The sequence below is a fragment of the Cynocephalus volans genome, chromosome 4 (assembly GCF_027409185.1).
Source record: "Cynocephalus volans isolate mCynVol1 chromosome 4, mCynVol1.pri, whole genome shotgun sequence".
NCBI lineage: Eukaryota > Metazoa > Chordata > Mammalia > Dermoptera > Cynocephalidae > Cynocephalus > Cynocephalus volans.
In genome coordinates, this window is record NC_084463.1 from 104,302,228 (window position 1) to 104,374,316 (window position 72,089).

A 72,089-nucleotide genomic window follows, 5' to 3' on the forward strand; every position below is an offset into this window, starting at 1 on the left:
ATTTTTTGGACCAAGTGATAATCATTCTCTCTCAATTAATATCCCATCTCTCCTCTAAACAGCTTCTCTTTTTTCCATCTTTTTCATCCAATAAAACTTTTAGACTGCAATGTTCTAGAGGTTACAGTAGGCTCTTCAAAATTCAACAATATGTGGCTAAGTTCTGCCATGCTCAGAAGTCTCACCATTAACTGAGGATAGTTTACAGACCAGATATACAAAAACAATGCTGGCACATTGTATCTTTATATATATGTATATATTCATATATACATGTATATATATGTATGTGTATGTGTATGTATATGTGTGTTTGTGTGTGTGTGTGTGTGTATATATAAACAAGAAAAGACAGCTGTAGATTAAATAGAGAGCCTACAAAAATAAGAAGTACAGATCCTATTACTAACTATTCTAGTATGACCAAAGAGATGATTGACCAGAAAAGTCCACCTTTATCAGGAAATGTATAACAGATGAATAACCTCTCAGAGCTGTGCTCTTCAATGCCAAGTTCAGGTGGAGGTAAAAGAGTTTAAGAGAGTCATAAAACCTAAAGGATGACATGGGAGAAGAAATAAACGTATCATTTAATTTTGAAGTTGGCAACTATTGAGCATGGGTAGAATTTTCTTATTTAAAAATGAATGTCTTCTTTTTCAAGATGGCGGCGGCTGCGGCGGCTGGCGCGGAGTAGCTGAGGTGGAAAAGGTGGCCACTGGGCCTCAGGCAGCCGGGAAACTTGTGGACCTTCCTCTGGCCATCTCTTAAGGGAGGACTGCTGCTGCTGGCCGGTCGTGGGGGCTCAACGCCACTTTGCCCCCGGCAGGAGAGGCTGCCTCATTTACAGGCAACAGCTTTGAAGTGTGGAGCAGGAAAAGAACTGATTCTTAGCTGCAAAAGCGAGTCTTGAAACAGGGAACACGGCGCCAGGGCTGCTGTGGATGCAGCCGGGATCCCGGAGGCTGGGGCCGCACTGAAGGCGGCCAGCTGCCCTATTCAGGATTCGAGGTTTCAGGCCGGCATTAAAGAAGATTCCTGGGAGCGCCCGAGCGGCGCCGCGACTGAACAGCCCGAGGCGGCAGCGCCGAGAACACGGAAGGCAACAAACCAGAGACAGAGCGAGCGCCCGACCTGGCACAGCACTGTGAGTGATCCCTGGCACAGCTCTGTTCGGGGGGTGGATGCCCACGCGGCTCCCACCTGCACCACCAGGCCACTCATTGCCCTGGTGCTGCCTCCATTTTCCCAGGTGCGGGCAGCTCCGCCCTGCTCGGCCATCACTGAGCCCATTTGCTTGGCCTGGCGCCGGGCTTTCCGGACCCTGCGGGCTGGCCTCCTCTCCCACTCCCTCCGCGGTTCTCTGGCGGGGCTGGGGGTGTGGGGCGTCCCGACCAGTGTTGGGAAGACTAGGAAGTACGGGCAGGCTGACTGTCACTCCACCACACCCTGGACTCCGCCCCGGTAAACTTCCTGTTACTGGGAGGCAGATACCATCTCTGCGACCACCAGTTTGGAAAAAAGCCTAACGAATTTCTGGTTGGGAATAGTGTGGTAGGAGAGTTCCCAGGTCCGCTTGAACCTGCCGGAGACCAGGCTGCAGGCGGGCACTAGACTCGGTTTATACCGGGGGGATACAAAGGTGAACAAGACCCGAAAAAGATCTACACAGTGCTACAAAGGCACCCAGAGAGACCGGTCGTCTGTGCCTAGCAGAAACCTGGTAGACTTCCTGGGCGAGGCAGTGCTGAGCAGGGTCTTGAAGGCCCAGCTGATAGACGAGGGGAGCAGAAGACACGCCCCAGCCCAGCACAGTGTGCACAGAGGGGGGAGACTTGCGGCCAGGGAGGCGGAGACTCGACAGAAACCACACACCCGGTGGGGTCGCCACTGCACGATCTAACAGCCTGGGCCAGAGCACACGGAACAGGGAGAAGTCCTGTACAGAAAGTGAAAGCTCAACAGAGATCACACACCCTGTGGTATGTGATCCACCAGCCCAGCAGAGTCCAAGCTGACCAGAAAGGTGGATCCCCGGAGAAGCCCAAGACCCGAGGCAACCACACACACAAGACACTAGAGGCCAACTGAGCAGTCACGGCGGGAGCCATACCAAATTGGCAACCACAGCAACATCCTAGTTAGTCATTAGTCTCAAACCGGTGGACTGTGAAACCCCCTGCCACAATGAATAAACACCAAAAAAAAAGACACCAGAAATACAAAAAATCAAGAAAGTACACCACCAAAAGTTAATAAATCTCATACTCTAGATCCTACAGAACAAGAAGCCCTTGAAATAACTGACAAGGAATTTCGAGTGATAATTCTAAGGAAACTGAATGAGATACAAGAAAACTCAGCTAGACATCATGATGAAATGAGGAAAAGTATACAGGATCTGAAAGAGGAAATATACAAGGAAATCAATGTCCTGAAAAAAAATGTAGCAGAACTTGCTGAACTGAAGAAGTTATTCAGCGAAATAAAAAACACAACGGAGAGTTTAACCAGCAGGCTTGTCGAAGTTGAAGAGAGAACCTCTGAACTTGAAGATGGGCTGTTTGAAATAACACAAGCAGACAAAAAGAAAGAAAAAAGAATCAAGGACATGGAAAAAAATCTGAGAGAGATATCAGACAACCTCAAGCGCTCAAATATCCGAGTCATGGGTATTCCAGAAGGGGAGGAAAATGGAGATTCCATTGAAAACATATTCAACAAAATAGTGGCAGAAAACTTCCCAGGTATAGGAAAAATCACAGATCTTCAGATCCAGGAAGCTCAATGATCTCCAAACGTATTCAACCCAAAAAGGCCTTCTCCAAGACATGTCATAGTCAAATTGGCAAAACTCAGAGACAAAGAGAGAATCTTAAAAGCTGCAAGAGAGAAGCGTCAAATCACCTATAAGGGAGCCCCAATCAGGTTAACATCAGACTTTTCATCACAAACCCTAAAAGCTAGAAAGGAATGGGATGATATTTTCAAAATACTAAAAGACAAAGATTGCCAGCCAAGAATACTCTACCCTGCAAGGCTATCCTTCCGAAATGAGGGGCAAATAGTATATTTCTCAGACAAACAAAAACTGCGGGAGTTCACTACCACAAGACCACCCTTACAAGAAATCCTCAAGGGAGTACTGGGTTTGGTTCCTGAAAAATAACTACCACTGCCATAAAAACCTAAGAAAAATCTAAACCCGCTAGTACAATAAAAATGGCATTCATGAAGAGAAAACAAGCTAACAAAAACACTATCTACAACCTAAGGAACCAACAAACAAAGAAACCAAACAGTAAATCAGAAAGCAAGGAACAAAAGACACCTAAGACAACCAAACAACCAATAAAATGCTAGGAATAAATCAACACCTTTCAATAACAACTCTTAATGTTAAAGGCTTAAATTCCCCAATTAAAAGACACAGACTGGCTGACTGGATCAAAAAGCAGGACCCAACTATATGCTGCCTACAAGAGACCCACCTCACCCATAAAGATTCACACAGACTAAGAGTGAAAGGATGGAAAAAGATTTACCATGCAAACAGAAAAGAAAAACGAGCTGGAGTGGCTATTCTTATATCTGACAAAATAGACTTTAAACTAAAAACCATAAAAAGAGACAATGAGGGACACTACTTAATGATAAAAGGACTGATCCATCAAGAAGACATAACAATCATAAATATGTACGCACCCAATGTTGGAGCAGCCAGATTTATAAAACAAACTCTATTAGACCTAAAGAAGGAAATAGACACTAATACCATAATAGCAGGGGACCTGAACACTCCACTGTCAATATTAGACAGATCATCTAGGCAAAGAATCAGTAGAGAAACACAAGATCTAAACAAGACTCTAGACCAATTGGAATTGGCAGATATCTACAGAACATTACACCCAACAACCTCAGAATATTCATTCTTCTCATCAGCACATGGATCATTCTCCAGGATAGATCACATATTAGGTCACAAATCAAGTCTCAATAAATTCAAAAAAATTGGAATTATCCCATGTATCTTCTCAGACCACAATGGATTAAAACTAGAAATTAATAACAAACAAAACTCTGGTAACTATACAAACACATGGAAATTAAACAGCATTCTACTTAATGACATATGGGTCCAAGAAGAAATCAAGCAGGAAATCAAAAAGTTTATTGAAACTAATGAAAACAATGATACATCATACCAAAACCTGTGGGATACAGCAAAAGCAGTATTGAGGGGAAAATTTATTGCATTAAATGCTCACTTCTGAAGAATGGAAAGCTGGCAAGTGAACAACCTAACACTTCACCTTAAAGAACTAGAAAAACAAGAACAATCCAAACCTAAAGTTAGCAGACGGAAAGAAATCATTAAGATCAGAGCAGAACTGAATGAAATTGAAAACCAAAAAACAATTCAAAAGATCAACAAATCAAAAAGTTGGTTTTTTGAAAAGATAAATAAAATTGACAAACCATTAGCATGGCTAACAAAAAAAAGAAGAGAGAAGACTCAAATAACAAAAATTAGAAATGAAAAAGGCGATATTACAACTGATTCATCTGAAATACAAGGAATCATTCGAGACTACTATAAACAACTATACGCCAACAAATTTGAAAATCTGGAGGAAATGGATAAATTTCTGGACACACACAAGCTCCCAAAACTGAACCGTGAAGACGTAGAAAATTTGAACAGACCAATAACAATAAAGGAGATTGAAGCTGTTATCAGAAGGCTCCCAACAAAGAAAAGCCCAGGACCAGATGGATTCACAGCAGAATTTTACCAAACATTCAAAGAGGAAATGACACCGATTCTTTACAAACTATTCCAAAAGATCGAAACGGATGCAAATCTCCCAAACTCATTCTATGAAGCAAACATCATCCTGATACCAAAACCAGGTAAAGATATAACCAAAAAAGAAAACTACAGGCCGATATCCTTGATGAATATAGATGCAAAAATCCTCACTAAAATACTAGCAAACAGAATACAGCAACACATACGAAAAATTATTCATCACGATCAAGTGGGATTCATCCCAGGGATGCAAGGTTGGTTCAACATACGCAAATCAATAAATGTGATACACCATATTAATAAACTCAAACACAAGGACCATATGATCATCTCTATAGATGCTGAAAAAGCATTTGATAAAGTTCAGCACTCATTCATGACAAAGACCCTCTATAAGTTAGGTATAGAGGGAAAGTATCTCAACATAATTAAAGCCATATATGACAAACCCACTGCCAATATCATCCTGAATGGGGAAAAGCTGAAAGCTTTTCCTTTAAGAACAGGCACTAGACAAGGATGCCCACTCTCACCACTCCTATTCAACATAGTGTTGGAAGTACTAGCCAGAGCAATCAGAGAAGAGAAGGAAATAAAGGGCATCCAGATTGGAAAAGATGAAGTCAAACTGTCCCTGTTTGCAGATGACATGATCCTATATATCGAACAGCCTAAAACCTCTACAAAAAAACTGTTGGAATTGATAAATGATTTCAGCACAGTAGCAGGATACAAAATCAACACACAAAAATCAGTAGCATTTCTTTTCTCCAATAGTGAACATGCAGAAGGAGAAATCAAGAAAGCCTGCCCATTTACAATAGCCACCAAAAAAATAAAATACTTAGGAATTGAGTTAACCAAGGAGGTGAAAAATCTCTATAATGAGAACTACAAACCACTGCTGAGAGAAATTAGAGAGGATACAAGAAGATGGAAAGATATTCCATGCTCTTGGATTGGAAGAATCAACATAGTGAAAATGTCCATACTACCCAAAGTGATATACAAATTCAATGCAATCCCCATCAAAATTCCAAAGACATTTTTCTCAGAAATGGAAAAAACTATTCAGACATTTATATGGAACAATAAAAGACCACGAATAGCCAAAGCAATGCTCAGCAAAAAAAATAAAGCTGGAGGCATAACACTACCTGACTTTAAGCTATACTACAAAGCTATAATAACCAAAACAGTATGGTACTGGCATAAAAACAGACACACTGACCAATGGAATAGAATAGAGAATCCAGAAATCAACCCACACACTTACTGCCATCTGATCTTTGACAAAGGCACCAAGCCTATTCACTGGGGAAGGGACTGCCTCTTCAGCAAGTGGTGCTGGGATAACTGGATATCGATATGCAGGAGAATGAAACTAGATCCATACCTCTCACCGTATACTAAAATCAACTCAAAATGGATTAAGGATTTAAATATACACCCTGAGACAATAAAACTTCTTAAAGAAAACATAGGGGAAACACTTCAGGAAATAGGACTGGGCACAGACTTCATGAATACGACCCCAAAAGCACGGGCAACCAAAGGAAAAATAAACAAATGGGATTATATCAAACTAAAAAGCTTCTGCACAGCAAAAGAAACAATTAAAAGAGTTAAAAGACAACCAACAGAGTGGGAGAAAATATTTGCAAAATATACATCTGACTAAGGATTAATATCCAGAATATATAAGGAACTCAAACAACTTTACAAGAAGAAAACAAGCAACCCAATTAAAAAATGGGCAAAAGAGCTAAGTAGGCATTTCTCTAAGGAAGATATCCAAATGGCCAACAGACATATGAAAAAATGCTCAACATCACTCAGCATCCGGGAAATGCAAATCAAAACCACATTGAGATACCATCTAACCCCAGTTAGGATGGCTAAAATCCAAAAGACTATGAACGATAAATGCTGGCGAGGCTGCGGAGAAAAAGGAACTCTCATACATTGTTGGTGGGACTGCAAAATGGTGCAGCCTCTATGGAAAATGGTATGGAGGTTCCTTAAACAATTGCAAATAGATCTACCATACGACCCAGCCATCCCACTGTTGGGAATATACCCAGAGGAATGGAAATCATCAAGTCGAAGGTATACCTGTTCCCCAATGTTCATCGCAGCACTCTTTACAATAGCCAAGAGTTGGAACCAGCCCAAATGCCCATCATCAGATGAGTGGATACGGAAAATGTGGTACATCTACACAATGGAATACTACTCAGCTATAAAAACGAATGAAATACTGCCATTTGCAACAACATGGATGGACCTTGAGAGAATTATATTAAGTGAAACAAGTCAGGCACAGAAAGAGAAATACCACATGTTCTCACTTATTGGTGGGAGCTAAAAATTAATATATAAATTCACACACACACATACACACACACACACACACACACACACACACACACACACACAAACGGGGGGGGGAAGAAGATATAACAACCACAATTATTTGAAGTTGATACAACAAACAAACGGAAAGGACATTGTTGGGGGGGGGAGGGAGAAGGGAGGGAGGTTTTGGTGATGGGGAGCATTAATCAGCTACAATGTATATCGACAAAATAAAATTAAAAAAATAAATAAATAAAAAAAAATAAAGCAGAAAAAAAAATAAAAAATAAAAAAAAAAATAAAAATGAATGTCTTAAGGCAGAAGTTTACATTACTGATTTGAGATTTTTCTTATTTTTAATATAGGTGTTACAAGTACAAATTTTCCTTTTAAGCACTGCGTAAGTCATGCATCCTATAAATTTTGATATGCTGTGCTTTGATTATTATCTCAAAGTACTCTGTAATGTCCCTGTGATTTTTTTAAAACCATTGTTTAATTAGGAGAGAGCTGTTTAATTTCCACTTATTTGTGAATTTTCTAACTTTCCTTCTCTTATTGTAGTCAGAGAACATATTTTCTGTGACCTTAGTCTTTTTAAATGTGTTAAGACTTGTTTTGTGGAAAAAAAAAATCTACAAAAAACCCAAACAACAAAAGAAATAAAAAAACCCCTACATTTTATATTCTGTTATGTTGAATATGCCAACTATCCTGATTTGATCATCACATATTGTGTACAAATACTGATAGTCAACACTGTACCCCACAAATATATATAATCAATTATGTTTCAATAAAAAATAAAAAATGAATAAAAGATAAAAATAGGTAATCTAAAATTATTCATATTAAAATTGGAATTTGGTCTAACATATATAGTTCAAAATTGATTTTGAATAATGGCTTTACTTCAGCAAATAAAATAGAAATGAAGAAAGTAGATAATTAGTATGTAAAGTGTAAGTAAAGCACACCTATGATTTTGCTATTAAATTTGCTCTTTAGAACAGGTCTTAAAATGACAGATTAAATTAAGTTCAAAGGAACAAACCTTTTTAAATTATGAAATGGGAGAATATATGGTATTTGCATGGAATAACTCTTAATTCCAATCCTAAACTTTGTAATAAATATATAGGCTACATTGTTCTTATTAAGTGAATATTAAAGATAAAAATTAATTTTTAATTAAGAAGTTTAAAGAACATCAACAATAATCCCTAGAAAAATAGAAGAAAAAAATTACTGACAACAAGGGAAAAAAAAGTGGAATCTAACATAAGCAAAATAAATAAATAAATAAATAACAGCTTGAGTTTCAAAGAGGACTAAGGCTGACAGAATTCTACCAAGATTAAGGAAAATTGTAAAGATAAATTAATCTAATTTAGAAGTCAAAACAACAATGTATTTACTTGTGGAATTCTGCATATATTTTACATTAGGAAATTACTTAACCTATATAGTAGTCCCCTAAGCTTGATATCAAGAGGACATTCTTCTGTATAGATATTCTCTTTCCACATTAATCAACTCTTGGACTCACTCTTTTTTGGTCTTCATATTCTTTTGGAGACTTGGTGATTATGGTGTGAATTAGAAATTCAGACAGCATTAAAGTCTGTTACAGTAGGCTTTTAAGAAAGAAGGAGTTAGATATGCTGGATTCTATCTGGGAAACAGCTGTTTTGTCCATTTCTCCAGAAGCCACATAAACACAATCCTCATTTGGAATTTCTTTCTTTTTTTCCCGTTGCTGGTACTGAAATGGATTATTACCTTGATAGAATTAAGGTCTTCTGCTTGTCACTTCAGCAACAATGATACATACACGAGATAACATGGGAAGGTTGCATTTCTGGGCACGCTGAATTGGAAACAAGACAACCAACACAGTCAATTCCCTTTTCCTCCCAGGTGCTTATTTTTATATCATGACTTACAATTTTTCACATTCAGTTTCTTGATGAATATATTAAATCATCTGGAATACCCTTAAGACTTTTGGGCATACCAAATGCTCATGTGTGTACTTTGCTCTAGCCTCTGACCAAAAAGGGGTCAAAGGGATAGTATCTTTTTTTCTTATTTTTCAATTTGGTCTATTACTATTGTGCTTCTTGTTTTCACAGGCATTAGAAAACCTCAACTGGATAATATGCCTTTCCTAGAGGCAGAATTGGATGGGAAAACTGTAAAGCTACTAGGGAAAAGGAAAACCCTAAACAGAAGGAAGAGCTGGTAGTTCAAGAAACATGACAGTGGATTCAGACCCTGAATTAGTAGAAATAAGAGAAAAGATGTAATACAAAAAGATTATGCTGCATCTTGTAAAACTGCATAAAAAGGTTTCTTTATAGAAGAAACAAGTCATGATCTCATTAGTTTCTCACACCCCACTACCCTAGAACACTCATTTTCATCCTTCAATGCCATTCTATTGTTTGATTTTTATGTTTCTGATGAAATTCCCAGCTCCTCCTGCTCTGTTTTTTGGTGGTTAAGGGAGATATTGAAATGGTTGTGTCATATTTGACCCTACCTGTCATGTATCACCAGAAGCTCCGGCTCTGTGTTTATTATAACTTACTGATTTTTCAGCTAACATCGACTATATAAATAGTTCTAGAACTATAGTCTCCCAGAAGTCAAGAAAGTGACCCAGGTGTGGATGGACTCCCTGTGGAGCGCAACATATGCCAGAGTAGAGACTATTGAGCAGAAGATAGTACCAAGTCTTCAATTATCCTTCCACTGTTCTTTAATTAAAGATCCAAGAAGAGAAGAAAACAGATATTTTCTTCAGTGGAATCTGTCTCACTGTAAAACTCTTTTCACTGGGGACATATTGATCGGTCAAAACTATTTAGTTTACAAATATGCTTTTGAAACTAAATTCTTTCAAATTTATTATCACATTAGCTTTACAAAATAATGTTTGGCTTGGTTGAGTGTACACAAGATCTATTTTCCTTTGAGAAAATGTAATGCAGTAAATATCTTTCTCTTAATGCTATAGTTTTTATAGTAATAATTCCAAAGTTTACAATATATATCATTAATTTTATATTCCATATGTAATTCACTTAAACATTCTTCAGTTCCTGGGTACACTCATATGTGTTATTTTCCTTGTTCCATTTATAAGGAAAAATTTAAAGATCAATTCTTTATGTAAATGTGATAAGTACATAATAGAAATAAAGGGAGGGGGGACACCTGAACATCTACTGCTCTAGCATTACCCTGCAAAAAATTTTATAATCTTTTACTCCATGACCATGTACATGGTAACTTTTTTACATTTCTGCATTTATTTATTTAATCAACATGAATATTGACTATGTTCTCTGTGCTAAGTAATAGGCAATATTCCAGGAATTGGGGATATAATAAATCAAACAGATGAAGTCTGTGATGCTAGAAATTTTTGTTGTAGTGGGAGAACTCAATAATAAATAAAACATATTTCAGGCAATAAAGTTTTGTGATGGAAACTAAGAAGTTTTTGTGACGGAGACCGACCAGAAGTAGGAAGAGCTTAGAAAAGGTGGTCAGGGAAGACCTCTGTATGAAGATGCTATTTGAGTTGAGAATGGAATGATAGGAATAAACCCGCCATTCAAAGAACTAAGGAAGAATATTGCAATAAAAAGATACCACAAACATGAGGTACAAAAGCCCTGTTGTCCTTGCTAAGTACTGAGGAAGAGAAAAAGGGTTGGGATAGTTGGAGCATGGTAAGGGTCATTCAGGACCTTATAGACCACTGAAAAAAGCTAAAACTCATTCAAAGTGTAATAGGAAGCCATTCTTTTTTGGCGAATTGTAACCTGATTTCCTCTGTAGAGAACTGAGGGTGAATGCCAAAATGGAAAAGACAGCAGATTCTAAGGCTATTTTGAAAAACCAGGTTAAGATTATGTCAGGTTTTCTAAGGTAGCTAAAATGTAAATAAAGAAAAATGAACGTATTATGTATATATTTTGGAGTTAAATTTGATTAAATGATGGTGAAGAACCTAAAAGGAGTCAAAGATGAATAGAATACTGGATTTGGGGTGAGAGTAAATGGGTAGTTGACTACTGGAATATGCCAGAGGAAAAATAATAGTACTTCAGATTCAGATCATGGTTGTCTGGATAAAACAAATTATGAGATTTAAGACTTATTAAGGGTAGGATAAACAGAACTTTCTGTTATACTAGTATAGAGGATGAAGAAAAAAGGGAACAATAAAGATAGTTTGTTTTATATGCTTTCTTACATGTTTTTTCCAATTTTTCATCTCTTCAGAAGCTCTTTTTCCTGTTTTATCTTTATCTTCTGCATATTTATAGAGTTTCCCTCAATGGCCATATGTATTCTTATAGCTACCCATAGAATCTATATGCTGATAATTTCCAAGTTCATATAACCTATATGCTGAAATAAATATTGTAACCCATCCAAAAACTTGACAACTTCCTCTGAGTATCTAATATGAAATTCAAAATTAATACTTCTATAACAGAATTCTTGAAGTCCAGTCTTCATAATCTTGTTCTTCCTATAGACTTTTCCTTCTCAATAAACTTCATGAAATTATGGCTAATTCCATAAAATTAGATTATAGAATTCAGACCTCTTTGAAGGTAATCTAGGAAAGATTTTTGATAGATAAGCCATAACATAATATTTATTGAAAAATAATTAAGTTGTGTGTATAAAAAAAATTTCTAAGTGTTGTAGTTCAAGGAAGATTTTTTTTTCTTCCAAATTTTATTTTATTTTGTCAATATACAATTTAGTTGATTATTGTGGCCAATTACCAAAACCTCCTTCCCTCCCCCCTCTTCCCTCTCAAGGAAGATTTTTAAAAATGGCTATTTTAATGCCAATGTTGTGCTCACAATGTAAACCTATCAGCATGTATTTTATGGTGATGGGGACCAGCCACGCAGGTCCAGTGCTCAGATTTCCCTTCTAAAGAACACCTACTGCACCGGAACAGTGAACCACCAGTCTGTCTCTGACTGCCTTTTACATGATCAACAACAGCCAAGGCAACTTGCTTCCTGGAACATTGTGTAATGTCAAATATATTAATTACCCAGATAGGAGCATCACATATTGGACACAGGTATTGATATTTAGCACTGTATCCCATAGATATGTACAATCAATTATGTTTTAATAAATAATAAATAGGGAATTGTGATATGATGACTTCTGATTTTGGGTGAGGAATACTCTTTCTCTTCCTTCATGCAGTTAAGATTTATATGTGACAAAGACATAATTTTTTAAAATTCTAAAGATGTGGTTGAAACTGTTTACAAATAGTTAAAATAATTTTACTTCCCTAATCTCAAATTGTTTTACAAGTCACCTCACAGGGGGTAAGCTGAGCATTCGCAGATAACCTCAAGCGCCACAGAAACCTTAAAATTCTCCACCAAAGGACTGTATTTATGCTCAACCAATCAGTCCTTCCCTGCATATTGCCTGACTCAGGCCCAACCACTCGGCTCTTGAATCATCAGCCAATCATTCCTTACCGGAGTCATATGGCTGGACTCAGGACCAGCCAGTTACCGTTTGCCTAGTCCTATGGTCTGAAAGGCAAGCAGACAATCCGCAGTCCCTGATCCTTACCGATCCTTTAAAAACCAGTCCAGTTCTCGGTTTAGGGAGACAAGTTTGAGAGCACTGCCACTTGTCAATTGCCAGTTGACCTGGCAATAAAGTCTTATCTCCTCCCCAAAATTGGTGTCACAGTGTTGACTTCTGTGCATATCAGGCACCAAGCCCTGGCTCCATAACAAGGTCTTGTTTTCCACAACAGGAGCCAAAGTTCCTGGGCAAATCATAGGTGATTCCTATACACTCTGCTCTATGTGCAATGCCACTCAAAGAATTTATTACATTTTTGTTTTTAAGAGAGGCCTCTTTTCTCCTTCCACTTTCATCTGACTTTCTCTCTGTTTTCTCCTTACCTTCTGTCTAGTTCCAACTTTTTCTCATTGCTGTATGCAGAAAAACTAAGTATGCAAAGATCTATCTGAAAGTTTCTGTCTTATGGCTGGGCAACTGGTTTTTGGGAGGTGCTCCTCCCCACTTTGTAAAATAAGAAAGGCATGATTAACCAAATAAAGTGACATTAGGCTTTTTGTAAGAAAACAATGAAGAAAATGAAATGCACAGATTAAAAATTCAGCAAGCGATAAACCTGTAGATAGTGACAGCGATAAAGATACAGAGAGAGATAGAAAGTGACAGAGATATAAACATGTTTACGAGGTAGACATTTCCCCTTTGTGTTAATTGAGGTTCTGTCAGGAAACAGAAACCATGCTTAAACTGGATAATTTGAAGAGTCTGATAAGGGGTCATTGTAAATATGTGGGTATGACTTAGGAAAACTGTCCTCACTTATTAAAGCTCTCACCTGCAGTGGATTACCTAGATCCATTTACAAAGATACATGGCATGCTAGAACATAAAGTAGTGTTAGAAAATACAAAGTTGCGTTTTCCTAAGTTCGTTTATTGTGAAGTAAGAAAACTTCTCTAAGTGTGTCTTGTATAAATACGGCCCCAGAGCAGATATGGCTTATCATATCCAATTTAGAGAAGAGGAAATTAAGTCTCAGAGGATTATCATTGTTTAAACACAGAGCTAGGATTACTATGGTGGTTTGTTCATTTCAAAGTTTATTCTCTTTACACATAAACATACTGGAATATGTTGACACTAACAACTAAACTTCATTATACTGGATTGGTTTAAGTCAGGGCCCAAATCAGGGGCAATTGACCTATTTCTACATGTCTACTGACAAATAAAATTCTTCACAAAATAGTTATTAAAATATGTGAAAATCCAAAGTTCAATTAGTGCGTAATGAAAGTAAAATTGACTTATGAAGATATATGGCTTTCAGTCAAATATATATATAATATCCCCTGTCAGAATCATGGCCTTAAGCACCTTAAATGTTTTTAAAAGAGGAAATAAAAATACAATAACCAAATTTTCAAGATGTTACTTGTTATAAAAGGAGAAAACAAAAGCAGACAAAAGTAAATGAGAGAAAATAAATAAAATAATTGTTAGAAAATAGTGATTTAGAAATTTTATTATGTAGAAATGATAAATCTAAAAGCATGCTTTTTGAGATCATTAGTACATTAGGCTTATCTACATATGGATAACAAGCAACCATTTTTGGAATTCCTAAAATGTAACTTCGTAAGTTCAGAAATTCTGGCTGCTCTGTTTGCTTCTGTCTCTTCAGTGTTTAAAATAGTACATGACACAGAGCATAACAAAATAAAAAAATGAATATATTGGATTTATCAAAATTAAGAAATTTATGCATCAAACAACACTATTAAGAGAGTAAAAGAGTACATACACAAGGGGTAAAATACCTGCAAAGCATATATCTCATAAGGGATTAATATCCAGAATTTACAAACAATGCTTCCAATTCAACAGCAATCAACAGAAACAATCTGGCAATTAAGAAATAGTGGAATGACTTGAATGGACATTTTTTCATAGATGATATACAAGTGGCCAAAAAGCACATGAAAAGATGCTCAACAACACTGGTTATTACAGAAATGCAAATTAAAATCACAATGAGATACCACTTCACATCTGTTAGATAACTATAAAAAACCAAAAAAAAAAAGATAAAGAAAAAGAAATTGGTTATCATGAAAAGGCCCCCCCCAACAAAGGTGGATTTTTAGATACTTAAGTTTAACTTTGCAGTTGGAATATGCTTAATTGTAAGGCAGACCTGAGAGTGTGTTAAGGGTTAATAGGTAATTTTATCTCTGGCTTCTGTAACTTTGTCATTAGTGACTTTGTCAGCTTTGCCTGTGTGTGTGAGAAGTAGTCAGCTTGGTTTGCAGAAAGCCCCTTAACCACATTTCCTGCCATTATAACCAATTGGATGAAGCCCCCTCACCCATATTATGAAGCTCCTCACCTGTTTAAAGAAGTGCCCCAGCTTTGGTGACTCTGCCCGGATACAGACAGAGCCAAAAGAAAAGCTTGCATTCTTGCTCAAGGAAGGTATATAACCCCAGCTCTCCCTGTACTCGGGGCCCAGGAATTCAGAGCGGGAGTTCACTTGGGACCACTAGCATAATAAATCATTCTGACTACTCCATCTCTCTGAGTGTCTGAGCTTCCTTGACCACTTTTTCTGTAACAATCATATGGAGAAATTAGAACCCTTGTTCATTTCATGATGGGAATATAAAAATAGTGCAGTTGCTGTGGAAAAAGTACTGCAGTTCTTCAATAATTGAAAAGTAGAATTACCAGGTGATCCAGCAATTCCACTTCTGATTTTTTCTTTCTCTTCTCCAGCTCCATTTTATTCTGACCCAGTGCTTATTAGAGTATGTGAACAGTACCATCTTTGGATTTTGTTGATCCACTGTGAACCAAAGCTGAGAAAGCCTTCATTACCTTGTATGATATTGTCTCATTAACATATGGGGAACACGATGATGCTTTGGATTTCTGAGTACTGTGTCAATTCAAAAAATGTGTCCAACTGTCTTTGTAATGTCTGCTTATTCCTGTTTCCTCAATATACAGATACCTGTATCTCTGAATATGGTTCCTTTGTAGAAAGACTGGGAAATTTATTTCTAAATATATCTGAAATGCCACTTCAATATTCTTTCTCTAAGGGACATGGTCTCTACTTTAGTCAGAGGATTTTAAATATTGAAACTGTCTCAAGTTGGAAACTGAGAAAAGTATTGTGACATCCCTATTGAGGTAGCTGCCCTTATCCTTCTGATGACCTATACATGATTTTATTTCAATATATAGATTAAGAAATATCTTTGTTGGTTGACATTTAACTGGACCCTAAGAATTTTATATTTTATTAACTATCTCAGTGTCTCTCTGCACATTGAGCCTGTTGGCCACTAGTTCGACCTTAACATTCACCATAAAAAAATCTTACCCCCTTGTTTCAGATGATTAAATGATGCCACCTTATCCCTATTATCTTTGTACCTTGTACTGTTCTATATAAGTTTTATACAGTTATATCTCAGCTATAACAGTACCCTCTCCATGTAACCTTGGCTACAGAGGCCAGCCACAACTGGACTTCTCAGTGAATCTGACACCTCTCTCATCAATATACTCCCTCTAGCTTCACCTAATAAAATGTCCTATAGTAGTTTACTTGTTGCTTGTTGCCATTTTATAGCCTGTCCCTTTATCTTGTCCATGTCTCTCAGAATTATAATACTTTTCTGTGTTGTGACTGATGACATTTCTAGCATTTTCATTTAATTCATTGTGGATCATCGTTTTTCCAGAATTACAGGAGCAAACTAGAAATATATTGGCACCATCTCACAATGTTCTCACAAGGAGGTGAAATCTTATGTCATGAAGGATTCTTTCCATATTAATAAATTTTCCACATTCACTCTTAATTTATTCCCTTTATTGTAGTCATTTGATTTTGTTTTGTATTTTAACCTTTTAAAAAAAATTCAGATGTATCTACCCAGATGTCTTCATTCTAATTCTGAATATCCTACTTTTTCCCAAACATGACTGTGAACTTCACATAGAAGACTTACTAGTTTTGAGAATTTTACCTTCTGGAGCCTCACTACTCTTAAGCTTTCTCTATTCTCTAAGTATGGTAGATGAAAGTTGGTTAAATTCTTCCAAGAGGCACTCTGAGTCTCCAGCTTTACCTTAAACTAGTCTATAATGGTCTCATTTCATTTTCTTCCTCCAGTGGATAATTGGCCCTAAGAATGGTCATACAATTCTAAGGTCCTAATAATCAAGATAAATGATTTTGATTTGTGTAGACTTCTCTAAATGCACCACTCTCTTTATTGTCCATTTTATTCCCGACATACTGGTATACTCTTTGTTCTTAAACAACCTGAGCTTTTCTTTACCTCCAAGCCTAAATTTTTACTTCCTCTTTTCTTTGCATGTACTTTTCTTCTCCAAGTTTTTCAAAATATGTTGCCAGTATCTTTCAATTCTCTGCTCAGAGATAATATGATCAATCTATCTAAGTAGCCCCCATCTCTTGTTCTTTCAGAGCACCTCGTCTATTCTTATATCACATTTTCAGGATGTTAAATTATTTGCTCAATATATATGTTAATTTATAATATGCAGCTTCCAGATGCTTCCTCCTCACTAAATACACATTATATGAAGCATGGGGCCTATATGCTTCCTATCAACCTTGTTACTGCATCCTCTACACTGATTGTCATAACTGGGTCATAGTAGAATTTTAGTGTGCATTCACTGAATGAATCTTCTTCAGTTAAGGTGCTATCTGCAATGTTGTGTGATTGGTAGCCTAAGCCCTGACAACTCCAAAATATGTGCTCTCACTGATTTAGAAATAATTGAAGATATTTCTTCAATATTAACTAAAATTCATGCACAGAAAAATTACCAACTGAGATTTAGACCATGAGCCAAAGTCATCACTTTTCTCATAAGTAAACCTGTGTGGATTCAATATAAACAACAGTAAAGATAATTCTGAGAACCCATCAGACCACTTTTTCTGACTGGATTCCTTTCCTCTTTCTTGAATCTTTCTCTTTTCTATGTTCACTGGTAAATCTTCATTATTTGTCATCAGAATTAATGAATATAGATTCCATATGATCAATTTATTTCTAGTTTCCCATACTGGATTCCAATTTAGACACTGCTACTGAATAATTTTTTTCTTAATTGCAGTCTTTATCTTCTCAAGATCATGAAAAACTAATCTCAATGGAACCAAATCACATGTAGAAAAATTTTTAATAAGTTTAAAAATTATTGTCTGAAAATCACAAAGAAATGATGAGTTTTGTAATGATAAATTTGATAATTACCCTGACTTGATCATCACGCATTGTATACCCGTATTGAAAAGTAACTCTTTAGTCCATAAATATGTATAATCAATATGTTGCAATTAAAAAATAATAATTTGTAAAGAAAAAGCTGAATAAATTATAATTTTTTTTTAAATATCTGCTATCAATATTGCTATTTCATCACTCAGAAAGCTGAGGCACAGAGAGGTGCCTAGATAAAGACCTATACAACTAGTAAGTAGTTGTTTGGGAATTCAAAATTGAGCACTATCTTTTATTGCCTCTTTGAGAATTTTAGATATGCACGTGTATTCCATCCTAACTGAGACAATGTCAAATAGAATATGATCAAATAAGTTTAGAAATTAAAAAAAATAAGCATACAGTAAACACTTTCCCTTCAAAGGAAAGAGTGTGAAATCATATGGCAGTCAGTGGAGAAAAATGACACCTGAAAACCCACATAGGTGCTAACTTGCTCAGGAAGATGAAATAACAAACTCAAGGAAAAAAGTGTAGTGATACTCTGTAACTGCACATTGAGAGAAACACTCTAGTTGCAGAAAAGATTGGTAAAACATGCTACTATGACCTAATGACAAAGCTGTCTTGGTTATCATCAAGAATAATGCAGATTTTTAAAAAATGGAATTGTTATATTACATGCTTATATGACTTATCATACATGATCTTCCATACAAATATGAGTTATTAAACTTCAGAAAGGAAGAGGAAGTTTCAATATCACAGTAAAGAAAAGCTAGAATGATGAATTTTAAGGACAAGCTAGAAACAGAATATTTTATAATGTAGATTGAGAGTAGATAGTTTTAGAGTATGTGAAGTAATCAAAGAATGGGAGTAGTCTATAGATATTTTCAAAGAACACTGGAACTACATTGAGGAAACCAAAAAAGGAAAAATGACAGAAAGTTTTTAGATATCATTAAGTCTTTTGAGAAAGTGTCTGTGGGAATAGATGCTATTTAGAAGCTTTAACCGAGCTAGCTTTCTCTAGCTAGATAGTGAGAAATAAAAATGTCAAAACAAACAAACAAACAAACAAACAAACAAACAAACAAACAAACAAAAGAAACACAGGAGGCCACTGCAAAACATACCATGAGGGCTGCTTTTGTCTATTCAGAAATGTTTATTTTACTAGCACCATCCTAACTTCCAAGGTTACAGATTTAAAAGTCTTTCAGTTTATTGTACAAGATATGAAGACAATTCTGTTAATTGAAACCTACAAATACATGGCATCTTACAGAAGGTCAAAGATAATGAGTCAATAAAAATATCTTTCCTTAATCTTATAAACCTGAACTACAGTATAGCCTTATGAGAGGAAATGCATCGGCATACATGATCATACAATAATTTTTCACAAGGCAAATCTATCATTATTAAATCACCTAAGGCACATATCTCCATAGTAAGTTTCCTGAGGGGAACAAAATATAATCAATGCTAATGAATAATTTCAATATTACAAATAAGATAAGTAGGGATTTAGGCTTCTAGAAAAATGGCTTATGTTTATTATTGTTGTTTTCTTTCTTTTTGCTTTCATAAGTCTTGGAAACTTGTTAAAGGTAAAGTTCTTTGCTTTAGATTTTCTGAGAAGTCAAGCTTCGGAGGAACCTTTCTCTGATTCTCTTGGTTCTTATGCCATAGATCATTGGGTTCACCATGGGGGGAACAAGGAGGTGGATGTTTGCCACAAAGATGTGAATATGAGGAGCCACGTTGCGCCCAAACCTATGAGTAAGGAAGGAGAAAAAGGCCGGAGTATAGGCCACTAAGATCACACACACGTGGGATCCACATGTGCCCAAGGTCTTGAGCTGAGCAGCCTTGGATGGCAGGTGGAAGACTGTGTAAAGGATGACAACATAGGAGCATATGATTAATAAGAAATCTAACCCCCCACTCAGGAAGGCAGCAGTTAGGCTGTATATTCTGCAGATCCTGGTTTCTGCACAAGCAAGCTTAATCAGAGCCATGAATTCACAGTACGTGTGAGGGATGATATTAGTTCTGCAGTAGGGAAGCCACCGGAGCATGAATGGCTGAGGACTGAAAAGCAGAGCCCCGCGAATGACAATAGCTAGTCCCAAATTCTTGATGACTCTGTGTGTCAGGAGAGTGGAATGTCTCAGAGGATTGCAGATGGCCACATAGCGATCAAAGGCCATGGCCAGGATGAACCCTGAGGCCATGCTGCATAGTGAATGAATGAGAAATACTTGCACAAGGCAGGCTTCAAAATAGATCTTCCTGTCATGGAACCAAAAAATGCTGAGGATTTTAGGCATAGCAGTAGTGGAGATGATCAGGTCAGCCACAGAGAGCATACAGAGGAATAAGTACATGGGCTCATGCAGGTTGGAATCCGTTCTGATAACAAATAGAATAGAGAAGTTTCCCAGGAGAGCGCTCAGATAAACAAGGCAGAAGGGCACTGATATCCATGTGTGGATGGCCTCCATTCCTGGGATGCCAAGGAGAAGAAAGGTCCTGGGATGGAGATTGGTATTATTTGACAAAGACATGTTGAGAAATACTGACTGTGTTCAGCTGTGGAACGGAAAGGATTCTTTTCTTTCAATTTCACCTGTCCATTCTTATACTGATGTCTTTATTTGCTCGTTTATTTAAAATGCTTGACTATGTTTATTTTACCGTAAATATAAATAATGAATAGGACCTAATCTCTAATTTTAGATGTCGGCATTCTAATATGGGAGAAACCGATGCAAACCATTAATTAAATTCTCACGTGATTATTGCAGTAAAAGTTATATGAACAAGCAGCACATATGACTTAATAGATGGGGATATTTTTTCCACTTGTTTGAGTCAAAGGATGCCTAGACAGATGCTTAAACTTGGCTCTGCAGCATCCTGGACCTTTAAAATAAAAAGAAAGTATAAATAAAATAAAGTCCCAATCAGAAGAAATCAATGGCTTCACAGAAAACATAAAACAATTGTTTTTGCTAGTATGTGGGAGAGATTAGAGTGGTTGATAATTTTAATTTCTTTCTAAAAATTTTTTTTAATTGATCAATAAAAATTGTATATATTTTCCTTATAAGCAGCATTTTGTTTTGAAATATGTATATATTATGGAATGGTTAAATGAATTAATCAACATAAACATTACCTCACATACTTATTTTTTTGTGGTGAGAACACATAAAACTATTATCTATTTTCAAAAATAAATTACATTACTAACTGTAGCCACCATGTTGTACATTAAGTCTCTTCAACTTATTTTGTATCATTTCACCAAACTCCCCTGAAACCACTCCACACCCCTGCCCCTGGGAGCCTTCATTCTGCTCTCTACTTCTACAAGTTCAACTTTTTCAGCTTCCACATGTAAGTGAGATCATGTGGATTTTGTCTTTGTATTGCTTATGACTGCCTCCTGTGTTATGAAACTGAAGGTGAGTCCATGATGCTATATTGTTAATTTTTAAAGGAGAGTTCCTATTTATTATACATATGTTGGTTGCTTGTAAAAAAGATCTTTTATATAGAAGTGTACTTCAAAAAATTTGTGGAACGATTCATATTACCTTCAATTCTGTTTATCCACAAACTTTTTGAAGTATCTTCCTTTCCTTTGGCATAATGAAAGGTCTGAAACTTTACAAATCAATCTGATAGAAGAGATTGGGAGATGCATATCAAGGGAGATGGAAAAATAAGATTGCTTATTTAAAACAATTTTTGTTCAAAATGTTTTGTTCAAAAATCATTTTGGAACAATGATTGTTTTCTCATTAAAAAAAGTAATGCTTTAGTGTTGTCCCACAAATTTAGATTAATTTGTTTTCATTTTCATTCATTTCAAACTACTTTATACTGTGTTTTTATATTTTTTTGATTCATAGGCTACTTAGAAGTGTGGTATTTAGTTTTCAAATATTCGAGTAATTTTCAAAAGAAATCACTGTTGCATTTGAATTATCATAGCAGAGCTCTATCCTTAAATGTATCATCCCAATTTAGACTTTATTTTTCCATAACTATTTGTAGAATATATTAAAATGGAAATGATATAGAACGAAGAAAAGAGAAGATTATTCCTAACTTCTGCTTCCATGTTCACTATGCTACAATTAGCATGTATTAATAAATAATTTTAATTGCACCTGATCTAGGCTCTTACCCAAAGGAATAAGAGCTGTAGAAGTAACAGAAAAAGTTTCTAAAACAGGATACTCTTACATCTGTCTCAAACTAAGCAGAAAATCAGGAGCCATTCTCTAATAGCAGTAACTATTTTTGAACCAGGTAATAATTATTCTTTCTCAATTAATAACCCATCACTCTTCTAAAATAGCTTCTCTTTTTTCCATCTTTTTCATCCAACAAAAAGTTTAGACTGCAATGTTCAAGAGGTTACAGTAGACTCTTCAAAATTCAGCAATATGTAGTTAAGTTCTGCCATGCTCAGAAGTTCCACCATTAACTCTGAGGATAGTTTACAGACCAGATATACAAAAACAACAATGCTGGCACAAACAATGCTGGCACATTGCACTTATACACATATACATAAAAATACACACACACACACATATGTATATATACACAATAAAGATCAGCTGTAGATACAGGAAGTAGAGAGCCTACAAAAACAAGAACTACGGATTCTATTACTTGTATCATAGTATGACCAAAGAAGTGATTGAGCAGAAAAGTCCATCTTCATCCAGGAAATGTATACTAAATATAAAACTTGTCAGAGCTGTGCTCCTCAATGCCTACTTCAGGTGGAGGTAAAAGAGTTTAAGAGAGTTAATGGTTAATAAAGCATAAAGGATAGCTATAAGAGAAGAAATAAACATATCCCTCAGTTTTGGAGCTGGCACCACTGAGCATGGGTAGAATTTTCTCATTTAAAAATGAATGAGAAAAATATTTTTAAAAAGGCAATCTAAGATGATTTGGTATTAAAATTGTAATTTGGCTTAATGTATATGGTTAAAGATTCATTTTGAAAAATAGCTTTACTTCAGCAAAAAAATTAGAAGTTTAGAAAGTAGATATTAGTATGTAAAGTGTAAGGTACACCCATGATTTCACTATTAAATTCACTCTTTAGAAGAGCTCTTAAATTAAAAATTAAATTAATAAGAACAAATCCTTATAAAATTATAAAATAGATCATATGATATTCCAATGGCATAATTCCAATACTGAGACTTGTAGTAAAAGTACAGATTATATTGCTTTTATTATGTGAAAACTAAAAAGAAAAATAAGCCTTTAATTAAGAACATTAAAAATGCCAACAATAATTTCTAGGAAAATAGAAGAGAAAAATAATGAAGACAAGGAGGGGAAAAAGAGCAGGATTCAGTGAAAAGGTAAAAGAAAAAAACAGTTTGCATTTAAAAAAGGACTAAATCTGACAAAATCCTACCAAGTTTAAGAAAAACTATAAAGATAAATTAATCAAATGTAGAAATCAAAATAAAAATTTATTTACTTGTGGAATTCTACATACATTTCACATTAGGAAATTACTTGGCCTATATAGCAGGCCCCTAAACTCTCAGCTAAGAGGGCAATCTTTGGTGTACATATTTTCTTTCCATATTAATCAACCCTTGGACTCACCTTTTTTCAGTCTTCACATTCTTTTGGAGACTTTGTGATTATGGTGTGAATTAAACATTCAGACAGCATTAGCATCTGTTGCAGTAGGGTATTAAGAGTGCAGTAGGTAAGGTGTTCGGCACCTTGGCTTCCATTTGAGACATAGTCTTTTAGTCTATTTCCACAGAATCTACATGGACACAATACTCACTTGGAATATCTTTCTCTTTGTCCCATTGCTGCTACTGAAATAGATCATATCCTTGGTAGAATTAAGGTCTCCTGCTTGTCACTTCAGCGACAATGATTTATACTTGAGATGACATGTGTAGGTTGCACTTCTAGGCATCACAAATTGGAAACAAGAAAACTCACACAGTTATTCCCCTTCTCCTCCCAGGTGCTTATTTTTATACCACAGCCTAAAATTTTTCATTTTCAGTCCCTTGATGAATATCAAGGTTTACCTTTGAGCCTTTTGTGCATGCCAAATGCTCCTGTGTGTACTTTGCCCTAGGGTCTGACCAAAAAGGAGGTCAAAGGGATGGTATCTTTTTTTTCTTATTTTCACTTTTGGGGCTACTACTTTTATGTTTTCACAGGCACTAGTTATCCTTAGAAACCTCAAATGGATGACACACCTTTCCTGGAGGCAAAATCAGATGGGAAAACTGTAAAGCTACTAGGGAAAAGGAAAACCCTAAACAGAAGGAAGAGCTGGTGGTTCCAGAAATACGACCCTCGATTCAGACCCTGAATTAATAAAAATAAGAGAAAAGATATAATGCAAAAAGATTTCAATCTTTTTTCAAATCTTTTTCAAAAGATTTCAAATCATTTCAATTTGCATAAAAAGATTTCTTTTTAGAAGAAACAAGTCATCATCTCGTCAGTTTCTCACACCCTACTACCCTAGGACACTCATTTTAATCCTCCAATGCCATTCCATCGTTTGATTTTTTTTGGTTTTGGTGAAATTCCCAGGGCCTTCTGCTCTGTTTTTTGGTGGTGAAGGGAGATATTTAAATGGTTGTGTTATATTTGACCCTAACTGCCTTGTATCACCAGAAGCTCTGGCTCTGTGTTTATTACAATCTACTGAATTTCAGCTAACATCAACTATATAAACAGTTCTAGAACTACAGCTTCCCAGGTGCCAAGAAAGTGACCCAGGTGTGGATGGACTCCCTGTGGAACCCAACATATGCCAGAGTAGAGACTACTGAGCAGAAGTTAGCACCAAGTCTTCGGTTATCCTCCCATCACTCTTTAATTACAGATCCAGAAGAGAAGAATAAAAAAGATCATTTCTTCCGTGCAATCTGTCTCACTATAAAACTCTTTTCATTGGAAACATATTAGTTGGTCAAAAATATACAGTTTACAGATATGCTTTTGACACTAATTTTCTTCAAATTTATGATTACATTGACTTTGCATAATAATTGTTGACTTGGTTGAGTGTACACAAGTTCTATTTCCCTTTGAGAAAATGTAATGCAATAAATACCTTTTTCTTAATGCTGTAGTTTTTACAATAATAATTTTCAAAGTTTATAATATATATCATTAATTTTATATTTCATAAATATATTAATCATTGTCTAGTTTCTGTGTATGTGTTTTCATTGTTCCACTTATTAAGAAATAAACTAAAGATCAATTCTTTATGTAAATGTGATAAGAACATAATAGAAATGAAGTAAAAAAAAAAAAAAAAAACAACTGAGCATCTATGCCTTGAATACTACCCCGAAAATAAATGTTGTGATTTTTACTATAGCACAATATATGTGAAAATTTTGTTATCTTCTTGAATTTATTCATTTAATCAGTGTGTATATTGACTCTTTTCTATGTACTAGGTAATAGGTAATATTCTAGGAACTGTGGATATAAAAAGCCAAACAAAATGTCTGTGATGTTATAAGTATCTGTTGTAGTGGAAGAAATCAACAATAAACAAATAAAAACATAATATTTCAGGAAATAAAAATTTTCTTTGATGAAAGCTAAGAGGCTGGTGTGATGGAGACTCACTAGAAGTAGGAAGAACTTAGAAAAAACAGTCAGGGGAGCCCTCTGTTAGGAGAGGATATTTGAATTGAGAATTGAATAATAGGCATAAACCAGCTATTCAATGAACTGAGAAAGAGTATTGCAATAGAAAGTTACCAGAAACATGATGTACAAAAGCCCTGTAATCTTTGCTAAGTCTCAAGGAAGAGAAAAAGGGTGAGGATAGTTCGAGTATCACAAGCATCATTTAGAACCTTGTGGACCAATGACAAAAGCCAAAATTCATTCAGAATACAATAGGAAACCAGAAACATGAATGAATGTTGCATACATTTTGGAGTTAAATTTGATGAAATGATTGTGAAAAACTTAAAAGAAGTCAAGGATGAATAGACTATTAGGCTTGGGGTGAGAGTAAATGGGAGGCTGACTATTGGATTATGCCAGAGGAAAAATAATAGTGCTTCGGATTCAGATCATGGTTGTGTGGATAAAACAAATGATGAGTTTTAAGACTCATTAAGGGTAGGATCAACAGAACTTGCTGTTGGACTAGATGTGAAGGACAGAGAAAAAGAGGGAATCAATGAAGATAGTTTGTTTTATCTACTTTCTTACATATTTGTCCAGTTTCTTCTTCTCTTTAGAAACTCTTTTCTTTTTTTTTACCTTTATCTTCTGTATATTTATAGTTTCCTTCAATAGCCACATATATTTCTATAGCTACCAACAGAATCTATGTGCTATAATGTCCAAGTTCATATCACCATTTCTGCCCTGTATACTGAAGTACATATTTTATACCTATCCAACAACTTGACATCTCCCTTTGAGTATATAATATAAATCTGAAATTTAATACTAATATACCAGAATTCTTGAAGTCCAATCTTCATAATTCTGTTCTTCTAGACTTTCTGTTCTTGGTATGATGTATGAGAAAATATGCCTAATTTCATAAGACTAGACTATAGGATTTGGGCCTGATTGAAAGTAATCTTTCTAGTAGAAAGATGTTTCTATTGAAAAAAACTTTTAGAAGTAGTTGTTCAAAGAAGTTTAAAAAACATGGTTATTTTATTGTAAATATTGTGTTTCTATGTAATCTTATCAGTGTCTATTTTATAGTGATGGGGACTATCCTATGATGTTCACTGCTCAGATTTTCCTCCAAAAGAACACCAGCTAATTGGGTACAGTGAACTACTAGTCTTTGGCTCTGACTGCTTTTTGTATGACCAACACCAGCTTTCAAGCCAAGGCAACTTGCTTCCTAGAACTTTCCAAGTTTATGACTTGGCATTTTGGGGGTATTTCATTTCCACAAATGTAGCACAGAGATTATAATGTCTATCTTATAAGTATAAACATAAGACTGTATGTATAACATTTAGTATACCAAAGTCCATACTTTGGTAATGGACTGAGAATTTGCATTTATCACTATTTGACTTTACATTATATATTTGTTTATTTTTATTTATTTATCTATCTATCTATCTATTTATTTATTTATTTAATATTTTAAAGATGACCAGTAAGGGGATCTTAACCCTTGACTTCGTGTTGTTAGCACCACACTCTCCCAAGTGAGCCACAGGTCGACCCTTATATTTGTTTATTTTATACCTGATATCATGAGTGCAAAGAATTTGCCTTTCTTGTTCACTTCTGAGCCCCCTGGGTCTAAAATTATTCCTGGAACATGGTATATACTTAGAAATAATTATTTTACTGTTGAGATTATAGCTACTGGAATGAGAAGGATGGGATATAAGGAGGTAGAAAAAATGTAGATAACTTTGTGCCAAAGTGCATGGGTGAAAAAGCACACATAAGAGAACGTGATCACAACAGATTTTTTTTTTTTTAGTCACAACTATACTACTACTACTATGGGTACAACTACTACTAGTAACAATAGAAAGATTTTTCATTATAATATAGGTATTTGAAAGAGAAATATCACATGTTCTCACTTATTTGTGGGAGCTAAAAATAAATAAATAAATACACACAAAAAAAATCCGGGGCAGGGGGAAAGAAGACATAAAATTACAATTCCTTGAAATTGATATGACAAGCAAACAGAAAGGACATTGTTGGAAGGGAGGGGAGAGAGAGGAGAGAGGGAGGTTTCGGTAATGGGCCTCAATAATCAACCAAATTGTATTTTGACAAAATAAAATAAAATAAAATAAAATAAAATAAAATAAAATAATAATAATAATAATATTAATAATAATAATAATAATAATAATAATATAGGTGTTTGAATGTTGAAAATATTTACAAACCTGTGGCACAGTAATGGAGCCAAATATAATGAAGATAGCAAATATAGGTGGAAACTAAGAACTCAGAGTACAGCATTCAAGATTAAAATGGGAAAGTTCTAATTGTTACGTTTAAACAGAATACAGGCCATTTCCTTTAAATGGAAAAAGAGGAGAGGAATTGCATCAACATGATGCAATTAATATGTGGGTTTCCTGGTGAAAAGCTGGAGCCCTGCTCAGATTTCATTATCTCTGTGGAATAAGATGAAAGACCTTTCATTTAGGAAGTTATCTGTGACATTGGATCAGAAGCTTTGAGGACAGTACATAAAGTTTTATAGCGTCCCTGCAGAAACGGAGCTTATCTCACAGTTATTTTGTCTATACGGCACGTCACAACCTTCTTGCACTTGGCACTAGATAGCACTTCAGCACGACACTTGCAGGCCATTTAAAGCAATGGGATCATCAATAAAAAGCACAAAAATGAGAAAAAATGTGTCATTAATAGGCCCCAAGAAGGGCATGTTTACATTTTGAAAACTGTAATGAGATTACAGAGCCTCACCTTGCTCAGGCTTAGTAGAGATCATGCATATCAAGATTCCGGCCCAAGAAACCAGCCTGTGCCTGCAATATATGGCCTGACTCAGGCCTAACCAGTCAGCTCATGAATTATCAGCCAGTCAGCATTTACCTCCTGTCTGTTTGCTGACTGACCTCTCAGTAAAGCCTTATTTCTTCACAAAAACTGGTGGCATGGTATTGACTTCTGTTCATATCAGGCAGCAAGTGCTTGCTCAGTAGCAAGGTCTTGTTTTCCACAACAGGAGCTCAAGTTCCAGGGCAAATCAGGTGATTCGCATCCGTTCTGCTCTATGTGCAAAGCCACTCAAGGGATTTATTAAACCTTCGTTTTTAAGATAGGCCTCTTTTCTCCTTCCGCTGTCAACTGACTTGCTTTCTGCCTTCTTACCTTAACTCTAGTCCCAGCTTTTTCTTATTGCTGTATTCAGAAAAACTAAATATGCAAAGACTCATCTGAAGCTTTCTGTCTTATGGTTGGGCAACCAGCTTTTGGGAGGTGTCTTTCCCCACCTTGGAAAATAAAAAAGGGATGATTAACCAAATAAAGAGACAGTAGGCTTTTTGTAAGAAAACGATGAAAAAAATGAATTGCACAGATTAAAATTTCAACAAGTGATAAACTTGTAGATAGTGATAGTGGTAAAGACACAGAGAGATAGAAGGTGACAGATACATATACGTGCATATGAGGTAGACATTTTCCTCTTGTGCTAATTGTAGTCTGTCAGGAAACAGAAGCCATGCTTAAACTGGATAATTTAAAGATTTTGATAAAGAGGTCATTGTAAATATGTGAGCAGGATTTAGGACAACTAAGAAAGGATATCATTTGAAATGTTCCCGGTAGAATCTTGCTACTGTTCCTAGTCCTGAAAGTGGCAAGCGAAAAATAAAAAACAACATGCTTACCAGAACTCAGAAAGGTTAGCATGTGGAGAAATAGCTCCATCTCTCTACAGAAAAGGCATGAGATTTCCTTTTCTGTAGAGAGATGGAGCCACCATGAAGAAGCCATAATGAAGGGCCTGGGGGTGGGGGAGAGGAAACTCTCCAACCGTATGGTCTTCTGTACTTCTGTTTCTTATCAGTTCCCATCATCATCCCAGTCCAACCACAAGCCAGAGAGCGAGAACTGTTGATACAATCCATTATGCTCAGACACAGAGCAGGGTAGATGTGGAACACAGGCTAAGCATGGCCTCTTTCCAGATACTACCCCAACTTTCATATTTGTATCCACTCTCAGATTTGGTGATGTAGGTAGTGTTTTCACGTAGCTCTAAAGGTTGATATGTGGCCATAACATTCTCCCCATCTAGTGAACCATTCAGGAGCGATCTTAAGAGCTAAGGCTACCAAAGAATTTGTCAGAAGAGGGTATATATATATTTTTCTTTTATTGTATATCTGAGAAATATATAAACCATATGGCAAAGGTGTATATTGGCATTGACTAAAGATAACTCCCTAAATTTGAGATCCTTGATCATATTAAATTTAGATGATATCAAAGTGATTTAAATTAATATTTAAGTAATGAAAGCACACACACAAAAAAAATTCTGAGGGCATTCAGTGCCCGTGAGGGCAATAAGGAAAAATCATTTTCCAGTAGTTTCACAAGGCAAGGAGTGAAGACGGAGATGGGAGGAAGTTATTAGGTATAAATAGCCTCATTTTTATGGACTGTCAGTGAATGGTGAATGTCTTTGTAGTTAACTAAACTTCTCTTTATGAGAACTATTATTTCTATTGAGGCCATCAATTCTTGAAAAAGCCAGTTCTTGATTAAATTTATTAAATACAATGGTGACTGAAGATTAGTAAGATAAGACACTACTTTCTTTAAAAACAAAAAAAACAAACTAGTTTCTGTACTAGATGCGATGGATGTTACTACTACTTGTAACTTCCACCGCTGTTACAGGTTTGTAAATCATATAGTAGTTTGCATTCCAACTCTGTTGCTTGGCTTAATCAAGTAACAGGCATTTCAAAGTCAATATTGTTGACAAACACATAGGAGGTTTTATTCATTGAGCAAAAACTTCTATTCATAGTCAGATCGATTTACCTAACCTGTTTCTTTGGGAAGAACTCTGGCACACTGAAGAAAGTACCACACTGGGAGAATCAGGAGATTTGAATGGTAAGATTGGCTTTCTTGCTTATTGTATAATTTTGAGGAAAGCACATTAAATAACTGAGTCATTTTTTATCTAGCATTATTATATAGAACTGAGCTTGAGTCACTTTCAGCTTTTAGGTTATCAACCTATGCCCCTCCACAGTTAATTTCCTTAATAAATTTCTCTCATTGGCTGCATCATACCTAAAATTCTTCACCATCTTATCATATTCTGGATGCAAGCCATTATCTCATCTCATGTTGCATTACATCTTTTGTTCCAGACGTTGAAGCAATAAATATTTGAGAATCTCCATAGCATCCTCTCCCCTATATTCTTAAATTGCAACAGCCTGCTGCAATCTGGAAGTGGTGGAGAGAAGTTCTTGGGGAGGGCCATAAACTGAAGTGTTGGCACTGACAGGGTTATAGCCACTGTCCTGCATTTATCCTGGGGCCTCATATCTCTAAGGACTGGGGGAAGACTTATGTGCTCATCTTTCTTGCTCTGAGAGTTAGACCAGTCATTCACGGCAAGAGGAAGTATTCTACCAAAGATGTGAGACTTGGGAAAAATAAAGGTGAGAGATAATATGAAAATACAAAGGGGAATGTGAGAAGCAAAATAGGGGTGGGTAGATATCAAAAGTGTGAGGAGGACCTAGAGACTGATTTAGAAACGGAGTGATTCTCAGTTCAGTTTAGAATAAGATTTTCACCAAAATATCCTTATTGTTCATGTTCATGCTCATAGCATCCAAGTTAGACTCATATTTTTCAGATAGACGGGGCTTACCTAAGGTGCCTTTACTTTCGTGGCAGGTGGTCTTTGTCCATGGATGTGTTGTTTACATAGAGTGAAGAACTATTTTCAGATAACAGAGAAATAATTTCAGAATACGATTGAATTAGTCCCTTTTAATCCGAAGTGTTAGTAATATGACTTTAATTACTGCTCAGAGGTCTCAACCCCACTTTGTAAGTCCTTTAGACTTTCAAGTTTATAAACTAACTCCACAAACACCATCCTCCTCTTCTGGGGAATGGTGTGAGGCCTCACATAACCATTTAGATGAGTTTGAAGTTATGGGATCAGGAATAATAGGAGCTGGACTGCCAAAATAAAGCAGTGCTACGATGCAAGGGGTTGTGAAATCATAGGAGGACCAGATTCCAGTGAATAGATGGAATGTAGTGAATGCATGTGTTATGGTAGCTTCAGAACACTAATGTGGCCGCTCAGATTCACAGCTCCCTGAAGTCCCAAGGGTCTCATTCCTTCTTTTTCTCGGTGAAATTTCCATCTACTCTGTACTCTCTCTCTTTCTCTCTTTCTGTTTTTTCAAAATTGGCACTGAATTTTATGAAAGCACACAGCTAGGGCCCTCATAATAATGAGAGGAATTTCAGGGTAGAAAAAACGATTAAGAATCAAATCATATCTCTGGCAATGCTGGATCTTCCCTTGGTGAAGTGGAAATGAAACTGATTTAATTCAATTCTCACCAACCAGACACTTTTATTAAAGCTCCATTTATGATGTTTTCCTGTATGAGTCTCTTTATTTCTTCTGTCCTCCATTATACATCAAAGAATTATTGTTGTTATTGTTTTTGTTGTCTTCATTGTTGTTGTCATCAACATTGTCATCATCATCATCATTTTGTGGTCGCTATGTATAAGGATGTATTATAAGTATCTTACCCAAAATAACTCCTTTAATCCTTAGCACAGTCCTGTCAAATTACTATGATCTCCAGTTTACAGCGGAGACAACTTTGGTGCAAGATGGAAGAAATTATTTTTCCACAATTAAAAAGTGAACAAGCACCAGAATCAAAAATAACCTACACAGATGTGGCTGCAGATTCAGAGAAACAGAGTGTTAACAAGGTAGATGGTGGACAGTTGTCCTTAAAAGCCCCAATAATAAGTTATTGAGATACCTAAGCATGCTTCAGACTGGCCTCCAGATCAGATATCTTCCAGCTTTCAACTAAACTTCATGTTTATTTCTTCTAGGTAGTGGGAGACAGAGGTTATAAGAAAAGAAAAATGGTCTAAACTGACTATGCAGTGAGATGAAAAAGAAGGCAGCTTTCCAAGTTCTGAGTAGGGATGGAAAATTGGAAAGAAATCAACAAAAATAAGTCATAAGATATGGAAATCTGGGAGTTACAATTGATACTGAGTACAAGCTTAGAAAGAAGGCTGAGGTGGACAAGTCCAAGGTCAGAAAAGCAGAATGTGGGATAGTTATAAGGCAGGCAGAGTGAGAAAAATAGCAGGGTTGTAAATCTTAGTTTATACAATATGTGGGTAGAGCTTAAATATAATATGAAGAGTCAGGAAGACTGAATTCATCTCTGGAATTTACTGTTTCATATCTTGGTTGCGGGTCTTTCATTTCCTGGAAGATTGCCATTATTATATCCTGATATTATTATATGCTGATCTCTGCTGCATTTAAAGTTTATCTGCATGTAACTACAGGAGATTGAAGAAGATCTGAGTGTTCCCAAGGGGCAAGTAGACTTCAAACAACAGGCAGATGCTAATTTATTTACTTAGGATGGGATGTAATCTGTCCCATGTATTGTGAATTCACATATCAGCATTTTGGTAAGCACGGATGGTTGACAGATAATATACAATTGAGATTTCAAAAGGAATCTTACCTTACTTCAGAGATGTTTTTCTTGACTACAGAAGAAGTGAAAAAAAATAATTTTTTATTGGGTCGGTGTGCAAATCATTTTGTGTCAAAGTAATATGCCAATAGGCTTATTCTGGTCATTTTATTTTTTGGTTATTTTGTTTTCTTTTGTTTTTGTTTTGAATCATGGGCTTCTACTCTATATTTCTACAGGTTCTATATATCTTTCACATTTTTGTAGAAAAAACCAGTCTATAAATGATTCATCAGTTTTGAGGCATAATAATAAGATTATGAGTTTTTAAAATCAGAACTAGAATAAGTTCTATTTTTTAAAAATTACATATTTTATTAATATAATTTTTAAAAATTTTTACCATATTTCATTTAACTGAATCTTAACCCATATTTATTTACCTCTTGGGGATGACAGCCTAAAATCAAATTAATATGTTAATATTAGAGTTGATTTTCTGAAGAGAGCAGCCTGTGACATCAATGACATGGTTGGGAATAGGTTAGTAAGAACAGGAACCATGCTAGTCGATAGCAGCTTAAGGCTTAAATTCTGTAACAATAACTTGCATGGTATTCTAGCATCGTTAAGGAAATTATCAAGCTTAGGCAGATGAAGGACTTTAATGTAAATCACTGCAGGAGTCATAAAAAATGGGCAGTAACCCTAGCCAAAAAAGTTTCTAAAGAAAATTACAAAATTAAAAAGGTACTCTAGAATTTGTGTGTGTGCTATTCTGTCTGAGTAGTGTCTCTGGAAGGAGATTATCCATGTTTAGAAAGGATGTTCGATGGGTTTGCATCTGGAAGGCAGAAGGGAAGGTTCGTCTTGTGATTATAAAGTGGACATTTTACTTAAACAACAATACTCAGCAATGTCATGGAGATAGACAAAGTTGAAGTATGGGGATGGGTTAAGGAGTAATTATAGGTAAGCACTGACATTTTGTTTTGTTTCTTTTCCTTTTTCCTGATGCAGATCCTGGTCTGATTATTGCCTTCTCCATTGGAGTGTGATTGTGGAATTGGTTTGTGGCTTAACAGTCAGCCGTATGGCAACCTCAAACTCCAGCAATACTTTGTCTTCCACATTCTATCTCACAGGTATCCCTGGCTATGAAGGATTTCACCACTGGATTTCCATCCCATTCTGTCTGCTCTACCTTGTTGGAATAATGGGCAACTGTACCATCCTGTACATTATTCGGACAGACCCCAGGCTCCATGAGCCCATGTACTATTTCCTGGCCATGCTTTCTGTCACTGACATGGGCATGTCCCTACCCACAATGATATCACTCTTCAGGGTGTTGTGGTCCATTTCTAGGGAAATACAGTTCAATATCTGTGTGCTCCAAATGTTTTTCATCCACACATTTTCTTTCACTGAATCATCTGTGCTCTTGGCCATGGCTCTTGACCGGTATGTAGCTATCTGCCACCCTCTGCGATATGCTGTCATTCTCACCCCAAAACTTATTGCCAAGATTGGAATTGCAGCCCTGCTCAGGAGTGCTATTGCAATAACTCCACTTCTGGCCAGTCTGGCCTTCTTTCCCTTCTGCCACTCCCACATCCTTTCTCATTCCTATTGTCTGCACCAGGACATGATCCGTCTTGCCTGTGCTGACACGAGGTTTAATGTTATATATGGGTTGGTTCTGATCACTGTGCTATGGGGCATGGACTCCCTGGGCATTTTCACATCTTATGTTTTTATTCTTCACTCAGTGTTAAGAATTGCATCCCGTGAAGGGAGGATTAAGGCCCTCAACACATGTGCATCACACATCTGTGCTGTACTCATTCTATATGTGCCTATGATGGGGTTATCTATTGTTCATCGTTTTGCTAAACACTCCTCCCCACTCATCCACATCTTTATGGCTCACATCTACTTATTGGTTCCACCGGTGCTCAACCCAATCATCTATAGCGTGAAGACCAAGCAGATCCGGCAAGGAGTTCTCCACCTTCTTCTTCCCTGCAAGATTAGCTCTTCAGTGATGTAGGCATGTCCTCAAGACAATGATGACTTTGGTACTAATGATGTAAACCCATAGTGATTTAACTGCTCTAGATACGTTGGGACCTGAGCTGCCAGCAAAAGGCTACTTAAGAGCAGAACTAGAGCCAACAGAGAATCATGAAAAGGTTCTAAAGGAAGAGTTGGTGTCCATTGGGAATATACAGCCCAACTTAACATGGGCTTCATAAATCCCCTTTAATTATGACTATATTGAAGAGCATGTTGAAAATCATTTCAATGTATTCTCTCCTGTCTCTAACCCCAAACTTTATTTGATGTTGCTTTCCATGAAGCTTTCCTTGAATATACCAAACCCATATTTCTTTACTTCTTAATATTTTATAATATTTGCCACGGAATCTTATACTATCTTTTTGTTACATAATTGCTCTGTTTTATGCTTTGCTTATTCTGTCTTTTTAAAGGTAGTAAAATCTTATCTTGATATAAGAGCATATTATGTCTTAAAGAAGTTAGCAACCTTTGTGGTGCATTAACATCATCTTTTAAATGTTTATATACGTATTTTGCCCTACCCAAAGAGGCTTTGTTTCCTCAGGAATAGAAAAAGGCAACCTCCATACATTTCTTTTTCTTTTTCTTCATTTTTAGATATAATTTTAATCTTATAAGAAGCCGAGATTTAGTAATTTTTGAAAGCCTGCAGATGTTATCATGGAAAGCTAGTAATTGCAACACATTGTTTTAAATGTATCTTAATAATAATTTATTATATAGTATTTATTTAAATATAAAAATAATGTTCCTAACTGAAGTATAGCTACTTACAAATTTGTGATGGCAGGAAACAGATAATATAGGTCTCAGTTTTTATCTAGAACTCTTTTCAATATACAAAACCATCTTTTCTTATATCTCTGAATTATCTAGTGCAGGGCTGTTCATGGAGTTGTATAATAATACAAAATTTCAAATTTAATTGAATTTTCTTAGTTCACATGTCTACATTTGTTCAAAGAAAAAAAAAAAACTTGGGGAAAAGAAGACTTTAGAATGCTTTGTGGCTCCTAATATTTGTATAGGTCTTAATAATAGGTAATGTGTTTTCACATATCTTATTCTTACTACTATTGAACAGAAACTGTAAGAATCAGAACTATTCTTGATGTAAAAAAGGCACTCAATAATTACTGTATGTATAAATGATAAAGAAATTAATCATTGAACAAAGAATGACTAGCTTGGAATTTTTTTTTTTTTTTTAATCCTGGAGCTGAACATTTCATACAATAAGATATGTTTTGCTAATTTATAATCAGTATTTGACATTCATGCAAATGAAATATACCTGAAATACCCATGAACTTCTGTCTGTTCCCCAATTTTAACTCTGCTATGTCTGAATTAAAGGATGTTAAGTGATGTTTCCATCTCCCTATATCTTAGTTCTTGATTCTACATTTTATTACTCCTCTCTTCCAGCACATTCACCTTGACAAAAGATACAGCAACAAAAACTAATGTAAGAAATATAAACATCAAAATGAGGCAATCCTGTTAATATAATAAATAATTAAAATAAAATTGATAGAGAAAAAGAAAATCTTGAGGAGAATACAAACATTACCATCAGATATACAATGCAGAAGTAGCTTTTAACTACTCGTGATCATCTCTAAAATAAGACCTTTGAATGCAGAATATATTTTTAACTTATGGATGTTTAACACACTTTTTCTAGTGGCTGTGCATCAAAACATTTTGAAAAATTATTTTTGTTGGTAGAAATATATATTTAAATTATTGGATTCTATATTTTTAATTTATGTGCCTGTAAAACTATTTTTAAGTGAACATTTACATTAATTATCAGACTTTTGGGTTTGCAAATTGTCTATTATGCTAGCTCTTAAAATTTACAATTGGAGTTACATTATATTCATAAAATATATCTTAACAAAAATATTTAGAAAACAGATATTCTCAAAATTAAGATAATCCTTCCCAGTAAAATACAGTTGGTAAAGAGATGAGTGATTGAATGTATGAATGAGTCAATAAATGGATGGCAAGGTTGTATTATGAATTGAGAACAGAAGCATTATCCTGCTTCTAGTAAACAGATGCTGCTTCTAAAACAAGAAGCTCTCTTCTCTTATCCCTGCCTAGAGTTGCAATATGATTGAAGCATCTTATTTAATATGTTTTTATATGAGGCATTCTTACTCATATTACCTTGTTAGATAACATCATGAAAATTTATTTGTCTTCTAAAAGCATTCTCTGAATTCTTGCAGAATCTGCAAAATATACAGAAGCTCAAATAATAATTTTTAATTTTGTATTACACCCTCCTATTATTAGGCAAACATGCGATGCAATTGTTTTCATAATGTCAAATGCTACTCTTTGGATTATGCACTGATCATCTTAATGCTGCAGAAGATCCCTTGTGGCAAAACATGATGGCAAAAAAAAAAAAAAAAATCACAGAGAAGAGCACTATTCCCTTTATCATCTAAGTATTGGTTATTTTCTTTTATACAAGCATTGTTGCAATATACATTATTTTCTGACTTAGCCATTCAGTCATTCAAGCTAATAAATTAAACAATAAAAAGTAATTTTAAAAAACTGTGTGCATAACCACCTGATTACACACAGAATGTAGAAACTACTATATGTATTTGTAAAGAGAATGATAATATAACTTTTTCAAGACATACAATTCAATTAATTCAACCACCAGGCCACGTATATTTTTCTACTATGTTCATGACATATTTTTTTTTTAATTGAATAGCAGGGAAATACTTTAGCTCTTTTATTAATCTAGAAGTAAATATGTTCTAGTGGAGAGAAGGGATTACATTGCAGCAATTATGGCAGATATGTTTATACATGATAAAATATGTGCCAGGTACTCTGAAATGCAATTGGTAAGAATGTTTGGTGCAAAAAGAGCTAAACTATAAAAACTGCATGTGCTTGTATAAAAAGAGCCAAATGAATCCAGTGAGCATAATCCATAATCCTGACCATTTCTCATGATTTCCTCATCCTGGGAACTGCCCCGATACACTTTCATCCCTGTTAAATCAGAATACTAAGAGATGTTATGAATTGATCCAGGTTTAGCAAACTGACCTAATCTGAAGCAATTACACTTCTTGCCAACATAAGTAATAATCGCAGCTGAAATAAGCTGATGTCATTAACTCCACTAAAGAAGTTTATGCTCTCTTGCTGCTGAGATCCTAGAGCTACCTGGCTTTTGTCTTTCCTTAGCCATAGTCATTCATCTTATTCTTGGATGTCACGATAGAATTCTGAATGTTTCCTTGAAATGTCTTGCTTTTTTGTTTACTTAATATAACCAACGTGAGTTTGTAGCATGTGTAACCATAGGAATCTTTATTACACTAAGGTCTTAAAGGAGATGAAAAACAGATATTTTTTGGAAACTAAGGCAAAGATATTTGAGAAAAAAGGGAAAGATATATTTTATCTATAGGTCCTATACATAAGGACATATCAGTAAGTTTGTTTAATAGTAGCATTAAAATTTATTATTCAATTAATTAAGACATTTATCTGTTCAACAAATATTTGTTGAAGTCCTTGTATATCTTGGTTTGTGTGGATATAATAGTGAGACAGGGATCAGAAGTAATCTCTGATGTCACGAAGTTTATATTTTATCTTTTCCATAGAGAATTGACATAGAAGAGGCATTGTTTATTACAAAAAGTATTACACTGACATTCCACTGATTATTACCTGAATATGTTGAAACACTCTTTGATGGTACCTTCCAGCTTCCTGTTTACCTCTTGTCCATGAGATAGAATTTAGAAATATAGATAGTTTAAGCTCCATACAAAGTTTGAGTTTTCTGGGGATAGATCTGCTCAGATTGATTCAGTCTTGGCATTTAAGCTTGTTCAACCTTCCTAGATTCCCCTTCTCCTTGTTGGTTCATTTCTCTTGGATTATTTTGGTTGGTTACAGAGCCCTAAGACTCGCATTCTTATCTCTCTGGTCTTTATCCCATAAACAATGGGGTTCATGGTAGGTGGCACTAGTAAGTAGAGGTTTGCCAGGAGGATAAGGACTTGTTTGGGAACATGGTGCCCAAAACGATGGGTAAAGAAGGAAAAGAAGGCTAGAGTATAAAATATCAAGATAACACATATATGAGCTCCACAGGTTCCAAAGGCCTTTGTCTGGGCCTGCTTTGAAGGTAGTCGGAAGACTGTTCTCAGGATGAGCCAGTAGGACAGGGAGATGAGGACAAAGTCCAGCCCTGTGGTGAGCAGAGCAGCAGTGAGCCCATAAATGCTGTTGGGGGCAATGCTATTGCAGGCCAACCTGGCAATGCCCATGTTCTCACAGTAAGTATGGAGGATGACATTGCTCTGGCAGAAGTGCAGCCGGAGAATGAGAAGGACACCAGGTGTGACTACAGCCACACTCCGAGCCACCAGAGCCAGGCCCACCTTGCCAATGAGAGAGCCTCTAAGTAGGGTAGCATAGTGGAGTGGTGCACAGATTGCCACATAGCGGTCAAAAGCCATGGTCAGTAGAACAGCAGATTCAGAGAGAAACAGAGCATGAACAAAAAACATCTGTGTGAGGCAGGCAGGAAATGTTGACAGTGAAGGGCCCTCCCAGAAGATGAGTAGCATTTTGGGCACTGTGATAGTACAAAGGAGGACATCATTGAGTGCCAGCATAGCCAGGAGGAGAAACATGGGTTCATGGAGGCTTCTGTCCCAGGCCACCACTGCCATGACCAGGCCATTGCCTATCACAGCCAAAAGGTACATGAAGGTGAAAGGGATGGAGATCCAAATTTGGAAGTCTTCCAATCCTGGCACACCAGTGAGCAGAAAGGCAGTGAGTTGAGTAGATGTACAGTTGGATGTTGTCACAGAGAGGTGGCTAAAGTCTACTACATAAAAAACAAAAAGAAAATAGTTAGACTGAACAATAGTAGAAAATTAATATTTATTCCTTTATTCTGGTAAAGTCCTAACCATTAATTTTGGCATGATAAAGTAACAATGACAACCATGAAAAAAATTGTCAGAGATAAGTTACTAAATAAGTGAATGATTGTGGGTCAATCATTTCCCTTTTATAAGACAGTTTGTTCTCTATGTAAAAAAATGTGAATCAGAAAAATTGAGTTGAATTCTTCATTTTCTTTAATGCTAATTTTCTAATCCCATAATTCACGTGTATGTCTTTCAAACTATTAACTGTTCTATATATACATAGTTTTTGCCTAACTTCATAATAAATCTTAACTACAAAAAAGTAACTTTCATCTTTCTTTTCTCTCCATAATACTGAACAGAAGACGGGAGAGATATTCCATTTTTTCTGTAGAGAAATTGAAAAGGAGATGGGTTGGATGGCTAACTGACAAAACTGGAGGCAGCATAGAGATTCTAATTCTTGTTTTCCATCCTAAGGGTGTGAAATATGTTTCCTTGGCCTAATTTTTCTACCAAAAGAAAAAAAATTCACACACACACACACACACACACACACACACACACACACACAAACCGGGGTGGGGGGGGAAGAAGATATAACAACTACAATTATTTGAAGTTGATACGACAAGCAAACAGAAAGGACATTGTTGGGGGGGAGGGGGAGAGGGAGGAGGGAGGGACGTTTTGGTGATGGGGAGCAATAATCAGCCACAATGTATATCGACAAAATAAAATTAAAAAATAAAAATAAAAATAAAAATAAAAAAATAAAGCTTTCAAAAAAAAAAAAAGATAATGATTGAATTAAACTGAAATTTAAAGTTCTGTTCAGAAGTTGAAATATTATTCATACCCTAATAAGCACTACTTCATGAGAATCATGACATGGAGTCAAAGAAGACAAAAATTCAGAGTACAGTATGTTCTCATTCAGAACAAGAAATCACTGAAAAATTTCAAGGCTTGTAACTGTTCAGTACCTAGCACTGAAAGAACCTTCCACAGAGTAAAGTGACTGCCAGTTTCATATCTACCAACAAGAAAACATGATAAAATTACAGCAACTTTGGTAGTAACAGAGGTTGTTATTTTTAGTGTATCAAATAATGTTTTAAAATAAAAAAATGACTTTTCTCTGAAAAATGCCTCAAATGTAGAAGTATTTATTTTCCAGAACCATAATACATACATTCAGTTGGTCAAGTTTGCTATCAAAGGTAGTATGTCTGGCAAAGGCATCATACTTGTATATGTTTATAAACATTTTTTGACTGCAACTCTTAGGAAATTTCAAAGTTATGGATGATAATATTACAAATATCATTCGATCTAAAAACTGCCAAAATCAGGAATTTGCACAGGTTCCACTTTTCATGTTGGGCTGTCACACCACCAAGTAGATAGGAAACTACCCTGTATATTAATTGAATTCCTTCTTTTCAGATTATCTCAGCCTTTAAAGAGGAAGTAGGGCAAATAATCACATGGTCAACATGTGTTTTTCCTATTCTCCCTCATACTGTATTCTCTCTCTCTCTCTCTCTCACATGTGCGTGCATGAGCGCACATGTGCGTGCATGAGCGCACACGCACACACACACACACACACACACACACACACACACACACACACACACACGAAATTCAGATAAGGAAAAAAATACAAAATTTCTGGTCTGAGGGCAAACAAGTAGAATAGATGAAGTGGAAGTGAAAACTTCCAAGAGAGAGATTTGTGTGAATGGTTATTTTGTTACAAATACGGAGGTTTGAACACAATTTATTAGCCACTTAAGACTGAGAATTTGCTTCATGTAGCTGGTTGTCTTCCAGCAGTGCTTGGCTTTGCTGTATAACGACCTCAAAGAAAATAGCATATTTAAATACTAGCATATTTAAATAGTATTCATACCATACATCAGCACAGAAGTTAGCAATATAGTAGTAATAGTAAATAATAATAATTGTAAATATTTATCGATGCTTACAATGTAAACATATTTCTAAAACATTTCAAAGAACTTTGCATGTATTATCCAATATAAGGATCATAGCTACTATATGCAGTAGCAATTATTCTTATCCCAATTTTACACAGGAAAAAAACTCTCAAGGTCACATCAATAATGAGTACATAAAACCTATTTTATATCCAGGGATCCTAATTGCAGAATCCACAATTTTAACCACTAAACTATTATAATTTACCTTTTAGATGCATGATTTTTCTAAATCATTGAGAACATAAAAAGACAGATCTTGAATTTCCTCTTAGTACCTCCCACAGCGATATTCTTAGGTCTTAGGTAAAACTGTCATGCCTCTCTCATACGAACTCAGAAGAGATATTTATATATATTCATCTGTGTTGCATATTGCCATCTATAAAAGCAACCCAGGGAATAGCCTCTGGGTGAGAAGTGTTCTGAGTATTTTTCCTGCTCTGTGACTGCTCTTGCACCTGAGGTCCTATAGTCGATATTTGGATCAGCTCACTAAATCATGTCTTTCACACTTATGAAATTATAATTCCCGCTTTAAAAAAGCATCTGATAATATTCCAGCCCAGATCAAGTCTCTGAACCACATATCTGCACATTTTTACCAACACAGTATTTAGTTCTTACACTACAAAAAATTAGGAGACTTCCTATTGCATGACTCTTTTGGAACAATAACATCTTTTATGACAAGCCCAAATGCCTAAGGTTTTCTTTTTGTTTGTTTGTTTTGTTTTTAAATTTTATTTTGTTGATATACAATTTGGTTGATTATTGTGGCCCATTACTGAAACCTCCCTCCCTCCTCCCTCTCTCCCCTCCCACCCAACAATGTCCTTTCTGTATGCTTGTCGTGTCAACTTCAAGGAAATTTAATTGTTGTGTGTTCTTCCCCCCGGTTTTGTGTGTGTGTGTGTGTGTGTGTTTGTGAATTTATTTATTTATTTTTATCTCACACCAATAAGTGAGAACATGTGGTATTTCTCTTTCTGTGCCTGACTTGTTTCACTTAATATAATTCTCTCAAGGTCCATCCATGTTGTTGCAAATGGCAGTATTTCATTCGTTTTTATAGCTGAGTAGTATTCCATTGTGTAGATATACCACATTTTCTGTATCCACTCATCCAATGATGGACATTTGGGCTGGTTCCAACTCTTGGCTATTGTAAAGAGTGCTGCAATGAACATTGGGGAACAGGTATACCTTCGACTTGATGATTTCCATTCCTCTGGGTATATTCCCAGCAGTGGGATAGCTGGGTCATATGGTAGATCTATCTGCAATTGTTTGAGGAACCTCCATACCATTTTCCATAGAGTCTGCACCATTTTGCAGTCCCACCAAAAATGTATGAGAGTTCCTGTTTTCTCCGCACCCTCGCCAGCATTTATCGTTCAGAGTCTTTTGGATTTTAGCCATCCTAACTGGGGTGAGATGGTATCTCAGTGTGGTTTTGATTTGCATTTCCCGGATGCTGAGTGATGTTGAGCATTTTTTCATATGTCTGTTGGCCATTTGTATATCTTCCTTTGAGAAATGCCTACTTAGCTCTTTTGCCCATTTTTAAATTGGGTTGCTTGTTTTTTTCTTGTAAAGTTGTTTGAGTTCCTTATATATTCTGGATGTTAATCCTTTGTCAGATATATATTTTGCAAATATTTTCTCCCACTCTGTTGGTTGTCTTTTAACTCTGTTAATTGTTTCTTTTGCTGTGCAGAAGCTCTTTAGTTTGATATAATCCCATTTGTTTATTTTTCCTTTGGTTGCCTGTGCTTTGGGGATCGTATTCATGAAGTCTGTGTGTCCAGTCCTACTTCCTGAAGTGTTTCTCCTATGTTTTCTTTAAGAAGTTTTATTGTTTCAGGGTGTATATTTAATTCTTTAATCCATTTTGAGTTGACTTTAGTGTATGGTGAAAGGTATGGGTCTAGTTTCATTCTCCTGCATATTGATATCCAGTTCTCCCAGCACCATTTGCTAAAGAGGCAGTCTCTTCCCCAGTGTATAGGCTTGGTGCCTTTGACAAAGATCAGATGGCTGTAGGTGTGTGGGTTGATTTCTGGATTCTCTATTCTATTATTTTAATATATTTTAATAAATTCTCAGGTTTCCTTTAGTTTGATATTTTGAGGCTTTACTGAGAGAAAAGTGTGATGGGGTACTTGAAGAGTTTCATTTTTTCAAATGCATCTCTTTTTAATTAATAGATTTTAATTAGCTTTATAGATCAGTTTTAGGTTTACAGAAAAATTAAGCAGAAAATACAGAGTTTGCATATATACCATCACTCCACCCCTCAATAGTTTTACTTATTTTTAATATCTCGTATTAGTGAAGCTATCATGTATGATACTGAAATCGTTGATACATGTAATTATACATTCTATGGGTTTTGATAAATGTATAATGACATGCATCAACTTACACAATATCATACACAATAGTTTCACTGCCCTAAAAATCTCCTGCACTCCACTTATTCATCCTTTCCCTTTCTTCTCTGGGAACTGCTGATCTTTCTACTATCACCATACTTTGGCTTTTTTTCATAATGTCAAATAGTTGGAACCAAACAGTACTATAGCCCTTTCAGATTGGTTTCATCACTTAACAATATGCTTTTAAGTCTCTTTCATGCCCTTTTGTGGCTTGATAGCTCACTTATTTTAATTGTTGAATAGTGCATTGTAATGAATGTTCCACAGTTTGTACATTCATTCACCTATTGAAGGACATCTTTGTTGCTTCCAAGTTTTGGAAATTATTAATAACGCAGCTTTAAACATTGATGCACAGATTTTTGTGTGGAAATAAGTTTCAACTCATCTGGAAAATACAGAGGAACATGATTGCTGAACTGTATGAGAAGAGTATATTTAGTTTTGTCAGACACTGACAATATCTGTCTTCTAAAGTGGCTGTTCTGCTTTCCATTCACACCAGCAATGAATGAGAAATCCTGTTTTTCCACATCCTTGCCAGCATTTAGTGTTGTAAATGCTTTGGATTTTAGCCATTATAACAGTTGTACAGTGGAATTATAAATTGCTTTAATTTGCAATTCCCCAATATATACGATGTTGATACTTGTATATGTGTATTTGCCATCCGTGTATCTTCTCTTGTTAGGTATCTGTTCAGATCTCTTCCCCATTTAAAAATTAGATTTTTTTTTCTTGTCCCATTTAAGGGTTCTTTTATATATTTTGGATGCTAGTCCTTTATCAGATAAGCATTTTGCAGTGATATTTCCTCAGTTGTCTGTGGCTTGTCTTCTTGATGCTGTCTTTCATGGACAGAAACTTTTAATTTTAGTAAAGTCCAAATTATTATTATTATTATTTTTTTTTTTTTTTTATGGATCATGCTTTTGGTGATGCATCCAAAAAGTCATTGCTAAACCCAAGATCACTTAGATTTTCTCTTATGTTATCTGCTAGAAGTTTTATAGTTTTGTGTTTTACATTTAGGTCTATGATTTTCAGTTAAATTATGTGAAATGTGTAAGATCTATGTCTAGATTTGTCTTTTTGCATGGATGTCCAGCTGTTCCAGCATCATTTGTTGAAAAGACTGTCCTTGTTTTTTGTTTTTTTTACTGAATTTGCCTTTTCCCTTCTGTTTTTTCTTTCATTTGAGTCTTTGAGTGATCAAAGTGTAAAAAATGTGATCTCTAAGAATTTAGATAGTATGTATTTCTAATTCAAGATATTAGCTTTAATCCACCCACAGCAGGCAATTTGCCTTCTTTGCTTAGCTCACTGCAGTTAGAATCTATTTCTTCAATTATTGCTCTAACTCGAGGCATAAAATAGTAAGACTCAACAGGACTCATGCTCAATATGCCGTCTCAAAAGTTCTATTTCTTCAATTATTGCTCTAACTCGAGGCATAAAATAGTAAGACTCAACAGGACTCATGCTCAATATGCCGTCTCAAAAGTTTGTAGATCAAAATGCCAACCTACTGCATGTAATGGGAAAGCTTACTTTTTTGGCAATCAAAATATGTACTTTGATTTCAAAAAAATAATATTATTTTGAAGTAGGTACCTAGAATACTTAATTAATAATCATGATGCTCCTTATGGGTCCTGGAATCACAGCCAAAGAAAGTGGTGATAATGGTAGCACTGATGGTGGTCATTACTCCCTTGAAGGATACAACTGTGTCATTATGTCCCCATGGAAGGATGAATTTTCCAAGTCTACACAAGAGTTTCTTCTCAGGGAAATCTAGCTTTCTTGGTCCTGGAAATAATTTCTTAAAATCCTGAAAAATGATAGCTGTCCCTTGAGAATTCAAAAGTAATTCAGCTTTGTAATCATCAGTTTTATGTGTTAATGAGGCTGGGCCGGCTGGTGCCCAGCCATTTATTCTGACATTGTTCCGTGTGTCTGTGAGGATGTTTCTGGTTGAGATTAATGTTTGAAGCAGTAGACTGAGTAAAGATTTCTCCCTTATGGTGAGTGGGCCTCATACAATCAGTTGAAGACCTATGTAAAATCAAAGGGTTGAGTGAGAGGGAATTCCTCATTATTGACTGCTTGATCTGGAACATGTATCTTTTCCTGCTTTTGGGCTTCATATGAAACTTGGGTCTCAAGACTCTAAGCTTTTGGACTGAAACTATATTATCAGCTCACCAGGGGCCTCCAGTTTACAGACTATATAGATTTGGAGACTTCACCTCCATCATCACATAAGTAAATCCCTTATAATGAATCACTCTCATATGTATCTTATAAAATATCATATATTCTGTTGGAACTGTTTCTTTAGAGAACCCTAATACAAGCTTTCAAACTGATGATCTAGAAGTTCAGTTTGGGTGAACCACAATTCAAATGGGAATTTTGAAAAACAAAGGAACTGCCTCCAAAAGGAGAGTAGGGTGTGTAAGAAGGAATTTAGAGAAAAAACAAAACAAAACATATCTATATATATATATATATAGATATAGATATATATCTATCTATCTATATATATATATATATGTTTATGAAGTCTAGTAATTGAAAATTGGTAGAAGGTCCCAAAGGAAATTAGCTGTGATTAAGATATGACATGAAAAAACTGGGCCTAACAATGACAGTGCATCTGCAATTTACAGTGCAGAGAATATCTTATATGTTGGTTATGTGTGTAAGCATAGATTATTATTAGTAATAATAATTCTACTACTATCATTTTTATTTGCAGATTGAACCCCTTTCTTTACTTCTGGTATAATGCTAATTGCTGAGGCTTTTTTCAGTGAAAATCAGAAACACAAATTATCTGAGGCAGTGTATCACAGAAATATATAAAATGCATTAATATACTGTGTTCATCATTATTTCACAGTGCATTGATAATGAAATAAAAATTTTAACCATATTGTATAATATTATGTATTAGATGTAATATCTATAATCTATTTAAAATATTCCTCAATTTCTTCATACCTTTAAGGATAACTCATATTTACCAAGAAATACACCTGGTAGGGTCTAAATGTTTGTGTCCCCCCAAATTTCCATATGTTGAAACATAATCATGAATGTGATAGAAGGTGGGACATTGGGAGGTGATTAGGTCAGCATCATTGATATGAACAATTGTTCGCTGCTTAAATTCCTAAAAGTAGTAAAAATTCGATACTTCAGGAAACTCATTACATTGTAATATGCTAGAAAAATTATGTAATTCATAATTCCTGACTATTTAGCTCTATTTATGGCTGTTAGGGAAGTATTCCAGCTCCCCCATTGTGTAAAAAATAGACCTACTTTACAACATGTCTGGATAAGCTAGTGATTATAGACTGTTGCTATAGATAAGTTGACAGGAGATAAAGCAGAGTAAAAGAGAGGAGAAACTCTTACATCAAGCAAGAGAAGTACTTTCAATGCAACTGATATATGCTACCTCCTCTAGTTATTTCATCCACATGTCATAAAATCTGGGTAGTTGTGTTTTTTGGAAAATAGCTTACATTTGGAAAAAAAAATCTATAATGATATGAAGGGAAAGGAACTTTTGTAAATTCTGTACTTTTAAAATTATACATTTTTTTGAGATCTGAATTTTTATACTGTGTCTTTTTCTTGGTGATTCACTGAAAAACAAAAATAATTAAACCTTGGAAGTTACTTACCCTTGAAATTTTTAGTGTAATGAAAAAGAGCTTCTCCTTACAAAAATGAAGTTTTAAGCTTTCAAACTTTTCCTGAGGATCTACATAAACTCCTGTCATCTCTACAGAAAAATGAATGCAGAGGCATTATGCCATCCTATTGGTTTTATAATCTGGAATGCACACTGCAAATTCCTTCAACACCACATTTTTAGATAATAATATCTATTAACTGCCTATCTGAGGAGATTCACATGTAAATATTTCTGAGGCATTTGTTGCCATACTGTGTGAAAATTCTAAAAATTATACTTTCAGATTTCTCCCCCCCCTTTTTTAAAAAGTTCCTCCCTGCCTTCCTGCCTCCCTTTTTGTCTTCATTCCTTTCTTCCTTTGTTCATTTCTTCTTTGTCTTTTACCAGCTTAAAAAAAATTTAAAAAGCTCAACAGCACAAAAACCTCAAATATGCCGGGCATAGAGACACATGTTGTTTTGCTCAAACATACATCTGAGAGACCCTACTTGACTAACCTATGTAAAGTCTAAATAAAACTTATATCTTTCATAAAATGTACTTTTGTATGCAATTCTCATCATTACTTGATATTCCATACCTATTTGTTTATTTCTCCACTGTCTATGTTTCTCACTGAGGGATGTTTTTCCCCCAGAACTTAATCTCCATCACTTAGGTAAGTGCTAGGAATATAGTAAGTATTCAATATATATGTAATTTTCCTACCAAGAACATACAGTTGCCACCATGACTATGAGTTTTTCTTTCCTTCCGTAGGTAAAATATAGAACTGTAAACTATGCCCCTTATCAGAACTCCTGGTGCTGCACTAAGAGAGAAAAAATATAATTCATAAGCTTAATATTTTAATCAACTAAAGCATAATTTTCACTTTTTTGCTCAAATCTTTAATAATCTTTAAGAATAAACAGCTTTAAAATTCATGTATACTAACCTTTCACATAATGCAGAACAGGTAAATAGAGAAGCACAACATCTTTAGTCATTAGAAGAGTGCAAAAAAAGAAATATCACAATGAGTCACTATTTCATATCCATTAGGATGGCTATTAAAAAAGGTAGATAATACTTGTTGGTAAGATGTAGAAAACCTGGGAGAGAGGGAGGGAGGAAAAGGAGGAATTAGTAAAGGGACACAAAAATCAACAATGTTGTATACTGTTAAATTAAAATAATAATAAAAAAATAAATATATACATATAATGAAAAAATGTAGAAAAGATGCAATATTCATTCACTGCTCCTGCAAATATAAAGTAGTAAAGCAAATTTAGAAAATATTACGTAAGTTTTTTAAATATTAAACATGGAGTTACCATATGACCTAGCAATTCTACCCCAAGGCACCTAATCAAGAGAAATGAAAACATGTTTTCACGTAGACTTGTGCACTAATGATAATAGGAGAATAATTCAGTGTGGTCAAAAAGGGAAACAACTCAAAGATCCATTAACTGGCAAATGGAAAGATACAACGTGGTCTACTTAAAAATTAAATAGTGTTTGACAATTAAAAAAACCCCACAAAGTATTAATACATATACAACATAAATAATCCTGAAAAATATGCTAAGTAAAAAAAGCAAAATATAAATACACATATTATATGGTTTTATTTATATGAAATATCCAGAAAGGCAAATACATAGAAACAGAAAGTGGATTAGTGGTTTTCTTCACCTGGGCCTGAGAATGGAGAGTTACTGCTAATGCACATGAGGTTTATTTTTTGGAGTGATAGAAATGTCCTAAAATTAGATAATGGTAGTGGCTCAAAAAAAAAAAAAAAAAAAAAAAAAAGTTCTTTATGTGTACTAAAAATCATCAAATGCACTCTTTAAATTGGTTAATTGTTTAGTATACATATTATACTTCAGTAAAGCAGTTTTTAATAGGTAGTAGACATAGAAAATAGAAAATAGATGTTTGCATTATTGATGGAATAAAATTGTGTTTGATCAGAAAAAAGGTAAAGAGTAAAGCCATCTAAGTAGTAGCCATTAAAGGATCCAGTAATAAGTAAGGAAGCAGGAACAGTGTGATAAGTACTAGCACAATGATGGAGACTAGAATAGTATCAAACTAGATATTATGTACCTTAATATATTATCAAGGATCATATATGAATATATAAAAATGGAAAAATAAACTGAGGAGACACTATCTTAAACAGATATAGGGGCAGTTTGTTTAATACATTTAATGTCTTAGTGTCATAAGAGCCGTCTGAGTTAAAGAGCAATAACTAACCTTGCATGAATTTCTGACACAGAGATGGAACAGGGAGAGCTCCATTAGATAACATGGTTATGAAAGGGTGCTATTTATTTAATAATTGTAAAGTAGTATAGATTCCTTTTTAATAACAAGCTCAAGATGATATTGCTACCTCATCTATGGGTTAGACAAAACTCAGACTGGCAAATAACTAAGAATTTTAAGATTCTCTTTTATTATTTCATGAAGTCTGGGGTTGATCCCAACACAAAAAAGTAATTCTGTTGATTGATCTCTGGATGGTTGTGAATCAAGCATACCATTAACATTTCACTCAACTTGCTAAGGAATTCCATTCCACCTTCTTTACTGACCTGTATTAACCCAGGTCGGCGGATAAGAAAACAGAGATTTAGAGAGAGCCTTGGGGGAAAAGAATAAAATTAAACAGTCATATATAGTAACAAATATAGGTATTGAATCAAAGTTATAGATAAACGTATAACATAAAACAAATTCCAACGTTTAATTTGTCTTTTAGGGTTTTAAGAACAGTACCATATTATATTTTTAAAATTACTTCATAGGCTATGGGTGATGATTTTCACAAAGAAACCCATGACTGTAATTATATGGGAACAACAGCTGAAAAAGAAAGACATGATTGAGAAAGTACATAAGACCTTCCTACCTTCCTGCCCTTTTAGAAACATGGAGTGTTGATACTATCCAGCTAGAAAGTATTATATAAATGTCACCTTGAGTCTCCATGTCTTCTTTTGATGAAAAACCTAAGTATTTTATCCTGCATTTGCTTAGTTTTCAGCACATAGACAATGGGGTTCATCACAGGAGGAATGAGGAAATGCATGTTGGCTATGGTCACATGGGCCTGCGTGGGAAGTCTTCGGCCAGAGCGGTGCAGCATAGACAAGCAGATCATGGGTGGGAAGAAGATGATCACAGCAGAGACATGGGACATGCAGGTGTTGAGAGCCTTGAGGCGGCCACCATGGGAAGCAGTAATCAGTACACTTTTCAGAATCAACACATAAGAAAGGAGAATGAGGAGAAAATCAACTCCCATGTTGGAGAGCACCATAAAAAGTCCAAAGACGCTGTTGATCCTGGTGTTGGAGCAGGAGAGCTTTAGGATGTCAGGATGCAGGCAGTAGGAATGAGAGAGTACATTGGAGTGACAGAAGCACAGCCTTCTCAAGAGGATAGGGAGCAGTACCTGTGCAATCATAGCTCGCATTACAATAGCCAAACCTATCCTGGCAATTACACTATTGGTGAGGATGGAAGAATAGTGCAAAGGATGAGAAATGGCCACATAGCGGTCAAAGGCCATTGCCAGTATGATGGCTGACTCAAAATCTTGGAAGGTGTGAATAAAGAACATTTGAGTGAAGCAGGCAGTAAAAGTCAGCTCTCGAGCATCCAGCCAGAAGATCCTCAGCATTGTGGGGAAGGTGAAGAGGGACAGACCCAGATCAGAGGCAGCCAGCATGGCCAGGAAGAGGTACATAGGCACATGGAGGGTCCTCTCCCTCCAGATAACTGTCATGATGGTCATGTTGCCAACCAAGGTGATGAAGAACATGGCACAGAAGGGGATGGAGATCCAGATGTGCACAGCCTCCAGTCCAGGGATGCCTGTCACCAGGAAGGTGGAGAAGATGGAGCTGGTGCTTTTGACAAGAAGCATGTTGCCAGGGCTACATGCCTTTCCTAGAATGAATGCACTGTCTGAGGCACGCTTATTGGTATTTAATATAGCATTTCAGAATCTGAGAGTATCTATACTGTAACTTGAATTAGTACTCTTATTATTAATGCATTCCTTTTAAGTGAAGCTGATGGTGCCAATATAAAATGGCATGACACATCCAACTATATACTTTTTGATAATCTAAAACTAAAGGGGGAGGTCCTTCAATATTATTCATTTTGCCAGATAATGTGGCCTCAGTTTTTACAAATCTGCATTTTATTAATTTTATTAAAATCAATCCATTCCGTTTACAGTAAGTAAATATTGCAGTACATTTGTGTTTTTATAACATGCTAAGATTCTTGCCTATCACTGAGCTTATAGTGAAATATTACCCATGGTGCTTCTTACATTCTGTTCCACCCTGAAACAGGTTATACATTAGCTGTGATGGTATATGAGCACATATTATGGTTTTTATTATAAATGTAAAAATAAAAGAAAAATAGACATCATAATGAGATGCAGAAAAATTGTTAGCTGCATGAATAAACACTTTTTATGAAACCTTAAAATAATATTTGTGTTCTTTATGAAATATTAGAGACTTAGAATTCTTTGAATTTAATCAGTAAGGTCTTTGGACCTACTGCAAATATTAATATTGTGCATTCAAAGCAGTTCATTTACAATCAACAACAACAACAAAATGCTACATCTGATTTGTTGTATAAATTATACATTGATCATTTGTTATTATTCATTCATGTGTTTATGTAATGAATTTTGATAACCTCTATCTGAACTAAATTATAATGATACAGCACCTATGTATCAAAACAAACATACTCCTTTGCTTGCATTGCAGGAGTTGAAGGGCAATCTGACAAATGTTCAAGTGAAATACATAATATATCAATGATAAGAAAAATTTCGTGATCAGTGTAACCACAGCTTCTTTGATCCCAAAAATAACTGCTGTGGAGGTATTTGAGATTCTTTTTTTTTTTTTTTAATTTTATTTTGTCGATATACATTGTAGCTGATTATTGCTCCCCATCACCAAAACCTCCCTCCCTTCTCCCTCCCCCCCTCCCCCCCAACAATGTCCTTTCTGTTTGCTTGTTCTATCAACTTCAAATAATTGTGGTTGTTATATCTTCTTCCCCCCCCCCCCCGGTTTGTGTGTGTGTGTGTGTGTGTATGTGTGTGTGTGAATTTATATATTAATTTTTAGCTCCCTCCAATAAGTGAGAACATGTGGTATTTCTCTTTCTGTGCCTGACTTGTTTCACTTAATATAATTCTCTCAAGGTCCATCCATGTTGTTGCAAATGGCAGTATTTCATTCGTTTTTATAGCTGAGTAGTATTCCATTGTGTAGATGTACCACATTTTCCGTATCCACTCATCTGATGATGGGCATTTGGGCTGGTTCCAACTCTTGGCTATTGTAAAGAGTGCTGCGATGAACTTGGGGAACAGGTATACCTTCGACTTGATGATTTCCATTCCTCTGGGTATATTCCCAAATGATCTTTGACAAAGGCACCAAGCCTATTCACTGGGGAAGGGACTGCCTCTTCAGCAAGTGGTGCTGGGATAACTGGATATCCATATGCAGGAGAATGAAATTAGATCCATACCTCTCACCGTATACTAAAATCAACTCAAAATGGATTAAGGATTTAAATATACACCCTGAGACAATAAAACTTCTTAAAGAAAACATAGGAGAAACACTTCAGGAAATAGGACTGGGCACAGACTTCATGAATACGACCCCAAAAGCACGGGCAACCAAAGGAAAAATAAACAAATGGGATTATATCAAACTAAAAAGCTTCTGCACAGCAAAAGAAACAATTAAAAGAGTTAAAAGACAACCAACAGAGTGGGAGAAAATATTTGCAAAATATACATCTGACAAAGGATTAATATCCAGAATATATAAGGAACTCAAACAACTTTACAAGAAGAAAACAAGCAACCCAATTAAAAAATGGGCAAAAGAGCTAAGTAGGCATTTCTCTAAGGAAGATATCCAAATGGCCAACAGACATATGAAAAAATGCTCAACATCACTCAGCATCCGGGAAATGCAAATCAAAACCACATTGAGATACCATCTAACCCCAGTTAGGATGGCTAAAATCCAAAAGACTATGAACGATAAATGCTGGCGAGGCTGCGGAGAAAAAGGAACTCTCATACATTGTTGGTGGGACTGCAAAATGGTGCAGCCTCTATGGAAAATGGTATGGAGGTTCCTTAAACAATTGCAAATAGATCTACCATATTTGAGATTCTTTTAATGCACTATAGGAACTTGGCTGAGATGGCTATTCAAATGTTCTCTGAATATAATCCTTTATTCGAGGAAGGGTTCTGTAGAACCCAATACTTCCTCCTTTTCAAAATGCCACTTTCCTTGTCCCAGTGATGTATATCTTGTGAACTCATCACTGCTCTTTAAAATTGTCCTATACAGTTTATCAAAATATCAATCTAGAATATCATTTTCGATTCTACATGCTTAACAAAAAGCATACATTTACATGATGAAAACTAAGGAAATTGAAAACACCAGAAACATGATAGAATGCACTTCTTTAACTTGCACTTTTCTATTCAGATAATTTTGGATTAACCAGATGGATAAGGGCACAATAGATCCAATTTTCCATTATTCAAAAAGAAGAAAGTGTAAGAATTCCAGACATGGCATCACCACATGACGTATCACTGCCACTTCCCCTCTGTGTGCTATTGACATTCTGTGAATCTACTTTGTCCATCTCAGGGACGAGGCTGGTAAATGTTGTCACAGAGTTTGATACCCTCTTCTTCTCTGTCTTTGTGATTCTAAAATCTAAAAATGTTTCATTTGGGTCAGCATTATTCTCCATAACAATTTGGTTTTGTCTTTGGGAAGAGGCAACACGGCTGTCCCTTTAGGACAAGGTCATAAACCAGATATGTGTGGTTTCTTGTAGTACATTCTAGAGTTTAGCATATACAGGTATTTGTCCCAACTGCCATTGATCTTATTTCTATATCCAAACTCAGCTAAAGTTTTATTTTCTTCTCACCTGACATCTCAAGGCAGTTAGGAGTTCTGCAGAAACAACTTTCTCTTACAACCACAAAACACAAAACACTGAGACCCAGTCTGAGCTCTTTTTATTATTCATTAATAACTGCCTTAGAGGATGGGAATCTTCTGGGAATCCATCTTCCTTCGCTTCATTTAAAGTTATGATTAACTCTTGACTACTGAATAGGAATGCTCTAGGGGCGGTTCAGACAAATCTACAGTATTGCATATAGTAGATAATCAGAATATGGATTTCAATTTAAGAGCATTATTATGTAATATTTAAGAGCATTTATGTAATATTTTATGGAATGTATTTCAGGAATCCTTTAATGTTTGCTTTCAGCAGTGGCTCAACACACTACCTTATCTCATCTGGAATATTTTGAGTTTCAGACTTGACATATGATTGGTGTATGTGAAATTATCTTAGAATTCTAAAGTAATGACTTTCTTCACACTGTAAACAGAGACTTAGGTCAGAGGATTGCACTGCACCAAAAAATCACTGAGTGTGAAGCTTTGGGATTTTAAGACTTGAGGACAAGGTCCCAGATGTTAAAGACATTTTGTGGAGTGGTAGAAATTCAGTGGAAGCACCTAGAAACTGTAGCAGCAAACACTCCTCAGAATTAAAAAAAAATCTTATGTCTCACATATAACTTCACATTTTACCCTCACAACCAGCCAGAAAATTAATATCATCTTCATTTTAGCATAAAGGAAATTGAGTCTCAGATAGATGAATTAACTTAACAAAATTCACTCAGTGTACATGTAGTCTGAGTTTCAAGCAAAGGTCAATCTGTATGTAGAACATATGTTCTTCTAAGTTCTCTAATAAGGTTCATATTCTTAATTCCAATAAATAATTTGCATTCACATTGAGCATTCTAGACCCCTTTCATTGCATATCTATAAATTACCCCATCAACAGTAGGAAATGCAGTATCAGAATTGTTAACCTATACTTCCTCTGAAAATAACTTTATCACCTAGAGTACAGTGCTTATGTGCAGTTCGCTTTCCTTTTAGTCTTATAGACTCCACTCATTTACAAAGTTACCTAAGTCAGAACCTTTCCCCCCATCACTTAGAGACATCCTTTCCTACATTTGTAATACATTTAAATACTCTTGTAAAAGGGCTCACTTTTACCTGGGATCCCTCAACCACCTCATTAATCTGTTTTTCTAATTTGCACACTTTAGTGTTACTCTTTGTGCTGTGAAGTTTTAGGGATTTTGACAAATATGTTATGTCATGTATCTGCAGTAAAAGTATCATATTGTGTATATTTGTAATCTTAATAAATTCCCTGTACTTCACCTATTTATCCTTCCCTCTGCCCAAACCCTTAAACCAATTATTTGTTTTACTATCTCTATAGTTTTGCTTTTTTCAGAATGTGACATAATTGGATTCATACAATTCTTAGCCTTGTGAGATTGCCTTCATTCACTTAGTAATTTGTATTTAAGGTTCTACTATGTATTATATTATTGTGATTTGATAGTCTTTTTTTTTAAATTTACTGCTCAATAGTGGTCAATTATATGGATGTATTGCAGTTGTTTATCCCTTAACCTATTGCAAGACATCTGGTTGCTAAAAGTGTTTGTAATTACATACAAAGATGCTTTAAACATTCATGTGCAAATTTCATGTAGATTAAGTTTTCAGATTGGTCGGTTAAATAACTAGGAGTGAAATTGCAGGATTGTACGTTAAGACTATATTTAGCTTTGTACAAAACTGCTAACTATCCTCTGATCTGGCTGTACTGTTATACATTCCCACCAGCAATGAATTGTGGTGTCTGTTCCTCTGCATTCTTGGCAGTATTTAACATATTCAGCATTTTATTATTATGATGATTTTATTTTAACTACTCTAATTGATATGTAGTGGTATCTCTTTTTTTTTTCTTTTTAATTTGAAAGTCCCTGTTGACAAATGATGTTGAATATCTCTTATACATTTACTTATTGGCAATCTATATATCTTCTTTGGTGAGATGTCTGTTTAGATCTTTTGTCCACTTTTTAATTAGGCTGTTTTCTTATGTTAGCATTTAAAAATTTTTTATACACTTTGGATACAATTTCTTTATAAAATATGTATTTTGCAATTTTTTTCCAGTTAAAGACTTTTCATTTTCTTAACAGTGCCTTTCTTTCTCAAAGCAGAAGTTTTAGTTTTAATAAAGTCTAAAGTCTAATATATCATTTTTTTCTTTCATGAATCACACTTTTGATGTTTTATCTAAGTCAACACTAAATCAAAAGTCACATAGGTTTTTCCCCACATTCTCATCTAGAATTTTATAGTTTTGTGTTTTACATGTAGGTATATAATATACCTTAATAAAATTTTGTGAAAAGTCTAAGTTCTGTGTCTGGATACATTTTATTGTATACAGGCATCCAGTGGTTCCAGCACCACCTGTTGAAAAAATTATCCTTTCTCCATTGAATTGAGTTTGCTCCTTTGTCTAAGATCAGTTCACTCTACTTGTGTAGTTATATTTCTGGGCTCCCTGTTCTGTTCTCTTGGTCTTCGAGTATGTGTCTATTCATTGACTAATACCATACTGCCTTGGTTATTATAAATACAATTAGATTTCAAGTCAGCCAGTGTCAGTTTACCAACTTTCTTCTTCTTTAGTGTTGTGCCGGCTACTCCGTCTTTTGCTTTTCCATATACATTTTACAATCAGTTTGTTGATATCCACAAAATAGTTTGCATGGGCTATATTCAGAATGTATTAACTCAGATTTTATATTTATCATAGCTTTCTTCTGACAGTTCGTCTGCCTACTGCCCAACACATAAGAAAAAACTTGTTTTTGTCAGCCCAACTCAATTTAGAAAACTGTTTTTGCTTTGTTGTTTATTTAATTTTTTAAAACATTTACTCATGTGAGTCAGTGATATGTAGGAAGTTTGAACAGTAGAGGGAGTCAGAATTAATGAGATAAAACTCTAATACTGCTTTCATTAATACAATCTCAAAATGAGCAGTTTATAACTATATCAGTTTACTCATCTGAAATATTAAGTAATTAGATTAAATAATGAATCCTCTGGTCATTGAGAATAGCACTTACAGAATATCACTTTCTCATTTGAATTCCTTTAGATGGTTAAGATATGCATTTCTTGGGAGAAGTTTTCAGAGTACTGCATTGAATCCAAACATGTGGTCTTGTTATAATGTGCTTTTGAGTAAATTTTTTAATCTTTTGGGCTCACATTTCCTCAACAGTAAGTCTTATCTTAATTTGCTTTCTTATGAAGAGTAAGTTAATTAATTTAAAATTTCTCGTAATGACTTTCTCATTATAATCTCTCAATACAAGGTAGTCATTGTTATTCTATGGTGATGATGTTTATGACTATGATTATGATATAGTAGATTTTTTTTTCTGTTGTCAGGAGGCCTTAGGACAAGATAGTTCTACTTACCAAATTCTCAATTACTAAACATTCATTGAGACTTTGATATGTAGAACCATCTTCTCCTAAGACCTCCTGAATACAGTCTGCTTAAAATTTCAGTGAGGATCATAATGGGCATATGTCAGGGAAGAGTGTCTTTGAGGAGTAAATATTTTACGATCTTTTTGCACTGGTGGGATTATGGACATTTCTCCATGAATGATTGGTATATCTTGATGCTGAGGGATCTAAAGAAATATTTGCCTATTGATTGAATATACAGATTGTGAAAGCTGATGAGGACCCATATGAGCTTCTAGCAAAATAAATTATCTTTTATTGAGAAGAGTTAGTCTTGAAGAGTAGTAGAGAGAAAAGAGAATTGTATATGAGAGTGGCTATAAGAATAAAGAGCATTTAAGTATAAAGGATTAGATTTCTGCTGTCAGAAAACAGACAAGAAGGAGAACAATTTAGCTCAGGTTGACATCTTCTCAAGCTTACTACACCCATGCTGATCTTGGCAGCATCTGGAATAGCCCTACATAAGGAAGAGCTTTCTGACTGTTGGAGCTACTAAGATCACCTAGAATGGTGTGCTGGGTACTGACATCTCTGCAGTGAAAGTAGTTGTGCTCATACTGGGAAAAAGAAATCAAGTATAGCGGAGTGAGATATTCAGTACTGGATGAGGGTTGAACTAGATGAAGTTCAAAGTTTCTCAAGTCCCCAGATTTAAGAACATTGTTACTAATAGTTGATGCTATTAGTATGACATTAAAGTGAACTAAAAAAATGCTGTATTTTTGGCAAGTGTATTAAAGATATCAAACATTTTGTATATTGTGACTCACAGTTTCAGAACAATGAGGGGTGTAACAAAGATCAGAGACTCAGGAAAGGGAGGGGTCATATAGCTAGTCTGGGAGTCATGTGTTTTTGGAAATCTCGTGCCATACATCATTGTGAACTACACCAGCTGTCAGATATTTTCAGGGATGCCTTCCTTTGCACACAACTTCTTTCTTCTTTTGAAGTTCCTGAAAATGATGTACCTCTGTTAATTTCTTATTTTTGATAAGTGTACTGTGGTTAGATAAGGTGTTAACATTAGGGGAAACTGAGTGAAGAGAAACTGATTATATGGAAACTCTGTTTCTTTGCCTCCCACGGATTTGTCACCCTTTTTCCCCTGGGTGATGGAGCCACAAAGGATTACTCAAAGCCCATGTTTTCAGAGCAGTGAGAAGCCCTGAAGTGGTTAATCTCCTGGAACCCTCAAGAGAGAGGCATTCTTTCTCTTTGGGAAATTAACCACGAATTGGGGTTCTCTTCCCTCATTTATTCTCCAGACCAGGAAGTTACAGTAAGAGAACATAGGTGGCATTGTAGTTTAACAATATAGGGTGGTAACATTCAGTAAAACAAGGCAGATGATATTCCATAAGGCAATTTAAGTGATCCATCAACAAAAGCTTGATCTTAGCAAACATTCCTTTTCCCAACACAGCTTCCCAGTATCTTTACATATCAATCAGTAACTTGTCTGTCTTTGAACCAGCAGCCTTGCTGTGTTACAATTCTTTATCTTACAACAGAGATTATATAGCCTGGGGAAAATTTTCTGTTTTTTGCAAGGCCAACATTTTATAGATACTTTTAAGAATTTAGACTAAACCTGAAAGTACAAGAAACTAGGCCCTGTGAAATATATTTGCTTTATAGTATACTCCACAACTCTCTACAATATCTTTGTGAGTTTTTGGTAAATCTATACTACAAAATACAAAGTTTATTTTTAAAAACATTGATGTATCTTACACTTTTAATTTATCTTGTATAAATGAATGATTTGGGGGACATCCCTCATGGGTCATTTGAAAAATACTGGTTTACTAAATTATGCATGTGTTCCAAATGTTGGCATATCACATAATACCCTACCAAAAATCTCGTGCCTTACCATTAAACCAATTTAATCATAAAACTTTTTAAGAATTGCAGGCTGTCAAGCATACTATGGCAGTTACAAGTTTTGCAAAATTTTACATTTAGTATAAAAGTTGTAATTTTCCTTATAAAAAATGCTGCCAGTTGTTTTCCTTGTAATAGCAGAGTAATTTTGTTTATTTTTTAAACAATGTCTATTAAATACTACTCAAATCTGAATAACTATTGTTTCTCTTAATGTTTTTAACCAGTATATTATTATTATTATCATTACTATTATTATTATTATTATCATTACTATTATTATCTTTATCATTATCATCATCATCACCATTATTATTATTATTATTATTATTATTATTTTATATAGGACAAATGACCTGGACATTGATCCTATGTTTCCCCAAACTAGAACTCATTTAGTTCTAAAGAGCTAAAAATAAACAATGCTACTTTTTCCTGTGATATTTGCTGAGAAAATATTAAAGTCAAGTTTATACAAACTGAAAAGTGCTTGGTCTCTTCTTTTGAGATGCAGATAGATGCCATGGCAACTTGAAAATCACAAGTGCTCATTAAGCTTTTGTGAGTCATTTCCTCCCACAGAGCATGTCTACATGTCTAGCAGGCTAAGCTGACTGATTGAAGGTGGGTGTGATCACATACTATAGAAAAGATCCTTAGGTACATATATAAATGCAATTCAGATAATTTGTCATTTTTAGCACTTATCCTTCAGCAACTGTCAATATCAACCACTACAAAGTTCTGTACAGGTGTAGTTCATTTTTCAGTCAAACTAATACCTGATATTTTATACATTCACTCAATAGGACAGAGTAGGGTGAAAATGGTTTTACCTGAGGCTGGAGTTAGAGTCCACACAACCCAGAATAAACAGACTGAGGGATTCACAATTGTGTAGGGGATGGGTAGAGAGAGAGAGCAATTCTTCAAAGCTTTCTCAGCCCTTTCTCCTCTATTCTCATGACACAATAGTGCAAGCTTGTCTTCTCACTAATCTTTTCTCTACCAAGCACTTCAGACCTTTCAGAAAGGCAAGAAGAAAAATAGCCATTGTTGCTTAAGATTACCAGTGCTTTTAATTATTTCTTCTTTTAACTCTTGCTTTTCAAACATGGTATAGAAAATAAATTCCTTTTTTCTAACTAGACCTGCTGATCTGGTTTCAAGTTGTTGCCTATTACAGGCAATTTGACAATTTGACCTTGACACTTGAATAATTGCTCTCTACCTCAATTTCCTTATACATCAGCCTAATTTATTAAAGATTTGCTGTTAGAATTAGACATAATGCATACAAAGTATACAGTACAGTGCTTAACATATATGTTATTTAATGCATTTATGGACAATGGCAAACATGAGGGATGATAATGATATTGATAATTAGGTAGATGTTGAATAGAAAATAAATAGGTTAGTTATTACATCAATTCACACAGTGTTACCTTACTTTTTGCAAGCACAGCCACTTACCAGCAGAATAGTATAATGATGTAGTGTGTGAATGGTTTTGAAAAACTTTGTGATAAAATTACTAAATATCCCCATGTCTCCATTTCTCACTAGAGAAAATAGACAAACGAAACCACTTCATTTGAGAAATCATGAGATATTTGGAAAACATTTATTATAGTAACAGTTACATATTGCAGTCAGTGAAAAGTAAATAACTTTCTGAGTTGCTTGTATAATTCATGTGACAGGTATCTCGAAGGAAATCAATAATGCATTCATTTTTTCAGTCAACAATTTGTTGAGCTCTTATTTGCCAGAGTTCATAATACTAGCACTTTTCTCAGAAAATCCTCTTTGACAATTTGTTTGTTTCATCATAGGTAACTAATCAGAGTTAATAAACTTATGGACTTTACTTTTCTTTGTGTATTTAAGGAGTGCTTTGCAATGTATAAAATATTATTATTATGTTTATAACTTGCTTGTTTTGTCATCAAACAAATCTGAGCCTTCAATAGACCTGCTTTATTTCCAAATACCTGAACTACTCTCCCTGGTTTTCTAATATTTTACTGGAAGTGAATGACTCATACAGCTTCCAAGAATTTTTATGTCTTAAGCCCCTGAAGAGGAGGAGAATAGTAGAAAGTTCGCTGAGCAAATATTAAGCTGCTTGGTATACTTTGTGTAGATTAGTCACTCCCTTCCTTCCTTCTTTACCTTTACATGTTTTCCTGTGCTTCTACTACTATGACTTCTGCATCAGAAATATTTGCCTGTTAAATTCCTGTTGAGTATTGTCAAGTTTCAGTTATGAGGCTTCCAAGTAAAGAAATGTCTCCAGCTTCAGCAGGGAAAACTCAGAAAACTTTAATTATGTCTTGCCTTGTTCACCAGGACAGCTCTAGCTATGTCCTCTAGGAATCCCTTTTTGTCACTGCTCTTTAGTTCTACAGGAAAATAACCAATAGAGGGCTTTCAACATGTTTTTTCTAGTATGAACTGAAATGCTGAATTATAGGATTTCTGTGGGTCTTGATGCTCATAGAACTAAACCATGATAACAGAATTCAACAATAAAGTCTTTTATTATTTAAGAACTTCAATTTACCATGCACTTTACTTCTTCAAACTCTTCAAAGTTTAACTTTTATCTTAGGACAATGTCTAAACACTTTACCATGGTTTACAAATTCAACACCTCCACCACCTCTGTAGTGTTGATTTCTTTCTACTCTGTGTAATATCTTTGTATTTGCAACTCCAGCCATTTTAAATGTTAATAAGTTACTTAAATTCCTACATCTATCATTGAGCAAAGCCCTTCCTATTACTTTTTCTTTATCAGAAAATCTTTTACTCCCCTCTTTTCAGCTAAGTTTTAATTTGTCATGCAGTACTACTGCCGTTGGGCTAAACTGGAACCTTCAACTCCTCTATGCAAGATAGGCAGCCCACTTTACTGCACTTGATTTTTAAAGTCTGTTTTGCCCCATATGCCACAATGTTTTGGAGGTTGGGGTATATCTGTCTGAAATGTCCATCTTATTTAATTCTGTGTCTCCAAAACTGTCTGTCTTATTTAACTCTGTCTCCAGAATTGAGCGCAGTAACTGTCAAATAGTTGTTGAAGAAATGAATGAATGGGTCTCTGGGATTCATAAATATCCCTTCTTATGACTTTTACTCTACTTTATGGTAGTTTTCAACACATCTTGCTTTGAGTGAAGTAGTAATGATGCCCTCTTGAATGCAAATAGGAAGCAGAAAACATGAAGAGGCGTAAAGGAGGACGTTGATCAGATTTAGACAAAGAGAGACTGGTGAAGGTAAAGGTGCAAATAGGCACATTAAAAATGACATAAAATAGTGGTTTATTGATTTGGCACTGTCAGAATAATTTACTGTTATTGAATTAAAAACTTGCTACTTTTAGAACTAAATATATTTATTTATATTAAAATTTTAATATGGATAGCTTCTGTAAGACGTTCCACAAATATATCACATCAAATTTATGCTTCCCTTCTAGACTTGGGGAACATTAGGGACCTTTTTGTATACTACATTTCAGTGTTTGCTGATATCCTAGGAATTTATCAATGTGTATGGGACCACTGGGGCATTAGACAGTTCCTTTATAATTTTTTTCTTTAAAGAATATTATTTTGTTCTTTTTTACATGAATATTATCGGAAATGTCAGATAGCTACTGTTAGCCCATCTCTTTCCCTATCATATTCTAAGCCACTGCTTATTATTGGCTCTAAGTAAGAAAGCCAAATAGCAACTTTTTGGAATTTTGAACAAATTATTAATCCTGAAATAAGGACAATAGTAGGAAAAAAAGTATGCTGTTATTCTCAAAATAATTATTTCACTCATCTTAGCGTACTGGATTATAATCACAATGGAAAAAATATCTAACTAATTATAAATTAACTTGAAAATTTATTCTTGTGTTTTTCCTCTGTTGGTGACTCTGTCCAAAGTTTAAAGATCCAAACAACAGAATAATTTCTTTCTCTCTCTCTCTCTCTCTCTCTCTCTCTCTCTCTTCTTTCCCTTCTCATTCTTTCTAAGATGGAGAAACATCAAAATTATTCAATGCCCTGAATAACAATCAATAAATATTTTGGTGATAAAACCCTCATTTTTATGTATCTCAAATCCCCTCAACTCGTGGATATTTTAAACTTGCTACAAATCATTTCTCTAAATCTTAATCCATTATTATTTTTTAAAACTCATTTAGCAAAAAAAAATACTCACTGTGAGCCCATTATATGTATAATATCATACCCAGGTGTTGCTGTGGCTACAACAGCAGCTATAATTTCTGTTCTCATGCAGAATACATTTAACTGGGAATGCAAACTTTACAGACTGTCTCATTTCTGACTAAATAGCCCTGCAATGCCAGCCTGCTCTTCTCCTTCCACTAATAACAGCAGCTTATATTTTTTTAAACTGTCACACATTTTCCTAAACACCTTACAAAGGTCTGAATTCTTTAATAATAATAGTAGCCCCTTTGTGAATACCAGAGATGGTGAAATTCACCTTCCAAACAGAAGCAGCAACTTCATTCTCTTTTTATCTCCAGTCAGGGTATATGGTAGAAATTCACTAGATATGTAATGAATAAGTGCATAGATGAAAATATATATTACCTAATTAGAGAGTGAAGTTCATGAGACTGAGTATACTGTCATCATTTTTACTGTCTGCACATGATCTCAGTAAAAATAACTGATTAAACTGCAATTGTGGCTAGAGCATCCCCTGTCTTTACTCTATCTCGCAAAGATTTTAATTATGCTCTTTATCCCTATTGCTAGTACCACTCCACCAGAAAAGACGCAGCATCTTCATTCGGATCTGCTTGGTCTTAATAGTATAGACAATGGGGTTGAGCAATGGAGGTGTGAGATAGTGCAGATAAGAGAACACCACACTGCTGGAAAGAGAAGCCTGGTTCCCAAATCGGTGGATCATGGACAGGCCGATGGGGGGTATGTAGAAGAGCAGCACAGAACAGATGTGGGAGACACATGTGTTGAGGGCTTTGAGGCGCTCAGCCTTGGAGGCAATGGACAGCACCATTTGGAGGATCAGCCCATAGGAGAGAACAATAAGCACAGAGTCCACACCCAGCGTGGAGAGAACTACGAAGAGCCCATAGGCACTGTTGACGCTGGTGTCAGCACAGGCCAGCTTCATGACATCTGGGTGCAGGCAGTAGGAGTGGGACAGCAGGCGGTGCCGGCAGTAAGGCAGTTTCTTCAGCATGATGGGGGCCGGGATGTGGAGACTGATGCTGCGCACCACGATGGCCAAGCCCAAGGTGGCAATGCGAGGGCTGGTGAGGATGGTGCCATAGCGCAGGGGGTTGCTGATGGCCACCACACGGTCAAAGGCCATGGTCAGCAGCACAGAGGACTCCATGATGGAGAAGGTGTGGATGAAGAAGAGCTGGGCCAGGCACACGTCCACAGCCACCTTCCTGAGACCCAGCGTGTAGATGGTGAGCATGGTGGGCAGTGTGGAGGCAGACAGGCCCAGGTCGGTCACAGCCAGCATGGACAGGAAGTAGTACATGGGCTGGTGCAGGGAGGGCTCTGAGCTCACCACCCACAGGATCAGGCTGTTCCCCACCAGGGAAGCCACATACATTGCACACAGAGGGATGGAGAGCCAGGCATGCAGGGTCTCCAGGCCTGGGAGGCCTGTCAGGAAGAAGGAGGTGTCTGTGTGGTTGATGTCAGACATGACGGCCTCGAGGGGCAGAAGTCCAGACAGAACTGCAGCCACAGGCCCTAGAATCAAATCGATGGCAGGGTCAGAACTTGCAGATCAAAGTGAAATCTTGCAGAGACATATGCAATAACATTCTCCTGAATACTCATAATCCAAATATTTCCTGTAAAATGAAAATGAGCCAATGCAGAAGACAAAGAATTGGAAGTGACAGAGAAGAGGCATGAGGGACCTGATAAAGGTGTCAAAAAAATGAATCCCTCAAAAAGATGACGTTTGAAACAGACCTGGAAAAGGAATGAGTCAATGTAGGTTCTAACACTTCATTGATCATAATCTGAAAACGGAGCCCAATCTCTTTAACTCATTATTGTGTTAGAGATTGGGGTCAAATTTGTTTCTCCTCTGTTCTTGTGATATCTTCTTCTATAACTTCATGTCAATCAACAGATAATTCTTTAAATAATATAGTAAATATGAAAATTAAACAGAGAGCTCTATTTTCAACTATTTTCTGGAATTTATTCTGATGTCAAAATGTGTATATATATCTTTAAAAAATTTTCATAAGAAATAAAACCACAAAAATAAATTATATATATTTTTACTTATATCTTTTATTTCCAAATATCTGAATGGAGATATTCATGTGTTTTGATACAGAGATCTTAAAGTATGTACGTGAATTCCAGGATTGTAGAAATGGAGGGAAGCTTTTTGGCCTTGAGACATCCCTCAACATTGTATTTATGAGGATCCAATGACTGTAAATGACAATAATATGTCACAAAATTAGATCTTGTGTAAACCTCAGTGTAGCTACAATTTGGAAACAGAACCACTTTACTCTGTGTTTAATGTTTCTGGACCCTGAGGCCCTCTCAACGGCCAATCAAAGTATTTCCACAATGGGCTTCTTTTTCCCAAGGTCCAGTAGACAAGAACTCTATTCTATTTTAAAGTATTTCCCAGCTTCTCCTCAACAAAAACCATGACAGGAACTTTCTGGAAATCCACAATGATCAAACATTTGTATAATAACCAGTAAGAGCTACTGAATTTTGAAAAGTCTTATAAAATCCAACATTCAGGCCCCTAACCCCCAGTAGGCATTGACTTTAATTTTCATTATAATAATTTTCTACTCATTTGTTTTGAGATATGTTCTGTAGTATCCAACTCCTTTACAAAAAATACCCTCCTTATGGATTCTGCCCCTCTCGTGCTGTTAGCAATAGGCAGGGGAAATCTTTCATATATGTGTTTCTCTTTACCATACTTTGAAATCACTTTTGCATATATCATATCAGATCACCTCAGCTCTTTGAGATTGGAAGACCAGATTTTGTTATGCTTGGTTTCCAGATACATAAATAGAATCTCCAAGAAATGAAGTAAATAATTCACCCAAAGTCTCATACTAATAAAGGGTAGATGGAGAATTAGGACACAATTCTTGCTGACTTAGTCATTTTCCTTCTGAAAAGTTCAGCTTATAGTAAAAATAAGTAAACAAATATGCAAATGCACTGTCCTCTACCATATTAATGGAAAGTTTTTGAGCAATCAGAAGACTGGTGTGAATTTCATCTCTACATCTGAGTAAAGTAAAGTCTCCCTTGAAAGCCTGATTTGGAAAAAAAAAAAAAATCAAATATGATGAACATTTCAGGTGCTTCCATATGTGAAGTCACATAGTTAGTTTTAAAATCTAAAATGTTTGTTTAAATATTCATTTAAACAATATTCATTACTCTTTAACAGTAATTTTTAGTATTCACATGATAGACAAAGTTATCACAGCAAAGAAACATTATGAGCAAGATGAATGCAGAGAGAATGTTGTGAAGCAAATAATATGTACTGATAGAAGGGTTACACATGATGTTTTAGATAAAGTGTTCTGGGAACAAGTCTCAAGGAGGAAACTGTTGGAGTAAGATCGAAATTAAAAGGGAGCAGCCATTTGAGAAAGAGTGTACGTATGTGAGTGACTACTGAGGTGTGCATTGCATGTGCCTCTGTATGTGTGTGCGTGCGTGTTTGGAATGAGGTGGGTGCATAGAGGAACATCAAGCAAAGGAATGGACCTCAAATTGTTTATGCTGGTAGTTTTGGGGAGAAAGAAATTTGCTCTAGCTAGTCTGAGGATACCAGCAAGGAAACTAATGAACAGAGAGAATACAGAACCTAAGAAATCACCAAGAAAAGTTTATTCACTCATCTTTAAAACTTGAATTCTACTACTGTGCTTACTACCTATAACATTTTGATCCTCAAAGAGAATACTCTTTATGCCATAAAATTGTTATTGTTTTGTAAATGGCAAAGGGGGCAAGGGAATAAAGGAAAAGGTTAAGAATTAAGAGACAATAATATTTCACTGTGTGTGATATGTAGGCATATATCCCACATTTTCTGTATCCATTCATCTGTAGGCAGACCCTTAGGTTGTTTCCATTTCTTGGCTATTGGGAATAGTGCTGCAATGAAGAAAATCCTGCCATTTGCTATAACATGAGTAGTAGTGAGAAGCTGAAAAACTTTCACCCCTTCAATGTATAACTTTACGAATCTCCAATAATTTATTGCAACATAGAGGAAGTATGGGAAATAATATAAATAAGGTGAGAGAATTTTGAGGGACTTTGACTGAGAATTAGGCTACTTTAAAAGTAGCATGTATATATTCATACATGCATGAATGCTACGTATCTGTTAACTTCCCATATAATACTCTTCACCCCTGCATGATTTTGTGCACTTATAAGAGCTGTTTTGGGATTTTTATAACTAATAAATGGTTCTCTCAGAGACTTCTGATATGTAGACACAAGCACAGGGAACACACATGGGGTGGGAAGAGACAGCAATATTACTCTTATTGTCCAAGCCAGGGCAATATAATAAGTATTATGAAACAAGGATTTGATATCCATCAACATGTGGAATGCGTCTTATTTATTTTTGTATACTTCACATTTATCCAACTATTTGGCAGTAGTAGGTATTTTGTTTATAAATAACTATTTATTATAAAAAATTTTACTGATCAGAAGCAAGTTATTGCAGGGAAAAAAACAGAGAGGTTTTTTTTTTTTATCCTAGCTTTATCACAAATTCCGTGAATAAGTGTGATCAAGCCTCATATTCATTCTGGGCGTCTGTAAATTTCAATATAACAATCCCGTCCTTCTTTATCTGACTGTGTAGTTTGAAAGTTCTTAGAAATTATTCAGTGCATATATTTTGTGAAATACCTTTATGCAATATTAAGAAAATCATCATTATTATTCTGATCCAGGCAATGAAACATCGATCTACAGCTGAGAAGACGAGTGAGCAGAATTTCTTTGCCACAATTTGTAAGCATGGAGTATAAACTGATTGCTTAGAGGAAATCTAAAAATAACTATTAAAAGTGGCATCAGAGGCTAAGCCAAGTTGTATTTTGCACTGGATCAATATGTATTCTTTCTGCAACCATATTAGTGCTTATATCATAGGCTCATTGAGACTTGTACTACTATACGATAATCAAAAGATGATGGTTTTCATTCTCCAAATAAATTTCTTACCATTGCATGTATACAGATCATATCAAGGGGGTATGCATCAAAAAGAAATAAATTTTAATAACAAATTTGAGCCAAGCAATTTTGTAAATTTAAACTATCCTTTAATTTTTTCTAAAATTTTTACAATTTTCAAGCTTCAAGATTTTTTTTAGAGGTTGATAAACCAATGATTTAGACAGAATTAACCATAACCCCAATAACACTAAGTTTATTGACTCAGACTGTACCTTTGTTACCCTTCATTTATTTATTTTGGCAAGAGGAAAGAGACTTTGTCCTTTTAAATTATCTTTATATCACATCCTTACCCTGTACCATTCTCTTCCACTGACCTTCTCAATCTTATTTTGGCTTACTCGAGGGGCAGGAAATCAGTCCACCCATATATTCAGGTACATATACATCAAGATGCATTTTAGAAGAGAGAAGATTTGCCAGTGGATTTCAGCCTCTCTCCTAATTATACATTCTGTAGTTGTTGGCTGTTGTAGCAGTACATTTGAGGCGGTCTAAAGGACACTATACCTCCCAATAGCTCCTAGATAGTACCTTGAAATGCAGATCTTGTTTTGTCTCTCTAGACATCCAATGAACTGATATCTAGGGCTTTACCACAAAACTTATTGATATTGTCCTCAAACATAGGGCTGCTGCTTCTTTCCTAAGATCTCCAAACTGACTCACCCTTAAAAGTGCCAAAGCTGAGAAATGCCCCCTCTCTGTAGGAGTTCAATGTCAGGGAGCTCTTAGAGGGAGTAATTTTACAGCATCCTTGTCAATGCCACGAACATCCTTCCCTTGGGGAACACAGAAGATACTCTCTTGGGGTTAGGTGAAATCATTCCCAAACAAGTTCTGTAGTGGGCTGGAAAGAGACTCCTTTGTGACTGGAAAATCTGTGGGCTTTTGTCCAAGTCTGAATTCTTTAGTTTCTGCTCTAGGCTGAGGCAAGCCTAAAAGGTATGTGTGAAAAAAAGAAAGTCTTCTAAGATCTCTCATCCTGGCCTCTCACACTGACCACCTAGACCGAACTCACACTGAGACAAAAGCCTATGATCTATGGGTTAGAAAAAATGTTTGTGTTGAGGAAGGGCCTTCCAGGTAGAGGGTCAGGATAAACTAAAGCACAAATGCTAGAAACAGCAAAATATACATTAGGCACTATAAGCTGTGAGTGTTTTTGTACATCTGGAATTTGCTTTCTAAAGCATAAATTATAGAGATATGAGAGAGGAAGACTTTGTGTGTCATGTTTAGAAAATTCAAACTTCAGATGAGTGGATACGGAAAATGTGGTACATCTACACAATGGAATACTACTCAGCTATAAAAACAAATGAAATACTGCCATTTGCAACAACATGGATGGACCTTGAGAGAATTATATTAAGTGAAACAAGTCAGGCACAGAAAGAGAAATACCACATGTTCTCACTTATTGGTGGGAGCTAAAAATTAATATATAAATTCACACACACACACACACACAGACACACACACACACACACACACACACACACAAACGGGGGTGGGGAAGAAGATATAACAACCACAATTACTTGAAGTTGATATGACAAGCAAACAGAAAGGACATTGTTGGGGGGAGGGGGGGAGGGAGAAGGGAGGGAGGTTTTGGTGATGGGGAGCAATAATCAGCCACAATGTATATCGACAAAATAAAATTAAAAAAAATAAAAAGAAAATTCAAACTTCAAAATTTACCTAAAATAGATTTTCTTTAAAGTCTCTCTTGAAATCTCCTAAACAATTATACCCAGTGTTCAGTGGTCCATCCCATCTTCCCATGTTGTGAGCTGG

At 35.4% G+C, this 72,089-nt stretch overlaps 5 protein-coding genes across 5 annotated transcripts; 1 reads left to right on the forward strand and 4 right to left on the reverse strand.

The window, feature by feature from the left end:
- Positions 1-19,677: 19,677 nt before the first annotated feature.
- On the reverse strand, positions 19,678-20,622 carry LOC134374638 (olfactory receptor 52D1-like). Its single transcript, XM_063092482.1, has one exon. The coding sequence runs from the start codon at positions 20,620-20,622 to the stop codon at positions 19,678-19,680; it is 945 nt and encodes a 314-aa protein (XP_062948552.1).
- Positions 20,623-34,426: 13,804 nt separating this feature from the next.
- Positions 34,427-35,386, forward strand: LOC134377204 (olfactory receptor 51L1-like). The gene has a single exon (XM_063095841.1). It carries the CDS (start codon positions 34,427-34,429, stop codon positions 35,384-35,386), a length of 960 nt encoding a protein of 319 aa, XP_062951911.1.
- A 3,970-nt stretch (positions 35,387-39,356) lies between these two features.
- LOC134376318 (olfactory receptor 52D1-like) lies at positions 39,357-50,834 on the reverse strand. The gene is made up of 2 exons (XM_063094909.1): positions 50,780-50,834; positions 39,357-40,318 (listed from the first exon to the last, which is right to left on the reverse strand). Exons 1-2 carry the CDS (start codon positions 50,832-50,834, stop codon positions 39,357-39,359), a joined length of 1,017 nt encoding a protein of 338 aa, XP_062950979.1.
- Positions 50,835-51,500: 666 nt separating this feature from the next.
- On the reverse strand, positions 51,501-52,457 carry LOC134376319 (olfactory receptor 51G2-like). The gene has a single exon (XM_063094910.1). It carries the CDS (start codon positions 52,455-52,457, stop codon positions 51,501-51,503), a length of 957 nt encoding a protein of 318 aa, XP_062950980.1.
- Positions 52,458-65,745: 13,288 nt separating this feature from the next.
- LOC134376320 (olfactory receptor 51G2-like) lies at positions 65,746-66,705 on the reverse strand. Its single transcript, XM_063094911.1, has one exon. It carries the CDS (start codon positions 66,703-66,705, stop codon positions 65,746-65,748), a length of 960 nt encoding a protein of 319 aa, XP_062950981.1.
- Between the last annotated feature and the right edge of the window lie 5,384 nt (positions 66,706-72,089).

Bases quoted from the DNA above. Each gene is read 5' to 3' on its own strand.
- LOC134374638 (XM_063092482.1), bottom strand. From the start codon at position 20,622: ATGTCTTTGTCAAATAATACCAATCTCCATCCCAGGACCTTTCTTCTC.
- LOC134377204 (XM_063095841.1), top strand. From the start codon at position 34,427: ATGGCAACCTCAAACTCCAGCAATACTTTGTCTTCCACATTCTATCTC.
- LOC134376318 (XM_063094909.1), bottom strand. From the start codon at position 50,834: ATGTTATCTAATGGAGCTCTCCCTGTTCCATCTCTGTGTCAGAAATTC. The intron at 40,319-50,779 runs GTTAGTTATTGC...TTTTTTATGTAG, and splicing joins GTGTCAGAAATTCATGCAAG to TAGACTTTAGCCACCTCTCT.
- LOC134376319 (XM_063094910.1), bottom strand. From the start codon at position 52,457: ATGCTTCTTGTCAAAAGCACCAGCTCCATCTTCTCCACCTTCCTGGTG.
- LOC134376320 (XM_063094911.1), bottom strand. From the start codon at position 66,705: ATGTCTGACATCAACCACACAGACACCTCCTTCTTCCTGACAGGCCTC.